At 37.3% G+C, this 60,948-nt stretch overlaps 1 long non-coding RNA gene across 4 annotated transcripts; it reads right to left on the reverse strand.

The window, feature by feature from the left end:
• Positions 1 to 31,766: 31,766 nt before the first annotated feature.
• Positions 31,767 to 60,512, reverse strand: LOC123388644. 4 transcript variants are annotated; one of them, XR_006603104.1, is made up of 7 exons: positions 60,422 to 60,512; positions 51,805 to 51,916; positions 46,957 to 47,024; positions 45,914 to 45,998; positions 36,171 to 36,276; positions 33,046 to 33,133; positions 31,767 to 32,129 (listed from the first exon to the last, which is right to left on the reverse strand). It is a non-coding gene; the product is annotated as an uncharacterized LOC123388644 (long non-coding RNA). The 4 variants fall into 4 exon arrangements; XR_006603103.1 differs by having other exon boundaries at positions 33,060 to 33,133; positions 45,914 to 46,002; XR_006603102.1 differs by having other exon boundaries at positions 45,914 to 46,002.
• Between the last annotated feature and the right edge of the window lie 436 nt (positions 60,513 to 60,948).

Below are 60,948 nucleotides of genomic sequence, written 5' to 3' on the forward strand. Positions count from 1 at the left end.
TAGTAGACATTTTAAATATTTGTTGAATAGGGAAATTCATTAATTACTTAACTGAAGGGGATCAGGGAAAATTTTGGACATAAGAGTCTCTGATTTTTTTGGTAGCATTTGGAAGTTTTAGCTTTCCTCTATTTTTCTGCTAGCATGTTCGTCTGCATCTTGCAGCAGGCTAAATAGGGACCTCCATTCAAATCCCTTCAACTCCAAACATTTAGCCCCATTCTAGAGACTGCTTTGCTTCCAGCTTAATGTGGCTGATCTCTCTGATGGCTACTGAAGCCTACAGCACAACCTTCTTGCAGTCTCCTGATGAAGATGATTTTCTAAATTTTCCCTAGAAGCCACCATTAGATGTATCTTAAACTTGGACATTCTATATCCATCATGCTTATGTTGATGACATTTAATCCCAATCTCTTTAATGAATGAAAACCTCAATAGAATATAAACCAAATTGTATTCAATCTTTTCTGTGATGTTCAGCTATAACCTGAACTCAAGGGAATAAATGTGGCAAAAACTTAGCTCCATTTTCCTGTGATTTTTTTTTCCTCTTGTGTTCAACTTAGGAAAACTGCACCTAATATGAAAGTATCATCAATTTTCAGCACTTCAGGCATGTGATATCATAGGCAGTGGTTTTCTGTGAATTATTTAGTTTCTTGGACCCTTGAGTACTCATGGTAGTTTCCTTGACCTCTACTCCTCCTTTCTTTGCAAAGATTGTATGAATCTCCAATTCCTTACATTAATTCCTCCCCATTGAAAATACCTTGAATGGTTGCTCTTTTACTAACACTGAATGATTCTATTTGTTAGTAATTTGGTCAAAGTCTGAGGCCATCTTGTGGTCAGGGTCATTTAACTTGCAAATATACTTCTTTACAGTCTAGTAAAAATTTATTATATTTTCATACAGTCTGATGTATAAGAAACTGTCATGCAACCTGAGATAGTTCTCAGTTCACCCCACCCTTTGGTTCTAAGGATTATAGCTATGGCAATGTAAGTTAGTTTGTTTGTTTGTTTTAAAGATTTTATTTATTATTTATTTGACAGAGAGAGAGAGATCACAAGGAGGCAGAGAGGCAGACAGAGAGAGAGGGGGAAGCCTGCTCCCTACTGAGCAGAGAGCCTGAGGCGGGGCTCGATCCCAAGACCCTGAGATCAGGACCTGAGCCAAAGGCAGAGGTATAACCCACTGAGCCATCCAGTTGCCCCAGTTTTGTATTTTTGTTGTTGTTGTTGTTGTTAAGATTTACTTATTTGTTTTAGAGAGAAAGCATGCACAGTCACATGTGCCACGAAGGGGTGGGGTCAGTGTGGAGGGACACGTGGAGGAGAAAGAGAGACAAGACTCTGCAATAAACAATAAGCAGAAAGGCCCTTGTGAGCCTCCCCATGAGTTCATGACAGAGCTGAAACCAACAGTTGGACCCTTAACTGACTGCACCACCCAAGCACCCTTGGGCACATTAAGTTTTAACCCAATTGCTACATAATCATTCTGAGTTATATAATTTATTTCAGTAATTAACATCTGTAGTTTATCAGAAAATCATAAAATCTCAAACCAATACTAGAATTGTTCAGTACCTCCCCACAGTCAGAGGTCGGTCCAATGTGATACAGTCCCATGGAGCAAAACCAGGTATTTTTTTCAAAATCTCTGAGTATACTCCAAGTTTCTTTAATTAGACTTGAAAATAAACTCAGTGTGGATGGGCAATAATCTGAACAGTGCTAGTAAGTGCAATATTCCCAAATAAAATACAAACATTGAAAAACAAAATCAGATCAGTCCATAGCCAGGTTTCTTTGAAAAACCACCTCTTTGTGAGATACCAGGACATTTTTAATAGGAAATAAATGGTGTCCCCAAATTCCAGTTCTAAAGCATACAGGTGATGTAAAGTGCTATGTCAGTCTTTGAGCCATAATAGCCCTTATCTGAAGAAAGGTAGAGAGGGGAGAAAAGATTTTAAAAAGAAAAAAAGAAAGAAAGAAAATAAGGGAGAACTGAAAGGGAATAGTGTGAGAGCAGGAAAGAATGAAGAAAATACCGAAAGAAAGTATTCTCATTTACTTTGACCACAATTATGAAATCTTTAGATGTGTCTAACTGTAATTAAACAGGTGTTTACTGAGACATCAACTTCCTGCCTGGGGCTCTTCCATTTTGGAGGGCTTTTTATCTGAAACTTGCTTTAAACAAGGTATGAACTATGGCTCCATTTCTATTAAAAAGAAAACAGGCACAGGGTCTCTTAAGTAGTACTAGAAGTTTATTTTCATTTTTCTATCTGTTTGTTAGATGCTAACAAAAAATTAAGAATGCTTATTTGCAACCAAAAAGAATTATGAGATCTCACATAAATAAAGGCAATTGTTTGATGTTTTAATTTTTGTTTTGGACAAAAATCCAAGGCCTTGTGCTTTTATCAAAAGGATATAAAAGATAACTGTTTAAAAAAAATAATCATTTTACTGACAAAATGGTGTACAGCTCATTTTTTAACAGATGGCGCAAGAAGTGACCACAGAACAAAGTACTTATCTTGAACACTATTTTTTTCTTTTTTTCAGCTTTAGAGGTATAATTGATGAATAAAATTGTAAGATATTTAATGTGTAAAATGGATAATTTGATATATGTACACATTGTGAAAAGACTCCCCTTCCTCCAACCATTGAGTTAATTAACACAGCCATTGCCTTACATAGTTACGTCTTGTTTATTTATTTATTTTTGGTGAGAACATTTTAGTTCTACTCTCTTAGCAAATTTCAGTTATACAACGTGGTGTTATCAACTGATAACATGTTATATGTTAGATTCTCAGACCTTATTTATCTTACAACTAAAATTTTGTACCCTTTTACCAACTTTTTCTATTTTCCCTATCCCATATCTCTTAGTAACGATTTTTCTACTCTGTTTCTTTGAGTTTGAATTTTAAATTTTTCTTTTTTTTTTCAATTCCACATGTAAGTTATACTAGGCAGTATTTCTCTTTCTCTGTCTGGCTTATTTCACTTAGCATAATTTCTTCCAATAGGACAGATCTTAGTGAGACACAGAGTCAGGACATACACTAAACTGTCTAGTAAGGATGGCTACAAAATGAGATAAAACTCCATTAAATGATATTAGACCACTATTAACTACTTGCACCACTGTTCAATGAAGAATTTACTGCTAGAATTCCAAGTAACCAAAAAGAGTTAAATTAAAAATAAGTTAATTTACAACCAAATAATAATTTAGCTATGATATAGGAAAATTGGACTCTATTACTCATACTTTTTACTTTCAGTTTGAAATGGGGTAAATGAGCTAGATTTGTAGAGGCAATCAAAACCTTCCTCATTCTCTCTTTTGTATTTTTTCTGATAACGGAGTTCTGACTAGGTCTTTGGGAGAATTAGAACTCACTACACGTTTGTCACTATTTCTGAGGTTTGGAATGCAGACATTCTCCACATTTACTTAAGAATATTTTATTTTTTTTACCTCTCCCATTTTTTCTCCAAGTCCCTTTTTCCTGGAAATAATTGCTTATAACAACAGATCTGAACCACCAAGTCTTCTGTTTCATGCTAATTGTTTTGATCATTGGCCACTATTTTTTTTAGAAGAAAAGAATTGCATTTTGGAAATGTGTGTGTAGTGTGTGTATGTGAATGAGTGCCCGTGTGTGAGTGTATGAGTTAAATATGAATTAATGTCCTAGATTTACCAGAGAAGAGACAATATCCTGAGAGTTCCAGCCCATCTTATAACAGACATAAAGTTAATTTGACATGTCAAAAATACTATAATATTCTAGCCAAGATTTTCTGGAATAGTCTATCACCATTGTTTTTCTCAAGTTAAATAAGGAAGTAAATAGCATGGCTTCTATCGGTCCATTCTAGCCTACTTGCAGGAAAATGTGTACCTGTACTTGAAAGACCGTTTGGATGACATTTGAATCAAAATACCTGTAGTTCACCCTAGGAAAGAAAAATTTATGATTCTTTTTTACCAACTTGGGAAAAAAATGTTCCTGATGTCTTTTCTGGGTTCACCAGAAACTCTGCAGAGCACCATTCTTGCTATTGTTAGAGAGGGGATCTTTATGGATTTTGATACATATCAAATGCAAACATAGGGATTCCATCAGAGAGTAAATTATCGTCAATACTATTAGATTGTACAAGGAAGGATGGACATATCAAGTAGGCAGTGCAGTCTGAAGAAAGTTGAAGAGGAATAAATCCCCTTTATTTCTCCAGAACTCTTAACTTGTATTTTATTTTAGTCAGCAAACTGTCCTCCACTCTTCTCTTCTAGTCATTTCCTTTTCCCTCCTTCCCTTCCCCTTTTTGTAGACAGTGGGTTAATGTTAGCATTTTCTCATCTCAGAAGAAAATGATTCCTTCTTATTGTTCTTCAAAATATACAGTACTAAACTTGAGATGATCCCCTGATAATAAACATATACTGATAACATTAAGTCCTTGACGTGCCCTCTAGAGACCCAGAACTAATTTAAGAATCTTTTCAACTCTAACATACAACTTGGTGACTTCAGTTTCCCAGAGTCTGATAACTACAAACGGCTAAGGAAAGAAAGGAAACATTCTGCCTTTGTTCTGCTCTGCTCTGCAAGGATGCTTCTGGAACTCTCCTGGGGTTACTTCCAGCAGACTGAGGGCTGACAAGAGCAGTACTTTCTGAGTTGTTAGAAATTGGAAATAACAGACATGTTACATAAATTATTTAGGCTTACGTTAGCAATTTTTGTTGTGGGGACTGTAAATACCGTCTCCTTTTAAAAAGATTTAGCAATTGCAAGAGTCAAGATGTGAGTAATATTGATGGAAATTACCAGCACATCTAATTTATTAAATCTTCCTTTCCAGAGAGGTCTAACTTTGTTTTCATTGCACAGAAGAGTCCCAATCTGTGGGTAATTTTAATGCTATATCTAGGCAAGGAAAAGACATCCGAAGCAAGAATAGTGAAGGCATATTACATTTTCAAACTGGGGGAACCTCAGGTTGGAAATTGACTTAGATGACCTCCATCCTTAATTATAACTGACCAATTTCAACAAAGGCTAGACACCATCAGCCAAGCTTTGCTGGAACAGTATGTGGTCAAGCATGTGATTCTCACACTATCCCTCAAGGAGTCTGGTCTTTGCAAATGTTGTTCGAGTGAAAAAGGAGAAAAGTAATAATACCTTTTTACATTTTGTTGGTTTGAAATATCCTTAAAAGAAATTAAAAGGTTTATTCTAAGTGTTTTCTCTGAAGGGAAATGGCAATTAATAATTAATATAGTTCTAGCGATACCTGACAGACCTTTTTGCTACAATCACAGTGCATGAGATTCATGCATCTTGTCATTTACTTAAAGTAGAGGGTACCTTCTTTTTCTTACTCATATATTTTTTTAAAAAATCATATTTTCCTTAATAAAAGTAACTTGGCAGACAGTCTATCCTAGAAGCCATTTTTATAATCAATTTACAGCTGGCAATACTACACTAAAAAAGAGGCTAACTGCCTGTCCTAAAAGAATACCAAATTAGTTACAGTGTCAGAAATAGAAACCAAGACCCATGATTCTTGATTCAGTATTCTAGTTCACAATGAAATTGTGAATTATTAAAAATAGTTCTAGGGAAGAAGCCCTCTTCTTTGAGAATATACAGTTGAAAAAGAACAATTGCCCCTCTGCTAGTCTATGGTTGAACAAGAACTGCATTCTCTTCCAAGTTAAACTATAATTAAAAAAAGTAAAGATAAGCATTTTCCTATAGAAGGTTATTATGGAGTTATTTAAACATTAGTTTCAGGAGGATACATAAAGTTTTTAAAAGAATCAAAACAGTTATCCTACCCAAAGCAACTGTGTAATATCCACCATAATTCTATGCCACTCTAGTGTGTTGAAACTTACAAAACGCATTATCTATAATACGAGGTTACCGACACTCTAAGATTAAATGAATTCCCTAAAGTCAGGCTGGTTACTTGTGACTTGAATATGTTCTTTTAATATTGTCTAGTGTTCTTCTTAAGTAGAATATCCATTCAGTTCCTGGATTTATGATTAGGATGATAAAATCAATATGAGACTTACTTATAAATGATATATAAATCATTATGACAATTCATATGTAGAGGTAATGTTTGGACTTTGCCAACATTTGTTTAATTTATAACAGGGTGCAAAAAAAAGAGAAAAACCTCATTCATAAAACAATGTAAGACTTAGAAAAAAAGTTACAGAAACAGTCATATTTCCAAAGGAAAATAAATTATGAGTGGAATCACTGCCCACTGGGATGTGCAAAGACATTTATCTCAACCAACATTTATTAAGCGCTACTTTATGCCAAGTCATAGCTTCACATGGGCCTCCATTTCCAGCTGCTTTATCTTCAGAGACACAATCCTCATCAGGGCTTAAGTCTGTTTTAGCTGACCTGAGGTAGGGATACACATGGGCATGGTCATTTTAGCACAAATTATCACTAGGGAAACTGACACAGATGAAGAATCGAGTCGCAAAGGGACAAAGGATGACTAAGTCAGGAATCTAAGATGAACTTTGTCAGTGTACCAAAAGTCTTCAGCAGATCTGGGCAACATCATAAAAGCCTTCTATCCCAATGAGATAGAAACGTGAAGTGGACTGGTTAATCAAAACTTACTTAAAACAGGTAGTCTCAAAAAAGAGATGTACATAGTCAATTGTTTTAACTTAACGTCTATATATTTGTTTTTATCAGCAATCTTTAGATTGGCAGGTCAAAGACTTTTGGGAGGGGGTAAACATCTGTGATCAGACACTTAAACTGTCCTTCTTGCACAAACCATAATTGTTTTCTTTAAGTTTTTTTTTTTTTTTAACTTTCTTTATTTGACTGAGAGAGAGAGCACAGAAGCTGGGGGGATGACAGAGGAGAGGGAGAAGCAGGCTCCCACTGAGCAAGGAGACTGACACAGGGTTTGATCCCAGGACCCTGGGATCATAACCTGAGCCAAAGGCAGATGTTTAACCCATTGAGCCATCCAGGAGTCCTGCACAGACCATAATTGTAATACATTATCAAGGATTTCTTGTTAGTGGTTCCTAAGAGTAAAACAAAAACATTAAGACCTTTATAAGCAAAATGAGTGCAAACCTCTTGGATTTTGGATTTTTCATGATCTTCCTCTTACTACCATAGAGTTGTTTGGGACACACCTAATTTGTATGTATTCATTAGGTGTTGCAAATATTAAACTTAATGGTTACCACAACTTTTCCAGCTCGTATTGTATTATGTAATACAAAAGTTACATAGTTACAACAGCAATTTAACTGGCATTGCTAAGCCAGTCAATTTGTGGCAAGGCTGATAAAAGTGCACTGGTATGCTCATAAGTTGCATCCTAGTGACAAACATTTGATATCTATGGGAATCAGTTAGTACTATACAAAGGGAAAGAAAGAAATTAGTCCCAATGAAGGATTCAATTTATGATGCCCAGTGAAAGATATCTACAAAGCAATTATTTCAATAGGGAAACTCAGTAGTCTACAGCCTTCTCTCCATGTCAATTCAGAACTACTTCATCCTTCCTGAGTTGAAGGAGTTAGAGTCAGGTAAATTAGCTCTGATTTCCCTGAAAGGGAAATGGTTCTCACAATTTAGGCTGAAACCTTCAGCCTACCATCATAACCTCCTACGTGCCTCGGGAATATGTTTGGGGAGTTTTTGTAGCTATCTCTTATGTTTCTCAAAAAACTGTTCATTTCATAATTATTGAGTTCATAAAAGATAACACTATTGTCACCTATATTTAAAGATATTTAGTGTATTTTGGAATACCAGAATAGTAATATAATTTGAAATATTTGTAGAGATATTGTTGATAATATCTTTCAGGAACGTAAAAGCTATTCTTGCGTTTTCCAGTTCAGTACATTAAATACACACAATCTTTTCTACTATGCATCCTGAAAGCTTTTCTACATTGGCAAAAATTCCACATTGCAGAAGCTTTTAGGTAGCAAATTATTAAACAAAATATTGAGTATCTTATTATCCAGGGAGTTCCCTAAGGAAACTGGCAGCCATTCTGAAAGTTTCCTAATGAAAATACATTTCTTCTATGGAAAGGGTCATAAAAGCTTGTGGATCCCTTTCTCTGAAAAGGCAATCAGTCAAGTACACTACACAAACAGTATCCCAGCTCTTCCTTAGTGTTCCGAATGAGATTATGTGTCATTGTTTTTAAATACAATAAATTGGGGTGCCTGGGTGGCTCAGTGGGTTAAGCCGCTGCCTTCGGCTCAGGTCATGATCTCAGAGTCCTGGGATCGAGTCCCACATCGGGCTCTCTGTTCAGCAGGGGCCTGCTTCCTTCCCTTCCCCTCTCTCTGCCTGCCTCTCTGCCTGCTGTGATCTCCCTCTGTCAAATAAATAAATAAAATCTTTAAAAAAAAATACAATAAATTGAAAAGAATACATATATCATTTTAACTCTGTCAATCAGATTTGTTGGTGTTTTTAAATGCCTTCTTGAATATTTGCCCACATGGGTGAAATCTACCAATGTAGAGCCATTTTCAAACTGAAGTAAAAGCCAAAAAAAAAAATTTCTCCTTTAAGCATTAAATTTTCCTAAAAATTTATCGAGTTCAATTTCTACCATGTCATTTTAATAAATCATTGTTTTATATAAAACAGTGATTTTTAAGGCAACAATAGTATTTTAGAGTAACATAATATAGAAACGTAACTGTATAAAATGCAGAATAAATTCCAGAATAGTTTTTGTTTGATACCCCAACCTGTGTGTAAGTAGAACAAAAGCATTCACTCAACAAGTTTAACTGAAAAAAAATTAATGAACTGTACAGACTACATTAAATCTCTGGAAATCTTATTAATAAATGATTCTTATTAATAATGACTCTTAGCAATGTCTTCTAATTGCTGTATTCAAAAGATTATTTTCGACAGTGCTTAACCTGAGCATTTTGTAATGTTTGATATTGCTCATAACAACCTCCCTGAAGTACGGCCATCCTCTTGTTTTTATTTATTTTTGTTTTTAGGAGATTTATTTTATTTATTTACTTTAGAGAGAGAGAGAACGCGGGGCAGGACAGAGGCATTGGGTGAGAGAGAGTACCAAACAGACTCCTTGCTGAGTGCAGAGCCTGATGTGGGGCTCAACCTCACGACCCTGAGATCATGACTGGAGCAGAAATCAAGAGTCAGACACTGAATGAGCCAGCCAGGTGCCTTCCTTCATTTTTATTATATTACCTTTTCTTTGTTCTTTTCATAGACTTCTGACTACTCATTTTCATTTTCCACTCTGTATCCTCTTCCCACACTTTAAACTGGACTCTTAGGGTTCCTTCCATCCTTAGACTTCTCTTCTTTGGTTTACCAGATGTTGTTATCCATCTTAATGACCTCAATCACCGCAATTCCAATATCTAAATGTCTAGTTTGTTCTTCTCCAGAATACTATTCCCAACTTCCTATTATATACTTCAAGTATCTCACCAAATTGGCCCATTTTTTTCTGTGATAACACTGCATAATTCATGTCGCTTAACAAGCACAAACATTTACTTCTTGTTTATGGGATCTATGAGTCAGTTATGGTGGCTCTGCTCCAGATTGTGCTGAGGCATGAACCATTAAGGGATGGCTGAAGAAATGAATCCTGGGTTATGATGCCCTCGTGGTACAGAGCATGAGAGCAGAAAGAGTTGTGGGGAGTGGAAATATGAAATATCTCTTCAGGCTTCTGCTTGGATCTGGCAAATGAAGCTCCTACTCTCATTACATTGGTCTGAGAAAATCATATGGCCAAGTCCCAAGTTAATGGGACAAGGAAGTATACTATACCCCAATTAAGGCATGGCAAAGGATAGAAAAGAATAAAAATTTTCAAAAAGGGGTGCCTGGCTGGCTCAGTTGGTATCTCATGGGACTCTTGATCTGGGGGTAGTAAATTCAAGCCCCACATTGGGTATACAGATTACTTAAAAATAAAATCTTTAAAAAAGAAAATTGTACACAAACTAATCTTCCAGACAATTAGACCTAAAAGCAGTAGGTTCAAATTGATACTAATTATCTCTTCAAAATATCTTACCATCCTATGAATCCTATATTACCATTACTACTTTTACTATTATTATCTTCCCAGTTTCCCAAGCTAAGAAGCTGAAATTCTCTCTTCCTCCATTTACTTCACCCTTAATCAGTCATATCACTTGCTACTTCTATCAGTCTACATTTCTACTGTAAAAGTCCATTTCTTTCTATCCCCACTTTACTATTTCAGGATCTTGTCATTCCTTATCAAACTATAGTGATAATCTCTGTTTCATTGAAAGAAACTGCTGTAACTGGTTAACCTCAAAAACCTCAGTAGCTTAACCCAAAAAATTTATTTCTTACTCACAAAATATCAAAATAGGTGGGGTGACTATGTAGCTCAGTTGATTAAGCATCCAACTCTTGATTTGGGCTCAGGTCATGATCTTAGGGTTGCAGCCCCACATTGGGCTGTTCACTGGGCATGGGGCCTACTTGGGATTATCTCTTCCTTGCCCCCTGCCCTTACCCCCCCTAAAAAAATCCAAAATAGGTATTTTAATTTCAAGGGCAGCACTTCTTCAAATAGTGACCTAGATACTCAGACAACCTGTCCCTAGTGTCACCACCTTCTTCTTACATCACCTCCTAAGAGTAAACAATATGCAGGATTATGTGTTGAAGGGTCTTGGGTTCCAGGCCTCCTAGTGACACACATCACTTCTATCCACTTTCCTTCAGTCAGAACTTGCCATATGGTCTACCTACTTTTAAGAGAGGCTGGAATATTCACTCAAGATAGTTTTGTTTTCAGAAAGAAAAGAAAATGGGCTGGGCGCCTGGGTGGCTCAGTGGGTTAAGCCGCTGCCTTCGGCTCAGGTCATGATCTCAGGGTCCTGGGATCGAGTCCCGCATCGGGCTCTCTGCTCAGCAGGGAGCCTGCTTCCTTCTCTCTCTCTCTCTGCCTGCCTCTCAGTGTACTTGTAAACTCCTGTAAAAAAAAAAAAAAAGTGGGCTTTTGAACACTACCAATCAATCTTCTGACTGATCTCTTTGCCAATGGGAATGGCCACCATGGTCAGAATAATCTTTCCAAAGCACAAACTTGATCATTTTATTTTTCTGCTTAAAATCTTCCCACAACTCTACAATGACAGGCAATAAAGGCCCAACTGAGTGAGCTATTCAAGGCACTTTGTGTGAAGACAATCTACTCCTCAGTCATATCATATTACTTCCAGTTCTGTGAATGTAACATCCCAAACCCTCACTCCGCAGTGCTCCACCATGGCCAACCCCCTGCATTGTTGTCCACTCAATGAACACTTAATCATTCTTAAAGTTTAATTCAAGCAGCAGCTTCCCTATGAAGCCCTTCATCACTTTTGGCAGTCATTTAGAAATGGCCACTCTTTTTATTTCATTTATCCCACATGTTCTTTTGCCATGTCAACTACCACACTTTATCTTCCTCTCCTTCCCTGCCACTTCCCTATTACTAGGAACAAAAACACTAGGTGCAAGTACTCCTTGGTATGAATACTTAAGATTATTATTTGTAAGTCCATCAACAATGAACAAAACCAGGCAGATGCAATAATATTCTAGTGTCAAGGGGCAGCTGGGTGGCTCAGTGGGTTAAAGCCTCTGCCTTCGGCTCGGGTCATGATCCCAGGGTTCTGGGATCGAGCCCCGCATCAGGCTCTCTGCTCCGTGAGGAGCCTGCTTCCTCCTCTCTCTGCCTGCCTCTCTGCTTACCTGTGATTTCTCTCTGTAAAATAAATAAATAAAATCTTTAAAAAAAAAAATTCTAGTGTCAAAATTTAACTCACCTTCTCAATGGAACCAAGTGACAGGAACCTCCATAAAAACTACATGCTATCCATAATTTTCCTTGGCTGTTCAATGAAGTGTAGGCTTCTTTATGTAGATTCTTATTCCCTATTCATGAAAGAATGGGAGTGGCTGTACCATAATTCTAACCATTTCCACTTAGACTGAGAACTTTTCATTTCATCAGTGAAAATAACTGTAAATATTTCCTGTGCTAATTAACAGACATGTTACCCAAAGGTTACCAAATCACTTCTAGAATGTTTCTATTAGAGGACTTTAGATTATTCAAATGTTTTTTTAAATATTTTATTTATTTATTTAACAGAGAGAGACACAGCAGGAGAGGGAACACATGCAGGGAGAGTGGGAGAGGAAGAAGCAGGTTTCCCGCTAATGTTGGACTCCACCCCAGGACCCCAGGACCATGACCTAAGCCAAAGATAGTACTCAATGACTGAGCTACCTAGGCACCCCTAGATAATTCAAATATTAATTAACTTCCTCAAAAGTCAGGACCAATATACATAAGACTTTTCTTCCAAAGTGTGAACTAAAAGTTTACTTACAAGAAATTGTCTTGGTAAAATTTGTTCTGTTAAATAACCAAGTGGCAATGAGGGTACTATAAGGATTCAAAAAGGAGTCACAGATTTTGTTATGCTAATTCATAATGAGAAAACATTCACCTAACTATCACCTCCTTAAAAGCACTGATGAAGACTCACATGCCTGTATTAGAAAACATGGGACAAATTTTAGACTATGGTCAATTCCTGATGATTCTCTAATGTTTTGGAAAATAGCAATGGGTTTACAAGTCATTTTTGCAACTTAGTTCAAGTAAGGAAAAGCAAGATTTGATTGAACCTCAATATTCTTACAGTGAGGTTTCAACTGTGATTCACTATTTCTTTCTCATCAACAGGAAATACATTAAAGGATAGAAAACCACTTCTGCTTCCAGTTGGATGAATAAAGACAAGATACAAGAGGAATCTGGAAAAACTAAAAATCATACTTTTCTATGCATCTAGTGAAAATAGTGGGCACAGGAAACACTTAGAGAATGGAATTGTTAAAAGAATGGAGTCTTTTATAGATGAGCAGAGAACCACGGTACCTCTGTATGTCAGGGCAGCTGGAATATAGATGGAGGAACAGGGAAACCAAAGGTGGAGATTTTAATGGAACAAAAAAAGAAGATAGAGCAGTTTGGAGAAGCAGACTAAAATCTTAAAGACCCCCAAATGAGAAACCTAATTGACCTAACAATTATAAACTCCAACTCCCTATTTTGCTCTGAAAACAACAGTGGAGGAAGGGCTGGCAGTAGAATAATGCACATTCTTACAAGACTGGATTTGAGGGCTCTATCAGAGGTAAAAAAAGAATTAAGAGCATAATATCAACAGTGTAGCCCTCCTATCTCAAATCCTGCCAAGATCAGGAATACAGTAGATTAGATATCTGTGGGTTGGGCTGAACACTAAACACTGGTGAACTCCATTCAGTTAAATGAAGAGTGGAGCTTTAGAACTAAAGTCCCAAACTTTTCCTGGGAGCTATTATTTGTTGAGTCATCAGATGAAGTACCATTGGATATTCGGGACTTAGGATCGCTCACTGTGTAAGTTCTCAGAGGAGCATAAGCCTTTAACAGAAGACAATACCATATCTTAGATAATACGCTCTAATTGTTAAAAATACTACTGCAGGACCAACAGGGAGACAGATTTGAATTCATGAAGAGGGGGGAGATCATTCTTTAGAATGCCCTTGAAATCCCATTACCCAGGTTCTTACAGAATGCTGAACAAGAAACAACATTGGGAAAACACAGGTGAATTGTTTTCAACTTGCTATAAAGAAGAGCTTTCTTGGGGTGCCTGGGTGGCTCAGTGGGTTAAGCTTCTGCCTTCGGCTTAGGTCATGGTCTCAGGGTCCTGGGATCAAGCCTGCTCCGCAGGGAGCCTTCTTCCCCCTCCCCCTCTGTCTGCTTCTGTACCTACTTGTGATCTCTCTTTCTCTGTGTCAAATAAATAAATAAAATCTTAAAAAAAAAAAAGAGCTTTCTCACAACACCAACAACAAAAATAATAAGATATGTCATTTACTGTGTGGTTCTATATGCCAGTTACATTCTGTATATTATTTCGTTGAGTCCACAAAACAGCCCTTTGTGACCTGCTGGAGAGGAAAGGAAAACTGACACAAGAAATTAAATAAATTGCCTCACATCGTATCTGAAACCCACACATACAGAGTCTGATCCTGAAACCAAGGTTTTAGTAACCATGTCATACTGTCGGTACCTGAAATAATTAGATATAGTCAACAATGGACTCAGGGGCTTCATGAAACTGTGTTATTAAATTTCACTCAAATTAATAAATCATTTCTTTACACTCACCATGAACAAAAGATATAGTTCTTTTCAACTGACCAGAGTTATTATCCTTAAAAAGCAAATGGATTTAAAGGCATTTGTTCTGTGACAAATTTTACTAAAAATGAAGAGAAGAAAAAGCTTTTTATCATCCTTAGGATGAAAAAGAGTAGACATGATATTATGCAATCTATTTTTCACCATGGAAATAGACTATATTTTGAGAGACAAAACAATAGGGACTGAGAATTGGTTACACTTTTGCTATTTTCTTATAAAATCAGAACTGTTAATGTTATATCTAGAATTATACATTCACACCAATTTTGGGGGTGAATCAGTCAGTTAAGCACCTGACTTTGGCTCAGGTCATGATCTCAGGGTCCTGGGATCAAGCACTAAGATGCCTCCTTGCTCAGCCGGCAGTCTGCTTGTCCCTCTGCCTCTCCCCCTGCTTGTAAGCACTCTCTCTCTCCTCTCTCTCTCATAAATAAATAAAATAATTTAAAAAAATTTGTTGCCTTCCCAAGAAATTAGAATGGGCTGGAAATCAGAATGCATCATATAGCATTCACTATACTCTATCACATAATTAAGAATGAAAATCAGCATTGCTTTACTGGATCATCAATGAACATGAGATCAAGAGAAATCAATGGAGACAAAACTAGAATTATAGAAAAAAGCTCCCAGACATTAGGAACCAACAGTAAAATATGTAGCTACTAACTGATCATGGGTTCATGATCAATGTTCACAACCCCTCAAGGGTGGTGAACAGCCCCAAGGAAATCTTGGAGAAACCAAAAAGCACTGTGACTCAAATAGAAAAAAGTCATTGGAGATGGAACATTAACAAAAATGCTGCTTTTAAAACCAAACATCTTAGTGTATGGGTTTTCATATTATTTCTTGATGTTTTAAAATGTAGTTTTGGCTTAGATGATCTAAAATACATTCTTTTAAAAGTCATCTGCATTTTGCTAAGCTATCATGAATAACTGACTTAGTCATTGTAAGCAGACACCCCAAGTAGACAAGAAATTTTAGGATTTTTATCCATTCTCCATAACATAAATGCACTGTATAATACATTCTGTTATTTAGAGAGACATAGCACCCTTTACTGGCTTTTTTTCTTCCCAAAAAGTTATATAAGAAAAACCTGTGTGTGTAAGCAGTGTTATGTAATTATATGGGCAGCATTTGGTGCATTAGCAGTACTTTCCAAATAAATGATAGAATTCAGTTCTGAGAGCAATTCTGCTCCAGTGCTGTCACTGGTAGTTGGTAGTGCTAAGCACTACCAAGATTCAAGAATAACCTCATAATACCCGTCTCTGGACTAACCACAGAATTTAACCTGCCAGGATCCTGATGTGCCTCAATGGAAAATCGTGAGTTAAAAGAAGGATGTCCCAAATTCCGAGTCTTAAAACCAAAGGAAGACAAAAGCCCCAAGAGACTATGTTCATATGTGTAAAAAGCTAAAGAAAACATCCTTTTCTAACTGCATCCCGTCTTATCTTTTCTAGATTGAAAGGTATAATATACACTGTATGAATTTAAGAAAAATTATAGCATTTAATCCTGTTATTTATTTATGGGTAAATGGCATACATTATATATTATTTGCAATTGTACACGTATTAGAAATCTTATATCAAATGTACATTTTTTTTAAGATTTTATTTATTTGAGAGAGAGAGAGAGAGAGAGAGAGAGAGCACAAGTATGAGAGCAGGGAGCCCATGTCGGGCTAGATCCCAGGATCCTGGGATCATGAACCTGAGCCAAAAGGCAGATGCTTAACCAACTGAGCCACCCAGGCATCCCAAATGTATATTTTAGAAGATTTCAATAAAAGTAATTATGCTTTTCAATTTTAATTGTTAGCTGTACAAAGCATTTTGTACTGAGATTCATTTTGTTATTACTAGGCTCAATGATATCAATGTGAATATATAGTCTTCCTTAGCTTTTTAATATTGTTTTAATATTTTGTGATACAGGGATGTGCAAGTCAGTTTCTAAGTTTAGTTTAGTTAGATATTGGGTTTTAATGGTTTTCATAGCTAAAAATGTATATGTATCTTGAACTATTCACTTATTCATAAATGGAAGTGATACATCACTGGGTATATTTTCTACATTGTAATTTTAAAAATATTTAATCACAAGTTTTCATTTAAAAGTATTACTAATAAAGATAATAAAGATTTTATCTTTAAGTGTTTTATTTTTATGAAAACACAACATTTAAAAATTGTTTTTCTCTCATAATTTTAATTTTTTGTGTTTTCATGTATACAGTTTATTAATAAAGTATGCATGTAGTTTATAAATTACAATCAATATATAAATATTTAGAACTCACACTGAAAAAATTCAATGTTTGGTATCTTAGTTATGTATTACTGTATAATAAATTACCAAAACCTCAGTGGCTTAATATAACACACTCTTATTATCTCACAATTTCTGAGGATCAGGATTTTGGACACGGCTTATCTGGGGTCCTCTGCTCAGGACTTCATAGTGCCACAGTCAAGATATCTGTCAAGTTCTGTTCTTATCTGAGGCTCAACTGGAAAAGAATGTATTTTCAGGTTTACCTAGGGTGCTGGCAGAATTTGCTTTCTCAAGGAAAAAGATACAGCCATAGCAATAAAAAATAAAAATCATAGATAAATGAGACCCCATCTTTCTGTCAGCTATTGACTGCAGGCTGTTCTAAACACTACATTCATCTTCTTGCCACATGGGCCAACCAATGTGGACATGAACTTCTTCAAAGCCAGTTAGGGAGAAAGAGTCTCTAGGAAGAAGGATTCTGTAATCTTTTTTGCAGTACCTTACTGCTTAGAACAAAGTCACACACCCCATCCACACTCAGGGAGAGTGTATTACAAGGAGGGGCAGAGGTCCTCATCAGGAGGCAGGAATCTTTGTGGGTCACCTTAGACTTGTACTTTGCAGTTGGGTTGTTTTAAGAAAAAAAAAAATTAAGATCTAGAGATCACTACTTTAGACCAACATGGGATGGTTTGGTTACGACTATTAAAAGTACACAAGAAAATGATACTGAATAATTCAATTAATTTCTCTTTCCATATTTTAATTGATTTTTTCAAGTTGCTAAATATTCAAGTTCATTGGTTTTAGGATTCTTCTGTGCCCTAAACAAGAGCTTCATTCTTCCCTATACATTTTTTTAGCTTGCAAAATTGTTAGTTAATCCAATGTGATTCCATTAAGAGCGTGATTCATATAAAATTTTTTTAAAGATTTATTTATTTATTTATTTATTTATTTGACAGATCACAAGTAGACAGAGAGGCAGGCAGAGACAGAGAGAGAGAGAGAGAGAAGCAGGCTCTCTGCTGAGCAGAGAGCCCGATGCGGGACTCGATCCCAGGACCCTGAGATCATGACCTGAGCTGAAGGCAGCGGCTTAACCCACTGAGCCACCCAGGCACCCCCATATAAAAATTTTTAAACACTTTTACTTCTTTGCCAGTTATCTGTTGTTACATAACAGGTCCCCCCAGACTTACAATATAAAACAATAACCATGTTCTTCATCGTTGTGTAGATGGTCTGAGCCTGTCTGAAGGGATTTTCTGCTATTTGACTGTGGCTATATGGGAGGTGGAAAGTCTGAAATGTCCTTTTTCATACATCTAACACCTCAGCTAGTGATACTATTTAAAATTATAGTTTTATTTTGTTATTTTTTTTTTTTATTTTGTTTATACATTTCCCTGTAAAATGTTGTTTTTATTTCATTGAGGATATATTTTATCAAAATAATACAGCCATAGCAATAAAAATTTAAAAAAACAGGATTTTTGGAAAATAAAAATTTATTTTGAATGCCCCAAAATAAGAAATTGGTTAAAATACACAATATTTGTATGCACTTATACAGAAGCCAGTGTGTCATGAGTGACAAGAGCTAAATCCTTTCTTAATCAATAGGCATAAGAGAAAAGCAAAGCAGTGTTTTTCCCTGCTTGCTCAAAAAGCACAGAAATCTCATGGGTTAGGGGAAAAGAAAGAGAAACTTAGAGGGAAAGAAAATTCTACACACTAATGAAGAACTCTAGGAAATACCGTATGCTCTCTCTGCTCGCCATCGTAGAAACTTAAGCTCCAAAGAGGAGAGATGAAGAACTTCTTATTTGATTCTTGGATTTCCTAAGGTGGAGGAGATCTATACCTGATTTTTTGTCTGGAACACTGGTAATGAGAAGCCCCACAGGAGCTCTCCACATTAGCATGGTCTAGTGAAAAAACAGGTGAATCTTCCTGTGTTCCTGGAGCTTCCAGAATTTAGTGAGAAGTTAGATACAAAACTAATACGTTTTCTCCACAAGGAGGGACTTGAGAAGCAGAAATTGGCATGGATCACACAGCCAGATACAGCTACAAATAAGAATGCCTTAGAAATTGACTGTACAGAGTAATTTTGTCTCAGACACTGAGGGTATTGTCTGTTTTAGCAGAGGTCAGAATGGACAGTTACTCATCGAAGACCAATCACTTCACCTAAATGCTAACATACCACTTAAATCGCCTGTTACTAGAACTCAAGTTGTGTTCCAAAGAAAAGCCTAAATGACACACCTTGAATTAAACATGTTCAAACTTGAAAAGATACTGTTTCCTGGAAGCTGACTTCAGGTAAAATAGGAACCCAAAAGTAAAGTTAAATTAAGTGTAGAAAAATAGAGAGCATTATATTTTTCATGTATCTTAGTTTGTGGCCTGTGAAGGTCAAATTCACAGATCTGATTTTCCACAAAATTAAAATTCAAAGCTGGGAATTTTCTGAGACAATTTATTGCTTATTTGTTCAACTCTGAAAAAGTGCTGATTTATGTGTCATGTTTAAATTTGAATGCTCAAATTCAGAGGAAAATCCCAAGAGTATAACGGTAAAATAAATAATTTCAGTGATTGATTCTATAACTTTAGGGCAAATAAGTGCCACATGCAGAAGTTGTGGGGGGAAAAAATGCCCACACACCTGATCTGCACTCCGAAGACTTTGATTTAGTGGCTCTGGACTATAATGAGGCCATCTGCATTTTTACTACCTTAATACTTCAATCAAAGAGGACAAATATTTGAAAGGAGAAAAGGGAACCAGTGTACACTGTTGGTGGGAATATAAATTGGTATAGCCATCATAAAAGGCAGTATGGAGGTTCTTCAAAATTAAAAATAGAACTACCGTATGATCCAATAATCCCATATCTGAGTATATATCCGAAGGAAATAAAGTCACTATCTTGAAGAAATATCTGTACCCCCATGTTCATTGCAGCATTATTCACAATAACCAAGGTGTGGAAACAGCCAAAGTGTTCATTGATGGACAAATAAAGAAAATGTGGTAGATATATTCAATGGAATATTACTCAACCTTTAAAAAGAAGAAAATCTTGTCATTTGAGACAACATGGATAAAGCTGGAAGACATTACGTTAGGTGGTATAAACCGACACAGAAATATAAATATTGGATGATCTCATTCATTTGTCAAACAGATAGAAGTTGAAAGCAAAAAGTTACCAGGGGCTAGGGAGTTGGAGAAACAGAGAGATGTTGGTTAAAGGTTACGAAGTTTTAGTTGTGCAGGATGAATAAATTCTAGAGATCTCATGGACAGCATGGTGACTATAGCTAATAATACTGTCTTATGTATTTGAAATTTGCTGAGAGTAAGTATTAGTTGTTCTCACGCACACCAAAAAACGTATGTAAAGTGATGGATATGTTAATTAACATAATTGTAGTAATCATTTCACAATGAGTACACATATCAAAACGTGATGTTGTATACCTTAAATATATATAATTTTTATTTGTCAATTACATCTCAATGAAACTGGAAAAACAAAAGGCCAACTTAACTTATCCCCCCACAAAAAGGCCAACAGAGTCAAAAAAAAAGAGAGTAGAATTTAATGTTTTTGGCATATTCATATGGCTGTGTAACCATCAGCAATATCTAATTCCAGAATATACATTTTTTAATCTTGTAAATAGATTACTGTAAACACACATGTGAAAATTTTAAGAAATGATGCCAAGCTCAGAAGTGCCCACTCAGAAATGAACCTTTATCCTCTAACCATTCCCAGGATAATTCTAGATGCCAAAGGCAGCACATGAAAAACATCTTCTGGGATCTTTTTATGGGGGGGGAATTTCTCTAGATTTGCCTTCCTTCTATGTCTTTAACAAACACTTTTTCCTTTAGTTCCCAAGCTCTGTGGCCTCACATTTGGCTCCTGCTTAAAATACTGCCTCATTTAGATCATGAATGTTTGTTAGATCAGGAATGTTGGCCTTGGTTCTGACCTAGCAATCCATATGACGCTATATATACTTGTTCCCAAGCTCCACATTCTGCAAAGTCCCCAAATGCTGACTTCACTCCTTTACTTTCTCACCATTCCAGGGAGATCAGACCTGATACTTGCCTCTGTTTCTGAAGGGTTTTGTGATTACTATACATCATTTACTCTCCATCCACTTTATTTCTATTCCATTCTATTCAATACTGCATCCATAAGCTTAATGGAAAATTAACTCTTATTCTGGTGTATTTGATCCAAAGCAATATGCACCTCCTTAGTTTTTACCCTGAGAGTTGTTTGGGGGCTTTTTTGATTCCCTATAATCCACTGCATAATTCCTCTTTTAGGTTTTACTCTTAGAACTGACAGACATAATCATCACTGTATTTCTTTTCTCTTGTTGTAAGTAAGGAGTCATCTATTTTGCTAAGAAAAGACATTTTATTTGGAATAAAACCCCATATCTACTTATTAGGCCCTTTTAGCCATAAAGAATAGCTTACTGCTAACTCCCAAGCTGAGATATGGCACAGATATTTTGCATTGTTTCTTCAAACTTAAAAAAAATAAAATGGGAACAACCCACTTTTACCTTTTCAGTATATGCAAATGAAATCCTAGGGGCCTGTATTGAACAGACTTTATATGAAGATGTAATTCATTTAACCAGGAGCTTATAAGGAAAGTCAATTCTAGAAATCACAAGACCAAAATGATTGATTGGTTGCTAAAAGTTTTGCTACTTTCACTAGAAAGTGCTTAAGTTTTATTTCTGATAGTCCAGATACAAAAACGTGACTCAGATAGAATTGACACTGAATAATAAACCAAAGAAAAGAGAAATGTCTGACAGTTTGATTGATGTGTGAGTTTGCACCCAATGAACCAGGAAAGAGAGATAAGTAGCTTGCATTACTTTCTGAATGAAAAACCAATCACTAGATTTTACTGCTGTCTAAAAGGAATAGAAAGGACAAAGTCACCAACAGGAATTCCTCCTTCAGTGTAAAGTAGATCATAGGAACATTTTCTCTTAAATGTTAGTGGGAGACATCTGATCATAGGGAGAAAGAGTAAAATTGACTTGGCTACAAGGAGCAAGGCTGATGTAACTATGCTCACTCCTAAAGTCACTTCTTTTCATGTTTAGATTGGGAGCCTAGTGAAAAATCTATAGAAGCATGAAATCAAGACAAAATGATAGTATTACAAATGTAGATATTTGATTCCATGAATTGTAACATATCACTGGAAGCTCTTCTTAAATCAAATCAGATTTTACAAACCATTTAGGCCAATCACCGCATTTTGTAGGGGGAAAAAATAGACAAGCTAAAGCTCAGAAGATAATGTCTTGAATTTGAGACCTAAAAGCTACATAATATAAACTTTGGAACCAGATGTCAGCTCTCTATTCTTTACCTTCAGTGATTTTTCACATGTTCTATACTGGAGTAAACTGACAAATCACAGACTAAATAATATATATTAGTGATATTTTGTTTAGCTAATATTTTGTTTAGCTAGTAATTATGATGTAAACCAGAATCATTAAAGGATGGCTTTATTTAGCTTAACACTTATCCAAAAATAAATATTAGTTACTTATTGTAATGAAAAAGTATTATAAGTATTTCCTACGAATTCGGCCAAATGTTGGGCTGAACTACAACTACATTCTCTCAAAATATTAGGAAACTCTAAAATTCTTAAAATTCAAAAATATTTAAAATATTTAAGGTACCTTACAAAGCAAATAATTAAATATCCATAAATAAGAATATATTAAAAATATAAGATAAAACAAGTAAAAATATTTTTAAAGATCACTGCTGGGTGTCTGGGTGGCTCAGTGGGTTAAGCCTCTGCCTTAACTCAGGTTATGATCCGAGGGTCCTGGGATCGAGCACCGCATCAGACTCTCTGCTCGGCAGGGATCATGCTTCCCCTTCCCCTCTCTGCCTGCCTCTCTGCCTACTTGTTATCTCTCTCTGTGTCAAATAAACAAATAAAATATTAAATAAATAAATAAATAAATAAATGTCGCTGCTAATAAAATTTTATTTATATTATAATGAGATATTTGCTACATACAAAGTTATTCTTTGCCAATATTGTAAAAGTTACTAAAATTTAAACTGTAGAAGATAATACAGAGTCACATGTTTACTTAAATGAAATATGGGCAGAGAAGAGTGTCCAGAAATGCAGATAGTTGTTTTTAAGCATAGCAATAGGGTGTTATTATATATAAAAGAATTAACATAAGATAAAATGTTAAAAGATCTGTAAGAGCAAAATAACTACCTAAAGAATATGAAAAAGTTAGTAAGTTATCCTACCCTCTCCTCTCCTATGAGTTCTAATTCATCCATTTGTGAACTACTTCAGGGTTTCTAAAGCCTTTCATTTTAATACGTAGTTCCTCTTTTTTTTTTTTTTTTCCTTTTAAAGATTTTTATTTATTTATTTGACAGACAGAGATCACAAGCAGGCAGAGAGGCAGGCAGAGAGAGAGGAGGAAGCAGGCTCCCTGCTCGATCCCAGGACTCTGAGATCATGACCTGAGCCGAAGGCAGCGGCTTAACCCACTGAACCACCCAGGCGCCCCGTAGCTCCTCTTCTTAAAAGGAATTCCTTTCTTAATTCCCTACTTCCCAGGGCAAAATCCATATTCTTTATTCTAACATGTAAAATCCTACACAATCTTAACTTCTACTCCCAGTACCTTCCAGTGTTTCAGTGATTATAAACTGTTTTATTTCCGTTTCCCACCCAATCTACTCCACGGTATTGGTCTTGTGAGTGCATCGCAGTGAATTTTGTCTCCCTGCCTTTTCTATGGTTATGCCGCTCACTACTTCATCAGGAGCAATCTCCTCTTGAGTTAATTCCCCATGGTATCTTTCTGTGAATACTCTGCTTCCTGGAATCCCCTCTACATTATTAATTATTTTAATGATGTTATCAATAGTTTGCTTCTTTTAGCCATCATACGTAGCTCCTGTGGTGGATATCACACCAGTTTGGGGCAAGAACTGTTGATATTCTACTCAGCATCTCTAAAGATGTTTTGTGTAACCCTGTGAATGTAATAGTCATTCCATAAATAGTAAATATGGAAATAATATGTTTTAGAAAGGGACATATCGTCAGGTGACAAAAGAAATAAAGTAATCTTCTCAGTTGTCAATTTTATGATTGAAGCTCAGAATTATCCTCTGAGCTGCAAACTCTTAAATTCTCATCTCTCCGTGTGGAGGACTGTAACATAGGCATTGAAACACTGAATAGGCCAAGAACAAGAGATGGTCTGTAATCTGTTGACTGTACCTAAATCTAAAACTACGATGTTGGAGGAAAAAATCTTCTATGTCTTTAATCAAATTTAAAGAAGACAGGTAGTGTGAAACAATGGAGATTATTTGCACAAGAAACAGGGTAAGTGTTCTCAAACATACAGACCACCCTTTGGCTTTTTCACATTTCTACAAATAATTCTTAACAGAAGTAATTAGACTGCCTGCTGCTCTACAGATATCAAATGATTTTTAAAGTTTTGCATATAAAATTTAATTCATTGTTAAAATTTATGTATTTGAAGAGAAAGAGAGAGAGAGTAGGGGTAGGACAGAGGGAAAGAATTTCAAGCAGACTCCTCACTGAGCAGGAAGCCTGATGAAGGGGTTGCATCTCTAAATCCTGAGATCATGACCTGAGCCAAAATCAAAAGTCAGATGCCTAACAAACTGAACCACCCAGATGCCCCATTAATTCAGTTTTTAAAATCAAAGCAATGTAAGAATAGTACAAAGGGAGAGTCACCTTTCTCACCTTTTCCCACCTCTCCACTCCCATTCTGCACCCATGTGCACTCATCCACTTCTGTTTCCATTTTTCTAGTGACCATCTCTAACATTCTAAGCTTCTCCTTTATTTCTTTATTCATCCTGATATGATAAATGAGTTTTGTCCCCTTGTAAGGATACCCACCTCCATCCTCATTCTCCTCTGAATGTGAGAATATTGCAATGTTCAGTTCTTAATTGATTACTACTAAAAATTTTTAAAATCTATTCAATTTTACATTTCTTGTTCTATTAGCCATAGACATTTTTGTATTGACCCCCTACTTTGTTAGCTGAAGACTAGCTTCAGCTTGTTTCTAAGTGTGCTTAAAAAAAGAAACTGACACAGATAATGTGGAAAGTTGCCTTCAGATAAATTGAGAATAGAAAACTAAGCTGAAGATGTCTTAATGCTCTTTCATGATTATATGTTTTTCATTCTGATTTCAAGAAAATGGGCTTTGAAAGTTGGCAACAAAGAAAATGTTTCTTTGCTTAATATGCTAACATCTACAAAAATGTAATTTTTATAGCTGTGAAAGTATGAGACAAAAAATGGTAAAATAACTTATTATTACCTTTAATAGGAAGAAACTATCTCTTTGCTTTTCTCATTAAGTATTCTACAGCGAGTTCACATATAACACATACTAAATATAATGCTTTTTAATATCTTATATTTTTTCAAACATAGCTATTCTGAAACTCAACAGAAGAAATATATATATAAATTATTAGAAAAACATGTTTAAGCCTATCAGTTTGCAGAGGATAGATTTGTGTTGTGGCAGAGAGTGTGAGTCTGGATCAACAAGTGGTCAATCACATGATGAATATTAGATGAGGATCTAATTTTTATTTCATTGGTTAATAATAACAACTTGTTACAAAACTTGAATGAAAGGTTACTATCTAAGCAATTTCCAAGCTTCTAAAAGTGGAAGATGCAAATCATCACCTGATTTCACAGTTTAATGTGCAAAAGTGAACTTCACCAGTTTTCTAGGAGACTGTGCTAAAGCTATCTTTGGAAGAGCATCACATGATAGCAGTATGACTTTATTGGATATTTGGTCTCTTTTAAAGCCTGAATGGGGGTGGGGAAAGAAATAAAAATAGATGGTGTGCAATGTTATGCCAATTAAAACATGTAAAGGCAAACAGAGTGATGGAGAAATAATATACAGTTTGCCTCAGATGGGTTTCTGAGAAGCAACCTTTGAGATGCCGTGGTGTCCAAGAAGTGTATTACCATTTATAATGCAATCTTAGGGTCAGCTCTTGTGATGAAAAGAAAGTAGTATTGCAAAGGGAGAAGTTTTGCTGAGGTATGGTCATAATCAGGGATGCCCTGAAGCTGAAAGCGGGGATAGCCTTCAGAGGTTTCCTCAACTGAAATGAAGACATGGAGTTTTTCTAACCTACTCCCATTTCCCACCTCCACATCAACCCCTGGTTGGAGGCTTGCTGCCCCAAGGAAGGTTTTGACTGTGGCAAACTGTCAGGAGAGGGCAGAAACCTGAGGATGCTAGTGGGTGTCATTCCTAGCAGCTGGGGGATATTCTCTTCACTTCTGAAATGGGAATTGGGTGGGGTACCACAGCATTCCAACAATGTTTATCCTTCCACCACAACAGGCATAGCAGCCGAAATTAGGGCTACCACTGACTTGCAGAAGTTTAAGTTTAGTGTCATCTTCCAGGATCCCTCCCGTTTTTTCAGGGCCAGAAAAATGAATTAATTGAAGATATGATGGGGATACTAGCCCTACATCTTTGGGGTTTTTGTGGCACTTACCTCTGCCATTTCCCTATAAATGTGATATTTGTGATATCATTCTCAATATACTAACTTAACCGTGTGTGTGTGTGTGTGTGTGTGTGTGTGTGTGTGTGTGTGTGAGGTGGGGGAGAGAGAGGGAGGGAAGGAAGTGGTATTTTTTTTTAATTTCAATGAAATATTATATTACCAATCAAGGAGACTGAAGAAATGACAAGTGGATGCATAGATCCAATGACAGTAGATCATAGGACTTCACAATATGAGGGAGACTAAAATGACTCAGGTGTCTGGGTATCAGTGGCAATTCAGATTTCAGACCAATAACACTAAAAATGTAAAGGCTTTCTTTTTTTTTTTTCCCAGTATAAAACTTTAAGAGTAAATAGATATCATCCCTTTGGGAAAGATGAGAAAAATTATTACTTATATATTTACTATGGTGTGTGGGCCCTTCCTTTCAAGAACTTACTAAAGGGGGCGCCTGGGTGGCTCAGTGGGTAAAAGCCTCTGCCTTCGGCTCAGGTCATGATCCCAGGGTCCTGGGATCAAGGCCCGCCGGGCTCTCTGCTCAGCTGGGAGCCTGCTTCCTCCTCTCTCTCTGCCTGCTTCTCTGCCTACTTGTGATCTCTGTCTGTTAAGTAAATAAATAAAAATCTTTAAAAAAAAAAAAAAAAGAACTTACTAAACGATCTGGTATGAATACCAACTTGGGTATAAAATTTAAGTAATGAATCATGATTTCTTAACTGGTATGCTTATACTCAATCTCATAATCACCTATCATTGACTTTTTCTGGTTAAATAGATGAAGAAATACCCTTGTTGGCTGACGGACAATCTACATAGGCCCTGGAGATACCATGTTCCTTCAGAACTCTCTGGGGGTCAAGCCTCCCTGGCTCTCACCAAGACCTCAGCACTCATTATGATAATTGCATCTGCCTGGTTTCTATCTGCCTCTATTATGTCAGAATCCTATCATTGCCTTTGCTATCAATAAACTTACTTCAGTGATAGCATCTCTCACCCTCAGCCCTGGCTTATGATGGCTACAACTGAGCTTCTTGGTGCTACCAATGCTTCCTTATCATCCCATTCCTTTTGATATGGTAAGCAGAATGTCCTCTGGGTCCTCCCCTAGAAACTTGCAGAGTACCTCCAGCCTTGTAGAATATAACCATTTTGGCGTGTGCATGATTCTAATCCTTTTGACCTTCTTTCTACTGTCTTCCATGGCCAGTCTCACATTTTTACTCTATTTAGCATGGACTAACACTTTCTTTAAGCAACTAAGATTCATTCTAGAAGCATGTTAGCATCATCTCTTATCCAGTCCTATATCCCAGAAAAAAATTTTCCCATATTCATAAATCTCTCCTTTTATAACTTTATATTCCACTCGCCTTGATCCAAGACTCCAGAGTCCAGTCCAGAGGTCCTCTCCCATTTCCTGCTAATATATGATCATAGGTCCTGCATCTCCTCTGTATTCCCTTTCCTCTCTAACCAAACCCAGCATTTTGCCAGTCAGGTGACACTGTGACTCAACTTTAGTTTTTGCCATGGTGATCAGAAGAAGACATGGGTAAGATCTGGAGAATGACACAAAATAACTTTGGGGCACTGTCAATGGTCTCATCTTTAAGGAATGTGGAGGAAGAAGTTGTCCTTCACAGTGAGGAGGGGGCTATGTTTTCATAGGCTCAAAGTTTCAGAAGAAGTAGGGATTGAAGATTTTTATGTTTCATCACTCAGATAGCCTCATTTCACACCCCAAAATCCCATTCTTTCTGAACCAAGATCCTGCCTCATTCAGGAATTTAATTTTCTATATAGATATGATATATTTTATTAAGTTCTGCGTCTAGTCTTCAACTTTCTTTGTCCTCTGACTCCTCTTTCTATGCTGCCAGGAAGGTCTTTTGACTTCCATTGTCAACTTTTAATTGATAGTTAATTTAATTACAGTGAAAAACTCTCCTCAGCTTTTTACTCTTTCCAGAGCATCAGTTGCCCCTAGCAAATATCTAGTTTCATTTTCCTTATATCTGCTCTTTCTTCCATATTTCTAATGTGTCTCATACATTGCTCCCACTAATTCACTTCCTTCTACTGATATGTCATCCCAACCTGCCACCAGTGACAGTTTCAATAATTCCACCACCACCTAGTACCAAGAGCTCTGCATAGTCCACACATCCTGTACTCATCAATGTGACAGAGTCCTCACTGACAGTGAGACAAGGAGTGTCCCAGCTTCCCAATCTTATCACGGCATCCACTTCCTCAGACCTCTCCCCAACACCAGCGGTCACCGACCTGTGAGCAGACCCTGATACAGGGACTCGGGGATTCCTGGGCAGGAAGTATACCAGGGAGCCCTCTTGGGACTAACAGCTTTGGTGAAGGGATATGGCATAGCATGTGGCTGTGGCAGGAGTGGGAGAGTAGCAGGCTCACAATCAGACCTCGGCCACCTTTGTAGGAAAGGCTGGAGCCAGGATGACTTCTCAGAAAAGTGCCTGCTGTGGGGAGCAGGCAGAGTATTTATACCCCACACCAACTTCCTTCTGGAAGTTTTTGCGAACCTGGTCACAGTGGTTTTCTTCAACAGAGTGTAATACCCAGCAAACACTGGCAGATGGAAGTGGCTGACATTTGGCAGTATGCTCTGGAGTTAAGGGTAAGGTCCTTCAGCCTTGAAGGGGAATCTGGGCTGTACATCGCAGCATCCACTTCTGCCAGCACAAAGTATACAATGTAGGGAAAGGAACTATGGACCAAGTCCTGCTGTTTCTTGTCACTGGAGATGATTTGGGATAAAACATTAAATAATTTTTTTAAAGATTTTATTTATTTACTTGACAGAGAGTGTGAGCACAAGCCAAGAAAGCAGCAGGCAGAGGGAGAAGCAGGTTCCCCATGGGCAGGGAGCCTGATGTAAGGATTGATCCCAGGACCCTGGTATCATGACCTGAGCCAAAGGCACACACTTAACTGTCTGAGCCACCCAGGCACTCCAAATAATTAAATTTAATACCTGCATATTTCTCTTCTATTCGCCTTTGTTCTTCTCTTCCGCCATCTTTGCCATGGCTTCATCATTTTATTTTCCCAACTATGCACTAATACCAGATTCACGTTACTCACTGTTATATTTAAGTTCTCTTCCTCCAGTGGCGGCTGGGTGGTTCAGTGGGTTAAGCCTCTGCCTTCCGCTCAGGTCATGATCCCAGAGTCCTGGGATCGAGCCCTGCATCAGGCTTCCTGCTCATCAGGGAGTCTGCTTCCTCCTCTCTCTCTGCCTGCCTCTCTGCCTACTTGTGATCTCTGTCAGTCAAATAAATAAATAAAATCTTAAAAAAAAAAAAAAAGTTATCCTCCTCCATCAGGAAGATCTCCCTTTCTCCTAAATAATAAAACCCAATCAGGATGTCTGGGTGGCTCAGTCAGTTAAGTGTCTGCCTTCGGGTCAGGTCATGACCCTGGTGTCCTGTGATCTTGGCTCTCCTGGGCTCCCTACTCAGCAAACAGTCTGCTTCTCCCTCTCCCTTTGTCCCTCCCACCACCTCTCATGCTCCCTCTCCCTCAAATAAATAAATAAAATATTTAAAATAGAAATACTCAAAAAAGAAAAACAAACCACAGTCTTTAAACCTTACCTAACTGAATTCCAGCTAACCTATCAACTCTATATACAAAACATCCACTCAAACCAAACCAGCCTATATATGTCCCCCCACACTCTCCTAAGCACCCAATTGAATTGTCTCTTTCATGTTTTGCTCCTACCATTGTACCCTTTTGAAAAGTCCTTCTTTCTTTTATTCATCCTTCAACATGATCTAGACCAAAATTCACATGGCAATTTAAGAGCACACAGTGTACTCTCTCTACTCTGGATTTTATCACTTGCTATGTAGAACACCCTATTAGAAATTCCTTCCCTATAACCTCCCATCAGCTCTCATATTACTGTTCTGCTTTTTAATTTAGTTTTTCACAAAATTAAGTCATATCTCCTTGTCTTCTGTGTAAAGAATTTTACAGCAAGTAGTACTTGGATGCTATATGCCTCTCTGCCTGGTCTCAATAAACCTTAGAAGAATGAATGTGGAAAAGCACCTGCCCCAAGGGAAACATCTGTGCCACTTCCTCATTAAGAAAGAAGCCCTCCCAAATTTGGTGTCTCTTAAATTTAGGATTTGTTCCTGTCCTAGAAATGATAGCCTTAACAGGATGCCAAATTATGTTTCATAAGCACCAGGCTTATCTGTACCAACAGGGGGTGTTGGTGCATTTATTATGTGAAAAGGATAATCATTCTTACATCTTGGAATCCATGCGGGCCCTTCTTTGTGTGAGAAATAAAGTAGGAACTAACATGGTACAATATAATAGCTATGAAAGCCTTTTGTAGCACATTCCAGTTAGAGGCACCAGGTAAAACACGCCAGGCAATCAGTAATTATCCAATGAATAAAAGACGAACACCAAGCACTTAAGGCAGCATGCTAATGGATTTTATGATTATAGCTATTATTCACGTTGAGTACCAAAGTGCCTCAGGATTAAGTAATTCATATGGAAGAATTTTTTCCCTTTCTTGAGTGCCAATAAAGTTGTGAATTTTAATACATTTTTTAAACTTTCTTTTCTAAATTTTTCAAGGATCGGAGCAATTAGGTTGATTAAAATGCTCATTTCACCATTTAACAGCATTCTTTAGTGCTCCTAAGATTTCAGATCACATCATCCTAAAGAAGAATGTCAGAAGACCAGAATCCAGAGCAGGGATTATCACCTGGGGGTAGTTTTGTTCCCAGAGCACATTGGGCAATGTCTGGGATTTTTACAGCTGGTTCTTTCCTGAGTAGAAGCTGAGACGCTGCTGAATATCCTGCACGGAACAGTCCCTACAGCAAGAAATGACTCAGACTAATATCATAGTGCTGAGACAGAGAAGCCCTGATCTACTCCAAAGTGCTTTTTCTCAGGATATTTTAGCCATACACCAAACAAAAGGAAGTGCGTTTTCCTCTGGGAATAATAAGAGTTCATACTATAGCATAAGCTGAAAACCAGTTTATCATATATCCATGAAAGAAAAAACAGATTTATAAGTAATGATAACAAAGCTTCACCGAAGATTTTTTTCTAGAAATGTTTTATTGTAAGGAAGGTAAATCATGCCACGGAACAACGTGGAATTAAAATCACAGTAAATTTTGCTTTCGTTTCTGTTATTCTCAGGACTTCAATAACTTTTTTCATAACAACTTTTTGTTATTGTGGTTGAAACTACCTCACATATTCTAAAGTCCCAGGGACTTTATAACATATAAACATTTATACACTTTATATATACTGTATATATATATACTATAACATATAAACATTTATATACTATATAACATTTATATACTTTCCCAGGACTGGCTATTGTGTAAGACATTGTTACCATTACCACTTGGGTCCTTTAAATGTATTCCAGCCAAATGGTCTCCACAACCTGCTGGCTGTCATTCTTCCTGTGGCTCTAGCCTTTTCATCTTTACTTGCATCTTCCATTCACCAACAAGTGCTCTTAGTCTGGCTTTATGCTTTCAGTGTGTTTAAAGTACACAAATGTAGCAGAACATCTGCTCCATTCCGCAACCAAAGCATCCTCTGATGAAGTGACAGCTCAGAGAGTGACTTGCATTACTTAGCTTCCTAACAGGCATTCACGAGGGTCCTTTCAATAAACAGAGTTACATATTGTTCTCACAATAAGGAGTGATATTTCTTCCGATAGCTGAACAGAAAAGATAAGTAGAGTCATCTGTTTCCATTATATGTTTCATTACTAGAAAATTTCCTCAACGTTTATAGCAGTAAGATTTTTAAAGAGGAAAACAAAAAAATATATGACTCGCCATACATATAATGCCCAATATTATTAATACTAACTAATGAATTTTTGGCAGGAGGCAATAAAACATTTCATAAAATGGGGGAAAATTTTTACTTTTTTTATATAAGAAAGTTTTATAGAATAGAAAAATAAATGAGTTCCATTTTTTCTCTGGTGAAAACAATAAAAAATAATAGTCAAACTAGTAACATATTAATTTGCACACAAGTTCTTCATGCACTCTTATTTCATGCCAAATATGGTGACATGGTGTAATAATGTATTCGATTTATTCATGAAGAATCTGTGCCTGGTGTATATATTATATGAATTTGATAAGGAAAATGCGACCAGGAAGAAGCTAAGAAGCAATTTTCTTTCAACATACAAAATAACAAAATAACTAGATTTTTTTTTTGATGGAGAAAGAGCTAATTTTCCCCCAAATCAATATATAATACCAGCTTCTGGTTTTACAGCTTGATGAATACCTGGATGCTGAGGACAGCTAAAATGGATAATGGGATATTTTGGGAGACCAGTACCTGAGCTTGGTTGCAGGAGTGACCACGAATATGAGTAAGATTTTTTTATTGCTGCTTACTTCTATCATAATGGTTCAAGTTGCTAACAGAACTGCAGCAAAATCAGGGACCTTGGATTTCCTACAAGAAGGCCTCCTAGGGTCTTAATTATACTGTAGGTTTCAGGAGATCATGTGAAACACCTTAAAATGTCACCTCTAATGGAAAAGGATTACCTTTAAATCAATAGACAAATTTATAATCCTTAATCCATGACATAGTAGATAAATTACCTTGAGGAACTCACATGATCGCTCTGGTTCCTATTTCTTCTTACATAAAATTCCACACACTATTTAACAAATATTTATGGACTTCCTCCTAAGCAGAAAACATTAGCAAGGCAAGAGAGAAGAAAATACATTGTCTTTCCACTCTCAAATTATAAGAAAAATCTATTTTTTAAATATTGCAACATGAGGTAGTTGATTAGAAAATCATCCTTAAAGTATTAAGAGGAAAAGACAAAGAACTGAAACAAAGAGAAGAGTGCCCTGATATCAGAATGGGAACCACTTCTGTAATTGCTTATCAACTGAAACATAGACATTCCTATTGGTTTATTATTGACCAGGTCCTAAACATCCCACCATATAGGCTCTAAATTACCACACGTGATGTATGTCTCCTTTAGTATATAATAGAGCAAAGGAAATAAGAGTGGGATGAACACTGACTCTCTGTCTAATATGAACTAATTTTCACAGTTAAAGGGATCAAGGACAAAAAAGGCAGGAGGTGGGGGAAACAAGCAATTTCTGGCTTCTCTCTCTCTCTCACGTCAATCCACTGCGGCTTTATCTAACATATATGAATCACTCCTTGATCATTACATGGATATGAATTGATTGCCATCTAATTTGTCAAAGGCTGGCTTGGGACATTGGATAACTGAAAGAGAAAATCTAAACGGTCTCTCGATTATGCATTCTTTCAGATTCTGTAAGTATACAGATCATTAGAAAGTATATATTAAATTATATTGTCTTCACTCTTTACAAGAGTTCAGTTTATGAGTTAAAATAAAATATACTCTCAACATATATACATAGTAGGTATTAATATAATAAAGTTCATTTGGAAGCTTTTTTTCTCTATTTTCTGCAATCATCAGGACTGATCTTCTCTCGCTAACCCCTAAACCTCAGATTCTTGTTAACCTGGAATATTTAAATATATTTCAGGGAATCCATGAACTCCCCAAAATTTAATGCAAAAAAAGCATTTTCTTCTGGGCTAGATTGGGGACAGATCAAGTGCTTTTATTATCTCCCTTTAAAAGTCTGTAATCTTTAAAAGCATTGTGAACCACTCACTCACTGCTTTACTTGGAAGTCCTAGATTTAGAAGAGGGGATATTATATTCTAAGTACAATTCGTCCCTAAATAATCTTCCTCATGATTCAGAGTCATAAGTATCACCCTACATTACTTTCCACAGTGAGGGTAATAGTTTCCATGTCATGAGTATGGATCTGTGGAGCGTGGAAGTAAGACAGGATTAGGATAGAAAGAAGCCTTACCACTGACATTCAAGTTACCATGTAATTACAAGATTTCTTGGATACTTGGTTTGGATACATAAGCCAAAGGTTGGGAAAGACACAGCTGGAATTCTGATTTAATATGCCTTCTTTTGGAGGAAGCCGTACATAATTTTATCCCAACTGATGATGATGAGTCAAGCTTCCGAAGCTATGCAGGCAGGCTGCCATTATCACATTTGCGTGCTTTTTCAGTCTCAGAAAGATAAGTTAAGGCAGCCGTTATTCCCTTTGGATCTACAAGACCTCATACCAGAGGTCCCTTAAGTTTTTTGCCTCGGTACTCCAACTTACTCCCAGAACCTTTAACTAAGAAAGTTTTCTAACTCCACAAAGTGTCCCTCACAATGTAGTAGACTCTCCAGAGAAGTTCAGGATTTGCTAAGGTCAATAGTGGCTTCCAGAAAAATGAAGTAGGGCTACATTTTTACTTCATTCTTTTTTTACTTTATATTTTGATATCCTTTTAGTTATGGGTTGGATTTATGCCCTACTTCCTTTTTCTGGAGTGAACAGAAAGCTAAACATGATTTTATTGTCATAAAATAGGATTGCCATTTGCCTAGCTGTGCTATATAATTAATTACCAGCATAAGAAATGGCTATAGGTAAACTATTCCAAATCTTAAATCATTTTTTCCAGCAGCCCACCTCCATCATTTTATTAGCTTAAACCTCACAAAATAGAGCATCTCCTGCTCTTCTAAATAATCTTGGTACATGCCATAACTTGAATGAAATATACCTGAAAATATTTTGACTCATAGAAGATATTACTAACAGATCATGGCACTAGCTTTTATCCACAGGTTAGGTCCCATTTCTATCTACACCCAGTATACAATAACTTTAAAAGTCCTTCTTCTCAAATTCCTGGCATAATAATAAATTTTCCAGGTTTCCTTCCAAACACTTATAAGGATTTCCCAAGGGGCTTACACAAGTTCATGAATCAATTGATAACACCTACCAAGGTAATGGGGGGACAAAGGCTCTCTCACTGCTATTTGAGACCCCAAGAATTCATCCTCCCTGGTGGATTTGATGGCTTTTACCCTCATCACCAGGTGTTTGGTAGTGAGACACCCCTGTCACCGCAGCTGATGCTGCCAGTCTACCAAGGAAGACAGCATGGCAATTTCATGTAATACTCAACTGGGGGATCTTAGGGCCAAATTCCTTAGTCTAAAATGTTATCATTCTTTGAATTCATGCACATGCTGCTATAATTGTTATGTATCTTAGACGCATACATTTTTGTCTTAGCTGCATTGGATTAGCTCAAACACTAGAATGTAGGGGTTTTTTTGTTGTGGTGGTGGTGTATTGTGTTCTGTTTTGTTTTAAGTAGGCTCCATGCCTACCATGGAGCCCAACATAGGGTTTGAACTCACAACCCTGAGATCAATACCTAGAGATAGAGTTGGATGCTTAACCGACTGAGCCACCCAGGCACCCCAGAATGTAGATTAAATCACAGAATATTGATGACATGCAAATAAAGCATCCATGTTGTCATTTACAAAAATACCCTTTTTACTTGTAGACACTTCCCTCACTCTCTACAGCTATTCCAGTATGTCCTTCCTTAAACTCTGTTTAAGAATTCTTTACTCAGGGAACCTGGGTGGCTCCGGGGTTTAAGCCTCTGCCTTTGGCTCAGGTCATGATCTCAGAGTCCTGGGATCAAGCCCTGCATCGGGCTCTCTGCTCAGCAGGGATCCTGCTCCCCCCCCACCCCGCCTCTCTGCCTCCTTGTGATCTCTGTCAAATAAATAAAATCTTTAATTAAAAAAAAAAAATTCTATACTCACCAACTGAGTTTCACAGTTTGTTTTCTTTCTCTTCACCAAACTTTCTCCCTCTGTGTTTCCTAATGTAGATTGACTGTTTCTTTCCCAGCAAGAAGGGCTTATTTCTCTATTAGAAGAAGAAGAAAAAGAGGTGCTTATCAATGGTGACATTCAAATTCTCTTTGGTGGCTGCAGAAGAAGAAAAATTTAATTTTTGTACCATAATCACAGGCATGTTCCTGAATGCAAACCATAGCATTAGTGTGAATGCTATGAAGGTATGAAGCTACTTCAGAATATGATCACACAAGACATATGTTTCCCTCCTATAATACCTGCATTCGCTGTAAGTGCAAGTCAAATGACTAGACTCAATTTTTTAATTCAATAAATTCCCATTTAGAAGCCCACACTGTCTTTCCTACAGCATACCATTGATTGGGATTATTTCAGCTTGAAAGATATGTTAAGTCTTTTAATTTTATGGCAGGAGGAATTCAGTTTCCAAACTCTTTTTTATTCTTAGTAAAAATTGTATCTTCAAATTAATACATGTGGTGGGGGGAAATCCAAAATATTTCTCTTGGGAAAAAGAAAGATTGAAATGAAAATGGATATATCAACTAAAGGATGACAATGCCACCCATCAACAATTCTATCTGCAAGTACTTGCCCAGCTAAAGCATCTGGCTATATCTGGAACAAAATTTTTTTATCTGTCTACAACCCCAGGCATGCTAGAAATGAAGCATTATTCATTTTATTGTATTATTCAAGTTACTTTCTCTTAATACCTCATTGGTTTTTTTTTTTTAAGATTTTGTTTATTTATTAGACAGACAGAGATCACAAGCAGGCAGAGAGGCAGGCAGAGAGAGAGAGGAGGAAGCAGGCTCCTTGCAGAGCAGAGAGCCCAATGTGAGGCTGGATCCCAGGACCCAAGGCAGAGGCTTTACCCCACTGAGCCACCCAGGTGCCCCAATACCTCATTCTTCTAAAATGACTGGAAACAATTTCATTCCGTTTGTAGTCTTCTTCAGGATTTTATCTAAGTTCTGAAGGGCTTACAAAGTACCAGGGAATCAAAGTGTATACATTCATATTTCAGTGTCCTCTGTGCAAGTAGGCATTTGCCAAGACCTTCATCTTCATGTCTGATCCACAAGGACTGTTAAGTCAGAGGATTTCTATATTACTTCTGCCTTATTAAGGGCCTCAGAACCAAATTATTTTTCAAGCTATTCCAGTGCAAAAGAAACTGTGCAAGGTGATCGAATCACTCTCCCACAGGCAACCCTCTCTCCAGTGCCTTGCTGTACTCCTGAGATTCTGATCACAGTTCAAACCTTTTTCCAAGAAAGTTCACTAAAACTCCCAAGCATCTTGCCAGTCCAAGGACCCTGTGGCCCTTTGATATCTATCCACCCTCCTCAACACAGCATTATAAATGGAGAGAAAAAGGAAAAGGAGACATCCTTTCTTTTGTTTTCCCCAGATGCTCTCAGTATTCTGTATATCCTTTGCATGCTGAGAGTTCAATAAGGGACCAGAATCCCAGAAACCTTAGATACATTTTCTTTTCACAAGAACTTATTCACAAAAAGAAATTACTATGAATAATATAGAACTTCATCAAAGACAGAGTAGAGTCTAGAGGAAACCCTTAACTGGTGCCATTTGCCTACTCTCCTGATGGAAGCCGTTGTATTGCTTCTTCCTCTTTATCTAACATTCACAAAATATATAAGAAAAATTAAAAATTTTCTTTCTATTGAGCTCAAAAGTGGATGGGCCAGCTCTGTGTGAGGCTGTCTTTTCTTATATTTTCTGTAGAATTTTTTTTAATATTAATATTGTGAAAATGTTTCAGGAAGCATTGAAATTTTCTATAGATTTCTTTTTTATAAAAGGTTAAGCTAGATAGTGAAGTATGAAAGATGTCTCCTGCTTCCCTTTTGAAACTGCATCACAAGATAATAAGGCGAACATAAAATAGCAAAGATACTCCATCTTTGATGGAACGAAGATATACCTGTAGCCAAAACCCATACCAATTGGGTTATGGGGGGCACTGACCACACTGAGAGAATATGTGGAGAAGATTCCAGCAGCTAAAATACCAGACAGAGCACACGGTTTTCCAGAGTCAAGGCACACCCAGAAGAACACGGTTAGTGACCCATTACTTAGATCTACAAGAATGGGATATATGGACTGTCTACAGATGCCATCCTAGATCCCTTCACATATTCCTTCTCACATCACGATGTGGCAGAAGCAACAGCTAAATTTGGAAATATAAGAAAACATCATATCTGCAAATGTGCTGAATGCAGAGATGTGTGAATGATCAGAAACTCGGAAGCTTCCTACTTCCCTCAGCTAAGCAGCTGGAGGGCTTCACAGTGAGCCAAGGAAGGTTTCTATGAGCCCAGACAACAGCCCTGGCTCTCTACCAACCACCCTCTAATAAATTACTGGTCTGGGAAGAAATCACCTGTTTGAACATAGTCTTTGTAATTGTATAAGATTTATAAAATACATATTAAAAAAGCAAAAGGAAAAAAATTGAGGGGGGGAAATAAACAGGAAAGTGGTGTTCTTAAAAATGAAAATATTGAACAAAAACATTTTTAATAACTCAAAAACAGTAGTAAAACTATTTTACTTAAAAATCAAGAGATCTAGAAACATACAGAATTTGATTAAGGATTGAGAAGCAACCAAAGCAAAGGAAAAATGATAAGAAAAGTCTATGAAGAAAGTAGAAGAGAACATAAAATATAGGGGTGTCTGGGTGACTCAGTTGGTTAAGTGACCAACTCTTGTTTTTAGCTCAGGTCATGATCTCAGGATCCTGAGATCCACCCCACTCCGTGGGCTCCCCACTGGGTGTGGAGCTCACTTGAGGTTTTGAGATTGTCTATTTCCCTCTCCCTCTGCTCCTACCCAGGGCTTGCTTGCTCTCTCTCTCTCTCTCTCTCTCTCTAAAAATAAAAAAGGAAAAGAAAAGAAAAGAAAATATATCATGACAGAAATGAAGGCTACAAAATTTAAATTAGAAAATCCTTTCCTGAAATAAAAAAAAAATGCAGTTAAAATTATAGATTAGATTATTAAAAAAAAGTTATAGATAAAAAGGGCATACCGTGGATCAGAAAATATAGAAACAAAATTTTCAACTGCAATACTTGTCCTGGAAAAATTACTGATTTTCCAAGAAAAGAAAGAACTTTTTAAAGTCCAGAAAAAAAGACACTACTTCCCTTCCAAAAATTAGAGTGTCCTCTCCTTTCTCACAGTAGTAGTCATTTCTGGGAAAGAGTAGAACAATACATACAACCTCCTCACGAGAAAAAAATCATTCCACAAGAAAAACTTACCTGACCAAGCTGTCTTACAAGTTTAAAAACCACAGCCATATATATATATAAATTTTTTTCTCAGAAAATGTGATTCACATGATCTATTTTTGAAAATTGTATTGGAAAATGAACTTAAAATGAAAAAGAAATCAATGAGACAATCTGGTAAAAAAAAAAAAAACGCTGACATTGAGCATTGAGTTCATTTAAATAGAAGACATAGGTTAAAACCCATTACAGAAGCTATATTTACAGAGAATTTTAACGTTATAAACTGTGGCCTAGTAGAAATAGTAATGTAGCTAGTAAAATTTGGGATGGCAAAGTACAGAAAACACATAACTTGAGATCAGAAGATATAGCTGCTTAATCAAGTGATAAAGATATACTCAACAGTATGAAGATTAATTACAAAAAGAAATAATACTAATAATATAAAACCAGCAAAATAAAAATAAAAATCAGACAGTGGAGTTATGAGGGTATCAAATTATGTTAATTATATTATCATTCATAGTAGTCAGTAAATCATTTACTGATGAAATAAGAATTAAAATCATTAAATAAATTAATAGCAATCAAGGTAACTACTTGGGGAACTAAAAGCAGACTGCACAAAATTGTAGAGTATCAAAAGAATAAATATATGAAGCCAAATATTTTCTAATTGTGGAATGATAAGTAATCAACAATAAGATGAGGGGAATGGGAAATAGGAAATGTTGGCAAGATTAGATATGGATCAATAAAAATAATTTAATAAAAAATTGTGTCAATATAAAAATAAACTAATAAATCATTTTTAATGATAAAATTTAAAATTCAGAAGGGATGAAGAAAGTCTGTGGTAGCTCTGTACAGTGTCATTTAGCTATCTGGAACCAGATGCCCTTCCCTGTGTAGTTCTAGGCAGAGACTGGACAAAAGAACAGTTTCCAGGAGACTGGGAAGGTGGAAATGAAGGAGCAGTTACTACGCTCCAGAGACTGACCTCAGCTCCCAGCACAGCTGCAGGTCATCTGTCCTCAAGGCTCTCCTGGCTTGCCTTTTTTTTTTTTCTTTCTTTTTTAAAGTGGCATGATTCATTTCCTTTTTTTTGTTTTTTAAAGATTTTATTTATTTTTTTATTTGACAGAGAGAGAGATCACAAGTAGGAAGAGGCAGGTTGGGGGGAGGGGGAAGCAGGCTCCCCGCTAAACATAGAGCCTGATGTGGGGTTCGATCGCAGGACCCTGAAATCATGACCTGAGCAGAAGGCAGAGGCTCAACCCTCTGAGCCACCCAGGTGCCCCCTGGCTTGCTTTTGATGATGGGTTTGCTGCGGAGTCTGTGGCTCTTACAGTCTCCACAGGAGTTTCTCTTTCAGCTTCTCCAAGTCCTGAACCAGGTGCGTGTGCCACTCTGGTGCCAAAAACTGCCAGCTCCTCCTGCGGCTCCTTCTGCTTTGATTTTGAGATTGGAAATGGTAAGAGGCAGACGTGGTTGGTCTCCAGCTTGTCCTCATGAATTCCAATGTTTCCTTGCTCTCTCCCTCTTCATAGCTGTGTTGTCTTCCTGATCGTTAGCCCTGCTCATTCACAGTAACTTCTGGCCCCCCAGTGGACCTCCTCATTGGATCTCACAATTACATAAGGTCTAATGCCTACAACAAATCCTTTATTCAGTGTCACGCGCAGTCGTTCTGCTTCTCCATATGAATCTTAACGGATATGAAAACAATGATAACAGAAGGGAAACAGAGCCTTTAAGATAGGTTCTCTGAAGTGGTCCTGGGGTTTCTGGAATTGGTTCTCTGGTCTGATCAAAGGTCGTTAAAGGCCTTAATGATCCTTTTGCCAGGGATAAGGGAATTAAAACCAGCTCATGGCACGCAGTGGAAAAGAATTACTTAAATTAACACCTTCAGAAACCTCTATTATTAGTATCTAAAGATGGCAAGGCTTAGGATGACTGATATTCACTATCATTGCACAGTTTAGAAAGAGTAAGGAATTCATTGAAGTTGGTTGGTTGCTTGAAAGGGTACTGGAAAAGGAAGGGGGGGGGAGGCCATGGATCTTAAAACTTGAGTCTTTAAATTCCAAGCTGAAGGTCTGACTGACCAGTACTTTCTGTGATTACCCTCAAACAAATGAACCCCTCTTATTTCCTGTTGCTGAAGCACTGAAATTTCTGAAAAACAAGTCCTAAAATCTAAACTTCACATGGTCGAATTACAGCACAAATTGAATCCCCAGGGATGAAAGGTCTCTGATGTTACAATTAAGGCACTGCTTGGGAAGGACTTGGACCCAAAATATCAGGGTAGGTTCTTAGAATGTTATGAAGTGAGGAACTTGAAATCCTAAATCCTTCTGCCTATGCCCAAAGAAGAGGTTTCCATTCCTGTCTGAGAAGATCAGTTTTCTGTTGCCTGAAGACACTGTTGCAGGATCCCCTGAGGCAGCTATCTTACAAAGAATTACTAACTCTTGACCTATAGTCTATCTTACATCATACAACCAGACAAATCTTGGAAGGTACCAGAGGGTAAAGTAAAAGAGTGGCCACTGAGGAGCTATAAAATGTATCAGGAATTTTAGGATTTTGCCATTTTATGTCAACAGAAATCTGGGGGAGCATATAGAAGGGATCCTAAGGATGATGCTGCTGGGGGGAAAAAAATGTAGCATTGGTCCAAGCTCAGATGATCAGTATGGGCTCACAAAGCAGAGATTCCAGACTGAATGTGTCAATGAGAAATGGAAGTAGCTCTAATGTTTTATTGGGTTGATTGACTGAAGCCTGGACCCAGTGGTGACTACATGAGATGAAGTTAAAATGCTAGAGCTTTCCTGGTATTTCATAGAGCAATAGTTTTCAAAGTATAATTCACAGATGCTTATTCCCCATAAACTTTATACAATGTGTCATCAACTAATGCATTATTTACTTTTTTCACTTCCTTGACATTTACACTGATGATAGAAATTATGAGTAGAAGTGTTGACATCTTACCATGAATCACAGCAATGGCCTTAAACTGTGCTGACAGTCATTGTATTCTTTACTCCAGTGAGTTTTTCAGTTCCATTGTTGTGTTCTTAAGCTCCATGGTTTCTGTTTTGCATATTTTTAGTATTATCTATTTCTTTGCTGAAATTCTGTTTATGCATTGTCCTGTTTATCATGTTAGCCATTTTCATAAGAGTTCTTTTTAATTCTGTTAGATAAATCACATAATTCCATTTCATTGGAATTGGTTTCTAGAAATGTACCTCGTTCCTTTGTTTGAAATCCCTTTGCCTGATTCTTCATTTTCCTTGACTCTCTGTGTTAGTGTCTGTACATTAGACAGAGCAAGCACCTATTTCAGTTTTCATGAACTAGCTGTGTGAAGAAGAAGACCCTCCTCAATCATCCCAGCCAGAAAGTTCTGGGAGCCTCTACCAACCCTTTCCCTCTCCAGGGAGAAGCAGGCAGATGTGATTTTTGTCTGCTCACTTTGTACTGAGACACAGTGGGAGGCTATGGCATCTACCAACTCAAGAGGCTGCTTCCTTTTTCCCTGTTAGTGGCTTGATTGTTCTGGATTCATCAAAGCTTCAAGACTTTTAAGACAGATGCTCATTCTTTGGTAGCCTTGGAGAAGTTGAGATACTAATTGTAGAGATCAACACTTTCTCTCCCCCAGAGGGAAGCTGAGCCTTGGGCATTCTTCATCCGCTTGCTTTATATTGAGTTAGGAGAGGATCAGTAGCATCTACCAGCCCAAGGCACCACCTCTGTTCTTGCCCAGGCAGCTAGACTGTACCAGACTCATCAGAGCTCAAAGTCTAGCAAGACATAAGTCAGTCCTCTAAGGAGTTCCTCCAAAAAGTTGGAGACACTGGACATGCAAACCAACTTCTCTTCCCAGGGTGAAACTGGAAGCTAAGTGGTCTCTTCCTGATCACATGGCACTAAGTTGGGCGCAAGGTCTCTGACAAGACGATGTCTGGGATCTCCTGCTAACTATGGAGAGCACATTCTCCTAGAATGCTGCAGCCCTTCCACTAGTATCTGATTTATCTGTACACAGTCAATAATTATTACTGAATAAGTATATTTGTGGGGATAAGAAGGGTCCAGAGCCAACTTCCTTTCAACTTATGTCACTGAAATCGACATATTATGGGTAAATTTAAAGCAGTAAAACAATGGCTTTTAAAATTAGGAATAAGACAAGGATACTTGTTGTTATAGACTGTTTTGTGTCCCCACAAAATTCATATGTTGAAGTCCTAACCCCTAGTCCCCCAGAAGGGGACTATATTTGAAGATAAGGTCTTTGAAGAGATAATTAAGTTAGAATGAGATTATTGGATGCACCTTAATCTACTATGACTTGTCTTTATATAAGGGGAGGAGATTAGGACATGGATACACACAGAGCGGAAACCATGCAAAGATACTAGAAGAAGGTGGTCATCCACATCCAATCCTGCCAACATCTTCTTCTCAGACTTCTAGCCTTTATAATTGTGAGAAAATAAATGTCTATTGTTTAAGCCACCTAGTCTGTGGTATTTTGTTATGGTAGTCCTAACAGACTGCTTACCTATTATCACGACATCTATTCTACATGGCATTGAAGGTCTTAAACAAGGCAATGATGATTGGTATATAATAGATAAATGATAGGTAGATAGATAGATAATAAAATATAAGGATAGGAAAGTAAGAAGTAAAATTGTCACATCTTGAAAAAGAAGTAAAATTGTCACTATCCCATGGAAGAAAAACTAAAAGAGAAGAATTTGAGCACTTTTTTACCACATACACAGCAAGAAGAGACAATGGAAAAAGCACAGACCTTCATTTTAAGAGTACTGTTATGTCCCCATGATGCTCCTACTAGTTACATTTCTGAAACTTAAAAAATAAATCTAGGTTTTCCTTCTTATGCTGTATTTTTGTCACAACACTGGAGAAAACTCAAAGATAAAGCAAATACACACTTATGTATATTCACCTACAGAAAAAAAATGGAATTAAAAGAATTGGAATTTAAAAACAAGAATTTGGGGAACTAGCAGTAATTAACACTTGAAATTTTATACATTGCAATAGGCAGAATTCTAAGATGACCTCCAATGACCTTTTCCCTTGTACGGCCCCTCCCTTTTAAGTGTGGGTGGAATCTATGAATATAGTGAGACATCAGTCCTATGATTATGTTACCAATTACATAATAAAGCAGGTCATTCTTGAAAAATACACCAAGAAAAGCACTCAGGTAAAATTGGTACTCTCATTACTTGTTCACAGATATCCACTCATCCCAATCCTAATTTTTCAGAGATTTCATTAATGTTAATTTGCAGCTCAAAAGCCTGGTACATGCATGAGTGAGTGAGTGTGTGTGTGTGCCTGTGCACGCAGATATACGTGTGCTTCCGGAGCTTCAGAAAAGCTTGAAGTTAAGATCCTGTTTTGGCGCCTGGCTGGCTCAGTGGGTTAAAGCCTCTGCTCTTGCCTCAGGTCATCATGATCCCAGGGATCAAGCCCTGCATCATGCTCTCTGCTCAGCAGGGAGCCTGCTCTTCCCCCCTCTCTCTGCCTGCTTGTGATCTCTGTCTGTTAAATAAATAAACAAAATCTTTAAAGAAAAAAAAAAGACCCTGTTTTTGCCTTTGTCAGGTTTGGTTTTTTTGTTTGTTTGTTTGTTTAACAAAACAAAATTAGGGCACCTTGGTGGCTCAGTCAGTTAAGCATCTACCTTCGGCTCAGGTCAGGATCCCAGGTCCTGGGTTGGAGCTCCACACTGGAGGTGGGGGGGGGGGTGGTTCTTGCTCAGTGGGGAGCCTGCTTCTCCCTCTCCTGCCTGTTCCCCCTGCTAGTGCTCACTCTCTCTCTCTCTCTGATTAAAATAAATAAAATAGGGTGAGCCTGGTGGTGGGTATTATGGAGGGCGCACAATGCATGGAGCACTGGGTGTGGTACATAAACAATGAATTTTGGAACACTGAAAAAAAGATAAAATTTATAAATAAATAAATAAATAAATAAATAAATAAATACAGGACAAAATCAAATTTAATAACATATGTGTGGGGAATGCACACAGACATGGTAGTTCGGCACAATGGGGTACAAATGCCTTCCTGAATTAAGAGAAGAGGGTAGGGGGTTGGGCCGTCAAAAACAAGGAAAGAAATTCACAGGACAATGGAAACAATTAAATGTTTGGTAGACAAATGTTTCCTCTGCCAGGTAGATGAGGTACTCAGGTAAAATTTAAGTTTAAACTTCTCCGAAGTTTCACACATTAAAATTGTGCTCATAGGATTTTTTTGTCCCATTGGACCTGTCTATTTGTCTTGACAGTAGGTCAGTTTAGGCAAACTCAGTTCAGAGGGCAGCGATGTCAGTTCCTACCCAGGGTGTGGTGAATGGGGGTTAGTCTTCTGATGCCCAACTTCACAGTCCGCAGCTGAAGGATTCCCTACAGGCTTCAATCTTCCTTTCTTCCAGAAGAATGAAAGAGGAAAAAGAAACCAAGCACTTTTATGTTCAGAGGACAGAATTTCCTCTTATTTCATTTTCACTAATTCTCAGATTATCAAGTTTCCACTTTATCCTGAAGGACTCAGTGACTTTAAAATTCCAAACCTGTAGTTCTATCAGTTTATTCAATAAACACGTCTTTCTATCAACTTTTAGTGATAAATGAACTACACATAATCTGATATTATGTAAGGTATAAATATCTTTGAAAACCACTTAAAAGTCTCAAACTTTAAAATTTGAAAGCTCTCTCAGCAAGAATTCCCCTAAATTTTTTCTCCGAGATCATCACAGAATAGCTTGAAGAGTGAATGAATGAATGAAGGCAGCCAGCGGGGAGAGACTGAGGGATGTCACAGGACAACTGTACACAACCACAAAGGAAATAGCTCAGCAGCTTCTTTAGTAAATTGCCTGGTGACACGAATATTTATGTCCTTCCTCTTCCAACCTCAGTGCCTATAGGTTAGCTACACAAACCCAAGGTCCCTCAGGGGCCCCAGTCATCTCCTCTTCAGCCTGTGCAATGCGTATGGAGTTGCACCACTCATGGGTCTGACTTGCAAGACAAAAGCACTTTTTCCCCCAGTTTCTAGGAGGGTTGAACTGTCAAGTCCCAGCTCCTCAGTTAAAGACAACTGCCTTGCCCAAAGTTACACTCCCTTCCCCGTGAAGCCCTCAGATTGGCCTATGGGTACTAGAAGGAGCTAGAAGACACAGCCCTTTCTAGGTCTGCCTAGAATTCAGGATCACTTTGAAAAGTTTGCTTACCCTCAGCGCTTCTTGAAGAATTGACTAGTGCTTCCATGATGATTCCCTCAGCCCAATTCTGCTTCCTTCTCTTCCCATCCCACATCTCCTTTCTTGGCACAAGCCAGTCATTGTTGCCCAGTTGGCTTCCCAGGGAGCCTTACCTGTGACTGCAGCAGTTTCTTAGCAGGGAGATGATACAGAGTCCTAAAGCCTGCTTGTCTTGGGTTTCCTGGTTGTATTAAGCCCATCCAAAAGGTAACAGAGAAGGAAATTACTAAGCTTATTAAGGCAAATAGTCAAAACCAGTTATAGAGAAATGCATTTTGTTTGTATCCTAATCAGTTCTAAGGCATTGATATATTCCACAGCTGTTGTTTTAAAAGACAGGTTAGCAGTTATTTCTACCATCCTTTCTACATAATCTGGGAGAGGGCTGAGGGCAGAGAAGGGAGAACCTCTCCGTAGCTTATTTCCCTATGAGAGAGGCACAAGCCTCCAAGTAAAATTTAAATTTCCACCTGAAATCTTTTTTCACTGTCCATTTCTACCTATCAAGACATATTAATAAAACTTTGTTCGTACTTTTTAAATCCTTTATGCCTCAAAGAAGACAGTGCTAGCAGGAGAGATAATAAGATCCATTTAGGAAGCTTTTTGATATTTCAAGCATACTTAAACATATTCATTTGTCTTTGATGGCTCCCACAAATTATAAGACACAAAAAAAAAAAATAGACTGATGTTTTAAATTCAGAGAGGCAGGTATGTTATGAAAAAGAAAGAATTTTGTCCGGTCCTCATCTGTGCTAAACCCTCCCAGCAGTTCTGAGCACATAATAAGGGCTTAATAGTACTTGTTAAATAAGCAACCAAAGGACTCAGCATATTTACCATCATTTAGAGTATCTTTTCTTCATTTCTAAAAAATTTAAGATTATTTCCCCCCCTTATTTTTCTCCTCACTTTCTCCTCACTTAGGTGATAATGCCATATTCCATCTGAAAAGCACATTTTCTACCCTTTGTATTAGAAGCAGAAATCAACCTGGAATGAGAGACCATGGCTGTCAGCCTCCAAACAAAACTTAAAGCAGTTTCTGGAGGCAATTAATTTACTTGGCACTAATGTCTGTCACAATTCTCCCACCCTCCATTCTTTCATCATATAATGAGCTAGTAACACAGATGAAAAGAGGGAAAGGATGTTCTTACATTCTTCCATTGTTTCAAAAAAATTTACATGGACTTCTTTTTTATTTATAAACATTTAAAATGTTTTTATTAGATATTGAGTATGTACAAAATTATATTTATAAAATCTGTATGAGATACAAAATAAAAATGCAGTGAGTACTCAAGTATCCAACATCTACTTTACTTCTATTGTAAATCGGATACTGTATGAAAGATAACAAAATGAATGAAACAAGGTTCAAAAACTAGGAAAGAAAACATATGCGACCCCCAAATTTAATAATGACAGGAATGCAAGTAGGGTAGAGTGTCCCTGAGCACAGAAGTGGGAGAGGTCAAGACTGGCAGAGGAAGGAAAGACTTCCTGGGGGAGGGGGCTCTATGATGGAGTCTTGAAGGATGAGTCAGGATTCATTGGATTTGAGCTAAAGAAGCTATTCTAGACAGAGTTTCTGAAAACAGTGGTAGTGGGAATTGGCCAAAGGAAGCAGACAACAAGATATTTCAGCATATGAGATCAATGGAACCAGGGTTACAACCGAGAGAGCGTGAGCTGAGGAGAATCCCTGGAAGAAGACAATAATTACGAGAGAGAAAAGGGAATGATGGCTCTGGGAAAGGTAAAGGACGAGGGTCAGCAGACTGCTGTGGGTCAAATCCACCCACGGCTTGGGACTGATAGATGCCACCCTCTCTCTTCATGGTGGGTTCCCTGCTAACCAGCTCCATCCTTAGGGAATTTCTAAAAGTGACCTCATTAACATAAACCCAGTTCTGGCAGAAAGGAGCTTGCAAAGAATAACAAGATGCCTATGTCACCTTTATGGCTCTGAGGTGATTTCAGGACCTGAAGCCAAGAAAGCAAATATTCTGACAAGAGATGTTTTCTTCACCTAGGAAATTGCAAGGCTTTCGGAGCTCCGTGCCAGGGGTTGAAGACCAAATATTTATTTCTTATTAGGAATCACAATGTCGCATTCCCCATAAGCTGCTTGCAGGACTTCGCAGCCCTTCTGTGCTTCATCTTTCTTTTCCTCTCAGACCTCTTTCTCTGCCGTTCCACCTGCCCCCTTCCAACCATTCACCATTCCCTTCAAAATTTAGCTTGGTGATAGGGCTTCTGCCTCCCTAGAAGATATTTCTACGTAAAATGGACGTGATTAAGAGTTAGTGCAATTCTTTCCTCTTTGGAAAAGGAACAGTGTCGGTATTGTCTTCCAGCCTCTGGGGGTGATCCTAATTGGAAGCCAAGATTGAGAAGTACTGTTTTAAAGGAATAACCTGTTTTAAAGGGAAGGACATTCTGAAAGGAATCAACAAAATCAGCCAAGGAAGAAGCAAAATGGAGGCACTGAATTGAGCTAGAATTCTAAGACAGAAGAAAATGTGAGCCATGATTGTGGTGGAATGGAGAAAGGGAATGTTGATGAATTTTAGAGCTATTTAGGACAGTCAGGAGAGCTTGCTAATTGGAAGGATGTGCTAGGTAAAGAAAAAGTATTCAAGGGTGATGCCAAAGTTTCTGGCTTGGGCAACTAGATCTAGGAAAAAATTAGCACCCCTGTTCCTGTTAATAAAGGAAAATTTGAATGGTTAAGATTTGTGGTCCCTGCTCCTGGGCTCCCAAGGAAGCTATACTTTAACATTTATCAAGATCAGAATGACTCCACAAAACCTCAAAGCATGGGCTCTATTTCTGCCCTGAGCATACTTCATACATCTGCTTTGTTTAAAAAATAATAATAATAACCAAAAAGGAGCATTCCAAATATAAATGAGGTTTTAAAAAAAAAAAAAAAACCACCTCCCCAGTTCCCATAAGATTAAAGTCAGACAACCCCCCCCCCCACCTACTAAAAACATAAGATAAAGTCTGTAACTTCCTGGAATGTCCTCTGTCATGATGATTTGTAGCTTTTTTCTTTATGTAAAATACATACATAACTCTGCACCCAACTGTCCTTCCCTGGAGCAATCTCAGCCAGATAAAGACTGCATATTCCAGGCAGCTGTACCGACTTGGCCTCAGATAAAACTCTTTTCCTTTTTTCTTTAACATTTTTTTTTTAAAGTTTGATCAATTTTGTATCAAAACTGCTGCCAAGTTGCTGGCCATGGTATTCTGCTGAGCAGGAAGAATGGTACAACATCAAACAAGTTCGTTCTGTGACCATGACAGTGCAAGGCAAAATAAAGAACCTTTGTAATCCTGACTGTACACAAAGACAATAAAAACACCATGCTGATAAATTTAATTCATAAATCAGAACCAGCAGAATGGAGCCACCCCAGGGGCCCAGCCATGTCACAAATCTAAGTCAGCCTGCACTTATGCAAACCCCCTGCCCAGGAATCCTATCATGGCCATTCATAGTCTTTCAACTCAGCTTGGGCTAACTCAGTTTACCCTAGAATACAGGGCCTGCTAGCCTTGGGAGGAAAGCCCTGACCTCCTAACCAACCACTCCCTGTTTCTGTTTTGCCTCTTCTAATGCCCTATAAAACTCGCTCTTGTACAAAATCCATCAGGTAGAATGGTCCACGCTTGTAAGGTACGGTACTCTCCCAATCCGTGGATGATTTTCCTTCAAATAAAGGACACTGAATTCATTACTAAATTGTTTTAGTTTTGTCACTGGACAATTATAGAATTGCCCCTGATGAACACACCCACTCTAGAGCCAATTCCATTTCCCATATACCTCCTTCAAAATCACCTAGCACAAGTCCATCTTCTATATCAATCCCCCTCTAACACACTGTTCCTGAGATCCCCCCTGTTCCTTGTGTGAGCAGTCTTCCTTGCTGTAGTAAATAAGCCTGGTTTTGTTTAACTACAGTGTCTCCTGCTGGCTTTTGACAGTGACATTTCCTAAGAAGAGAAATATTGAAGGAGTGAAGGACTGTTTGAAGGTAAGACGATAGTTTTGTTTTGTGCATGTTGCGTGTGAGGTACAAATTTGTAGAGGTAATTAGATTTATTGATCTGGGATTTGGAAAAGGAGATCATCCTGAGAAATAGATTTGAGAGTCATCAGCATTGAAACAGTAAAGGAAACCAGAGTGGGGCAGATCAGTTTATTTGAAGAAAATCATTGCAGTGAGAGAATAGGTCCAGTACAAATCTTTAGAAGAGGATGGAAGAGAAGGCAATATTCAAGAGGAATCAGGAATGACCAGGGACAGAAGAAAAATGTGTCGTGTAGGAGAGATGCCAGTGAAGACAAGTTAAAAGTGCTTCAGACGGGCGCCTGGATGGCTCAGTTGGTTAAATGTCTGCCTTTGACTCAGGGCCTGACCCCAGAGCCCTGTCAGGCTTCCTGCTCAGTGGGAGTCTGCTTCTTCCTCTCCCTCTGCCCTTCCTACCACTCCCTCCCTCTCTCTCACCCTCTCTCTCAAATAAATAAAATCTTAAAAAAAAAAAAAAAACCTTGCTTCAAGGAAAAGTAGTTAACCAAATCTGTACAATGTTATATCTTGTGCTTTTATTATTATTTGCATCAGACCTTACTTACCTCTTAAAACTATTTTATCATAAAAGTTTTGTGTACACATATATTTTTTTTAAATAACACACAAATGCGCTTCATCTATTCCTCAAAAGTGTAACAACTATCGACAGTATTGTGTATTTCGGAGAAGCCTTTTTTCCTGGAACTTTTGCCAAAACACATACTTTGGTCTCTACACAGGATTATACTATAAATAGTGTTTTGTACCTTGTTTAATAGAAAAATTAATTTCTGCATAATAAATATGACCATTTAAATATCTTTTTTTTTCAGTGTAAGTTTGCTATCTTATTGTACAATGTACCATAAATCATTGCAGCACTTTAAAGCAGTTCTTCGGTTATTTCGGTCATCTGGGCTGTTTCCAGTTCTACAAACAGGCTGCAAGGAAGATCTTTCTATGTGTGTATCTGCTTCTGCAAGAAAGCACATCTGAAGGATAAATTTCAGACTGGAATTTCTGAGTTAATGGTTTTCAATAGTTAACTATTCACTTAGAGGATTACGTGAAGTAACAACAATAAATGAGTTCTTCTTTCCTAAAACTTCAGCAAATACCAGATATATTTTTCCTCGCCTCCAAATGAATTTCTTCTCTTGCTCACCTCAAGCACAGCCCAGCAGGAGCTGACCCAACATCGCTCCAACCTCTCTATCTGCAGTTTTGGTTCCCAGATGCTCAGTGCCGCTGAGACTGTGCAGAAAAGTTAGGAAATGAGAGCATATTTTTTATAGTATTTGGTGGTATTATATCCAAAAATAGGAAAATGCCCCAAACCTGTCCATCATTCCTCCCTCAGTGACTTTTCCCAAGTCACCCAAGGTAGTTCTATAAAAGGAAATGTAGCTCATGGAAAATCAAGAACCACTTTAGTAACCGTGGAATCACTGACCAATGACAACAAAGGCAGATTTCTGGCAAAGGTTCTGTGGCTTTGGCCAAGCATGACCTTTTTCCACACTGCCCCCAGGCTCCACTCAAATCTGTATCTTGGGAGGACCTGGTTATCACATGAGGCTATTAGGTGAAAAGAAAAAAGAAAAAACTAAACAAAAAGAAAAAAAACTCGGGCAGGGAGCAGTTAAGTTTATGGTGAATTCTCTAACCCAGTCACATAAAATACAGAAAAGAGAGAGGCGAATATTTCGGGACTCACATGTATTTCTCACTTAAAGCCATCTCACTCCCGGTGAAGGAAGGGGGATGTCTCGGATTGACGGATCAGAACAGCTGCTCCACTTCTTTAAATGAGGGTAGAAGGCAAGTGGGAAGAACAGAGCAGAAATGTCCTCCTCCCACAGCAATCACACTGTGACCTGAAGGAACAGCCCCAACTATCTCAGACTAGGATACTTTCCCTGGAGACCGTCTCCCTGGGCAGATTCAAGTACATGTCAAATAAAGGCATTCCTATATGTGCCACGTCTCCCTGAGGCAGCACTGTCACTTAAATGTGATTTGCCTTTGTTTTTACAGAAGCAGAAGGAAAATGCAGTATAAAATATTTGGATGAAACCACTTCAATCTGAATTTAAGAATGAACTTGGCCCCCAAAGTGTAAGGCCGTTCACTGTATGAAAACATAGAAATATCCCCCTGGTTCCAGTTGTTAAAAGATTAATTGGCAAAGATTGGTCAAAGATATAAAGATGCACTATCATGATTTTGCCTGGAGTCGAGCAGAATATAACTAAAATAAAGATGTGATCTTACAGTCATGCTTTTTCACTGCTCTCTGTCTTAGCCCATATTTCTCTTGTGCTCTTCCCTCTCTTTGCTAGCCTGGAAAACTCCTACTCATCCTTCAGGACAAAGCCCAGTACAGCCTTCCCTGTGATGCCTTCTTCCTGCTCTCTCCTGTAGTATCTCACTCTAATTATGCTCCCGCAATTTTTCCTTCTTCTCTCTATCATCCCCACTAGATAGGGAGCCTCCAAGAGTATGCTTTGTGGTTTGGTCATTGTGTGTTTTCAGAACTTAAAGCAATGCCTGAAACACGGATACTCGATAAATATCTATGGAATAAACAAACGAAAATGTAAGTCTTCTGCTTCTGCTTCTTGTCCATTAATGAGAACAAGAAATGATAAGAACACTTCTCTTAAGGAATATCTCCTCCCATGAAGGGTCACCTGGGAGAAGAGTAACTAGAAAGTCCCATAGCAGAGAGAGTTCAAAAACTGTGGGTGTTGGTGCCTGAGGAAAAATTTCAGAAATATGAGTGACTTCGGGATGCTAGTGAGTACCTAGGAGGAAACGAATGATTCTCATCTTCTGGATTCTTCTCAGTACTAGTGTTCTAGGGCTTTTTAGTGAGTTTCAACAATTTGTTAACAAGGTGTGTAAGTGTACTTACATCTTTTCTTTTAATCATCTTTAAGCATTACTGGCAATTGAAGTCAATAATCTAAGAAGAAAATTAGCACTTCTGCCTAAGAGTTTTCCAGTAGCTCATTCAACTTGTTCTTTTTTGGCTTAACTGCTCCCTGCATCAGTGTGTGCTGATTAAGTACCCTCACTTATCTAGTAATAGGGAGGTCAAGAACCTAAATGAAAAACATTTCATGTTACAGCAAAATAGAATTATTTGAATTCTAAATTCTACTTTATGCTCTATACATATAAAATGTTTTATTTCTTCTTGTAATTATTTTTTTAGTCACACATATAAAACGAATCATATAAACATATTATATACCACCTGAGATGGCTTAAATTTATTATTCCAAAATAGGATTATGCAGCAAGACAATAGTCACACTGACAGACCTGAGAGAAAATTTTTAAAATTAATTTTGTTCCTCTCACTAGCATATCAACCACCAATTTTGAAGAACTTAGTTCTCAGACATGTTTCCAGGGTACAAAAGGAACTGTTATCTGTCATTAAAGTTTAGCCAGATTCAGAAAGAAGAAGAGGAGAGAAAGTGGGAAGAAATGATGTAGAGAAATCCTTTAACCAGGGATTGTGGAGAGAAAGAGGGAGAGGAGAAGAATTTGACATGTGTCAAATTTTAGGTTCTCTAAACTGGGGGTTGGGGCGGGTTTGGTGAGATATGTTCATGAGATAAGACCAAGGAGAGAGAGGGCTCTGAGAAAAGGCAGCATCACCAGCTGCCCAGACATACTTGGGCGCTGCCACATCAAAATAAACTTGGCAGCACAAGGTCATCAGGTAGATAGATGAAGGATGTTATGGACTTAACTGTGTTCCCCCCAAATTCATAGGGCAAAGCCCTAAACCCCAGTGCAACAGTATTTGGAAACAGGATCTTAAGCAGGTTAAGATGAAATGAGGTCATCAGGGTGGGGCCTTAATTCAATAGGGTGGGTGTCCTTATAAGATGAGGAAGAGACACCAGCAACACACACAACCAGAGAAAAAGGCCATGTGAGGACCCAGCAAAGAGGTCACTGTCTGCAAGCCAGGAAGAGAGGTTACAGAAAAAAAAAAAAAAAAAAAAAAAAAAAAAAAAAAAAAAAAAAAAAAAAATTTCCTAGCACTCTGATCTTGGCTTTCCAGACTCCAGAACAATGAGAAAACAAATGTTTTTCTGTTAGCCACTCAGTTTTGTATTTGGTTATGGCATTCTGCACAAATTACCACAGGGGGGCTGAAGTTTAGCTTTCTTGAGTCATGTAGTACTAGGTTTCAAGACATTTTGCTCAAGAAGAAATATAATTTGGGGAACTTTGGCACAATCAGGTGTGCTACCCGTCAGCTGACAATGGTACATTGGTCCCAGCCCCAAGAGAAGTGCAAAGCCTATTCATGTTACCATAATGGTTGGTCTCAGCACAAGTGAAGCAGGCCTTTCGCATTTTTTCAAAAGCAAGCCTTTACTAAATCAAATCAGCTTAAACATATCATCTTATAGAAAAAACCTTTAAATTAACTCAAAACCTAAATAAAACTTGTTGCCATTGTCATTAGACTTCTCTGTTCTCATTATTTACCAGTTCTCTTTCTAGTTCAGAGAGATGCTCCTGACTTCTTTCGCAGGCTTCAGTTCTGAGACATCAAGACATTAACAGTACTGATCTTTGAGATTTATTTCAAAGGAAACTCCTCCAAGCTTTCTTTCCTGCAGCAGGATGTGACTTCAAACTCTGTGTTTTCCTCTTTAATCTCTCAGAGGACAAACTATGAAAGGGGGGAAAAAATAACCCCTCTTCTTTCTGATTGGTTCTTTCTATGTTTTTACTTTCCACATATGAGGCAGAAAGAAGGGTGAAATGTCAATTACACCTAAGTAAGTAAGTAAGCAAACAAAAAACAAACAAATTCACTCACACGCTCCCAAGAAGTTCACTTTTTTCCATTTTATGCCAGTTCACTTGAGTCTTTGCTGAATATTCTATTATTAAAACAAAGGCAGCAGTGTTGTTTGATTTTAGCTGAGCCAGACAAATTACAATTATGAACATTTGAGTTGTTAATGCATTGACTTGGAATTTTTCTTGGACTGTTTCTTAGATGTTTGTTTAGAGTTAGATTGTATGCTTGTTGCAGATAAGGATATCCTCTACTTGCTTGGTCAAATTACCAGGCGTACAACAATGCAGGGTATTCACCGGGTGTTTTCAATAACTTACAAGTGTGGAAATAAATACGTGAAAGCTGTACTTTCTATTAATACTATATTTGGCACACTGAACTTTCATAAAAGTGGGGTTATAATAAAATTGAACCTATCTACTTAGTGCAGAAAGAAGATGCTATCGTAGAAATTTCCATAAAAACATAATGTTAGAGTGTTGCATTCACAGAGGTGGCAGCAGCTCCTAGAGGGTGTTAGGGTGGTTGTATCCTCAGAAGCTCACCTGAATCGGGAGTAGGGTGAAGAAGAAAAAGTGGGGAGGGTGGGGTATAAACCACTTTTTTCATTCAAAAGAGAAAGCATTTGGGGAACGGGGTTCTAGCATATCTCTCCAAAAGCCAGTCTCTCTTGGCATTCTCCTGTATGGGCTTTTTCTTCTGTTCTCTTCACAGAGGTCCTGAGCTGATAAGAATATGGGCACCTGCCCCATTCTGTTTAGGGGACTTTTTCGACCTATCTTAAGTCTGAAAAACCTTTCTTCATTGAGTTACTTCTCTCAATGAAGAAGCCTTAAAACTCATGGTAGTTAAAGCAAAGTTACATCTCTTCCTTGAGAAAGTTGTCTTTTTCTCCCAGGAATGACTTTTTTCTGTGAATGGGTTGTTCCAGTAACTAATGACTTTATTGGTGGGGTGAGGGTGGAGAAGGTTAGCTCTGCTAAACTCCAGCTGTAAACTCAGGTAATGTGAAAAGCTTGTCCACCTGAGGCCCTGAACTGGAGTGTATGGATCTAAGAAATCTCAAGTTTCTGGGGTGTGGGGGGCAACAACTTCTCCTCAACCAAAAAATAAAAACAAAAATAAAAAAAATAATGTTACACTGTTTTCTGATATATTTTATAGATATGATTTCTTTCTATTCCTAGTTTTATAGGCTATAACTAAGTATGGATACATGAAAATGTTAATTTTGTTTTTTAAAGTTATCTCTATGCCCAATGTAGGGGCTCAGACTCATGACTCCGAGATCAAGAGTCACATGCTCTACCAACTGAGCCAGCCATGTGCCCCAAGATGTTGCTACTTTTATTTCTGAAATTACTCAACTGTATTAAGGTGGCAAGAATGGGAATTTATACTGAAGGAGCTATACACACCCCAATCTCTAAGCTCATTAATTTATTAACTGGAGTAAAAATGTATGATCACTAAGAAACAATTTATAATGCAATGAAAATAATAAGCTTCACTTTCTGAATAATACCAGAGCAAATGGTTCCATGAGAATACTGGTTGAATGGTCTTCCCAACCTCAGGAGTGATCACATAGGTCTTGTGCAATTCCTGGTGGTTTAATATAAGTGACTAGGATATGACTTACACATAAGATAAATTCAGCTTAATAACCACAAGTCAGTAATTAGTTCAGTGCCTTTTCATGTATTAGGGTATTTTAAGTCTCAAAAAGGCAGAGAAGGAAGGAAGGAAGATAGGCAAAGAAAGAATAAAGGAAAGGGAAGGGAAGAGAAGGGAGCAGAAAAAGAAAACCAGTACTAGAAATTGTAATTATTAAACTCAACACAAATCTTTCTTCATCCTTGGTATTACTAAAAGGTATTTCCTCACAGTGTTACACCAAAACATCATCAGACCCCTCCTTTATAATTGCTAGTTTGCAGAGTCCCTACTGTTGCTTCCAGAACATGCTGTGATATATATATTGGAAATTCCTAAGAGGTAGTTCATTCAGAGGTTAAGATGTAAGCCCTGGGCTCTGATCTGGGGCAGGGCCTGATGCAAATCTTGGCTCTGGAATTGCTGTCTGCAGCAGCCTCAGTAAGCTAATCACGGTGAGGGGCAGTTCAAGCCAGGATACAATCCAGATAATAACAGCTCTTCTATGACAGTACTGTTAGAAGCATTAAGTGAGATAATATCTATAAAATTAGGACTTACAGTGCTTGGCATATAATTTTAGATGCTTAATAAATGTTACCTATAATTAGATCACAATAAAAATTGGAGGAAAGCAACAAGAATAATCACAAGATGAAACTTATACTTTTGAATCTGTTATCTATGATTCTTAAAAAATATGTTAGCTATTTAATATTTGACCAACAAATGTAAATATTCTTGCCCATACTATATCTAAACTAGAAGATAGTCTTTTATAATTGCTGTAAAATTCCATTGGAAATGATAATTTCTTAAGACAATAAACATGCTGGATGGCATTTTCATCTTATTATAAGTGAAGTTTCATCCCTAAAAAATAAAATACCTAAAAATATACTTGCTTTTAGAGATAACAAGTGTTAGCGAGGGTGTGGAGAAGAGGGAACATTTGTTCACTGTTGGTGGGAATATAAATTGATGTATCCACTATGAAACACAGTATGGAGGTCCCTCAAAAAATTAAAAATAGAACTACTGTATAATACAGCAATCTCCCTTCTGGATATATATTCAAAGGAATTGAAATCAAGATCTAGTGGAGAAATATCTACACTTTCACGTTCACTGCAGCATTATTTACAATAGCCATGATATGAAAACACTTAAGTGTCTGTCAGTGAGTAAGTGCATAAAGAAGATGTGTATTTACAGTGGACTATTATTCAGCCATGAGAAAGATGGATATCCTGCCATGAGGTAATTTGGATAAATCTTGAAGGCATCATGCTCAGTGAAATAAATTAGACAGAGAAAGATAAATACTATATAATACCACATATGTGAAATTGAAAAAAAAAAACAAACCCACAGAAATAGTTGAGTAGTGGTTACTGAAGGCTGGAAGTTGCAAGAAATGGGGAGATATTGATCTAGGATACAAACTGTCAGTTATAGAATTAATAAGACCTGGGGTCTAATGTACAGCATAGTGATTATATCTAATAATATTATATTACAGATACAAACATCGCTAAGAGTAGATCTTAATTGTTCTTATAGCAAGAAAGAAATAGTAGTTATATGACAGGCTGGAGATGTTAGCTTATGATATGGTAGTAATCATTCTGTAATATATAAGTGTCTCAAATCAACATGTGGTATGCCTTAAATTTATACAACATTTTATGTCAATTTGATCTCAATAAAACTGGAAGAAAAATAAAAACTAAAAATATGCTTGCTTTGACCAAGCAAGTTTATTTTATTTTATAAACAAAATGGGTACAAGTCAGATTTTTATTTCTCTTAAATCTTTAAGTAGATGTGGAAAACATGTGGTCAAAAACTGGCTGCTAGCTTTGTCACTGAATGGAAGCTTTGATTCAGATCCTGTCAAGAATTAAGTAATAACTGATAATAAGGAAAATTATAATAAACAAATTGCAAGATTATACCTTGAAATGTTTATTTGTTAACATTTTGTTCTAAATTGTATATTTCATTCAAATATGATGGCAATACTAATATCCCTTAAATATAACTTTAACCATTTGTAGGATTTCAGTTTTTCATTTTAAAAAATGCACAATCAATGCATTTTCATTACCTACACCTGTGGGAAGCCTATTTGGATGGTGAACCAGGGTCCTGCTACTGACAGTTAACCCAGCAGAAGACATGGTAATAGCCTGAGAGCCTAAATCTATGTAATGGGGAAAATTCACAATGATTCGTCAGTATTCTTATAGTATTTCAAACTAGGTGCTCTGATTGTGTAAATTAAACATAAAAACACCCTCATAGTCTAGGAGTTGCATTGATCAATATGCTGGGCACTGCTCCCAAGCAGGTATACAAATTTAAATTAGTTGAAATTAAATAAAATTGAAATGCAATTTCTCAGTCCCACCAGGCACATTGCAAGTGCTGGATATCCCCATGTCGCTAGCAGCTACCATGTTAGAAAGTGCCGGTTACATCATTTCCATCCGGCAGGAAGTTTTATTGGGCAGCACTAGTCTAAAATTTCCATTTCCTATAGTAATGAAACCTATTCATTTTTCTTATTTTCATCCCTTGGTTTAATTTTTTTCCTCTTCTTTCTTCTACCTATTCACTCCTCATCTCAATAGAGTATCAACCAATATGATTTTAGTTTCAAAATGAAATAAAATAATTTATTTTAATTAAAAATTAATTCTGAAAAACAATTTGAAGGAAATCTTATCTTTCCTGAGAAATTTAGAGAACAATATAGAAAATGATGTTTAATTTTATTGTTTTATTATTTTGATTGAGTTATAATTGACCTACAATATTATCTTCACTTCAGGTGTACAACACAGTGATTTTACATATGTATACATTGCACGATGGTTGCCGTAATAATTTGAGTTACCATCTGTCACTTTACAGAGACAAAACATTACTGACTATAGGCCCCATGCTATATATTACATCCTCATGACATTTCTTTTATACCTGCAAGTTTGTACTTCTTAATCAACTTCACCCATTTCACTCCTCCTGCAACTCCTCTACCCTCTGGCACCCTGTTCTCTGTTTCTATGACTCTGAGTTCTGTTTTGTTTTTTAGATTCTATGTGTAAGTAGAATCCTGCAGTATTTGTCTTATTTTACTTAGTGTAATACGCTTAAGATTTATTCATGTTGTTATAAGTAGCAAGATTTTTATATTTGTGGCTGAGTAGTACTCCACTGTGTGTGTGTGGAGTGTGTGTGTGTGTGTGTGTGTGTGTACACCATTATCTTCTTTGTCTATTCATCCATCAATGGACGCTTAGCTTGTTTCCAATTACCACACTTATTCATTCACCAATGAATAGAGGAGTACATATATCTAGAAAAGGATATTTGAAACACCCTGCAGAGATGAGTATTTATTTACAAATATAATTCCAACACAAATATCTATTCATCAATAGTAAATTAGGCAAAATTAATAGACAAAATTCATTCTGATTCTTAGTACTATACCCTAGAGAGAA

Source organism: Mustela putorius, unplaced genomic scaffold (genome assembly GCF_011764305.1).
Source record: "Mustela putorius furo isolate JIRA1106 unplaced genomic scaffold, ASM1176430v1.1 tig00003907_pilon_pilon_pilon:0A:0A:0A:0A, whole genome shotgun sequence".
Lineage (NCBI taxonomy): Eukaryota > Metazoa > Chordata > Mammalia > Carnivora > Mustelidae > Mustela > Mustela putorius.